Raw genomic sequence first — 72,089 nt, forward strand, 5'->3', positions numbered from 1 at the left:
AACGTCTGCTCCATCGTCATCGATTGGGGTATCGGGTTCGCCTTCTCCTGGTGCTATGTGTTCACTGCCATTCAGCAGGCTGGAGAAGTGTTCCCTCCATAATCTAAGTATGCTCTGGGCATCGGTGGCTAGATCACCTTTGGGGGTTCTACAGGAGTATGCTCCGGTCTTGAAACCTTCTGTAAGTCGCCGCATTTTTTCGTAGAATTTTCGAGCATTACCCCTGTCGGCCAGCTTATCAAGCTGTTCGTACTCACGCATTTCGGCCTCTTTCTTCTTCTGTCTGCAAATGCGTCTCGCTTCCCTCTTCAACTCTCGGTATCTATCCCATCCCGCACGTGTTGTGGTCGATCGTAACGTTGCGAGGTAGGCAGCCTGTTTTCTCTCCGCTGCGACACGGCACTCCTCATCGTACCAGCTGTTCTTTTGCACTTTCCGAAAACCAATGGTTTCGGTTGCAGCTGTACGTAAGGAGTTTGAAATGCCGTCCCACAGTTCCCTTATACCGAGTTGTTGACGAGTGCTCTCAGAGAGCAGGAGTGCAAGCCGAGTAGAAAATCGTTCGGTTGTCTGTTGTGATTGCAGCTTCTCGACGTCGAACCTTCCTTGTGTTTGTTGGCGTGCGTTTTTTGCTGCACAGAGGCGGGTGCGAATCTTGGCTGCAACAAGATAGTGGTCCGAGTCGATGTTAGGACCTCGGAGCGCACGCACATCTAAAACACTGGAGACATGTCTTCCGTCTATCACAACATGATCGATCTGGTTGGTGGTTTTTCGATCCGGAGACAGCCAGGTAGCTTGATGGAGGAGGATGGAGTCATGTGTAGAAGTTCACGCAAGTGAGGAAAGTTCTCTGATCGCCATTCACTTGGGAGTGGCCAGAAACGATTCTTTTACATATGACTCAAGCAGCTCACGACTTCCGGTCTTTGACCAAGTATCCTCTGGGTAGCCTAAGAACATCCGTTTGAAGGCGAGCTAACGTGAGAAGGCGAAACATCCCCTGCATAGGGTTGTGCGCTGGGTTTGGGACCCGCCACGTAAAAAAAACACCCCCAATGAAAAAGCAAACACAGCCTCGGATGAGAGTGCTATTGTCCACATATACAAAAAATTCTCAATACTTAGAATAAAAATTCGGGAAAATTTTCAATCAAGGGAAGGAGGAGTTACGTCAGTAACAACGACGGCAGCTCCAACTCCAAAAACACCAAAACCACAGCTAAGGCTTGGCCTTCTCAATTGAAAAAAAACCAATGCACGAAAATATAAACAATCAGAAATGAAATATGCCGATTGAGCATAAACAGCAGTTTTTATTATTGTCGCCTATTACTTTGTAGCGACACTTACACAATTTATGTACAGAACGACACTTACGCAATTTGCTTGCATAAGGGTCGTTCACATTGTTATTGTTTATATCACTTTTCGAGCATTGACCAGTAAATTCTGCATATGCAAATAATGTACACAAACAAATACACAATATGTCACAGTATAACAGCTTAACAATTTTTATTATTATGAATAATAGTGATATTCACATTTTCAGTGCAGTTCAGAAGAACCAATAAATTAGAGTGCAGTTAATTATAACAACTTTATATTTTTATTTAATCTTGGCTCTACACCTTAACTCGCGCGATTCCTATTCTCACAATTTTCATCTTCGTTTAACAATAATAACTTATCTTCTATTTTCACAACAAGATGCACAAACAGATATTTAATTCATAACGAGCACTGTCAAGAGCATTTGACATCTTAACAACTTATAAAGAAAAGAGCTTTTTATTTCAGACACAGAATATGAAATGCTTGATAAATTTCAAATTTTGGCAAACTATAAATATGTTGAATTTGTCAAGTGCACAAAATAGGGGAGTAAATATCCCCACAGACAGCTGGGACCCAATTCTGGTAAACATTTGCACCGCCGCATTACCAGAAAAGTCGTTACTTCTGTGGAAGCAATCGCTCCCAACGTGGCAACAAATGAAAGATTTTATCACCACCCAATATGAAATTGCGGAAACGTTAGAAGAAAAAATAATCAAAACTAAGAACAAGCACGACCAAAATAGAAGCTTAAATATACCACAAATTAGTTAAACAATTCAAACCAAAATTTTCACAAAACGCAATCGGTTACATCCGAACTGAAAAAAAAACAAACGTCATGCGAATTATGTAAAAGAGGGCATAAGCTTATATCTTGCGAGAAGTTTAAAAACTTAAAAGCTAACGAACGAAATAATTTTGTCAGGTCAAAACGACTTTGCACAAATTGCCTGTCACATGCGCTCACATATAAAAATTGTAAAAGCAAATTCAATTGCATCTACTGTCACAAAAGACATCATTCAAGTCTTCACCACAGCATATATCCCACGGGTTCAATTGCAAAAGCAAATCCCGAAACCTAAAATTCGAAAAATTGCCAAGAGACACTATGTTGCTCAAAGGCACAAAAAGCTCAAACGCTGCATATTGAAAGACAAAGTGGACCAGTTATAAAACTAGTTACCACCTTACCAATTAAAGTTGGTATACCTTAAAAAATACCTTAATTCACAAACAAATCTCTAGAAGATCAGTATTGTGAAGACTTCTCTAAAGCCGCAATTACTTGATCAAATAAAGGCTGGTATGTCGTAAGACAACCAATATAGCCACACTTTTCTAATACCCCACATAAAGGTAGAAAAACCAAAGTCAGAATTCAACCTAACAATATTAAAAACTCAAATATATGGTACTTTTCGACCCCGCAGGATAGCTTACGCCAATGATGAAAAAAAACAGTTCTGAACTAATCCTAGAGCGGAGGCGGGCTACTAAACGCCAAATTAGTGCATACGCACTAAAACATCAAATACGAGTATAACACAGTTGTACCAAAAAGTCGAAAAATCGGCACTTATCATAAATTTTCAAAAATAAATAAAATCTCAAAAGTAAGTTAAGGGATCACCATACTCCCAATGCGATAAAGTGACGCACCTACACTTACAAAAAGTAAAGGTCGCTCTTATCGCATCTATCCAAGGGCTCCTCATATGGGTGAGTTATGGAAATCAGCCATACAAAGCTTCAAATTAAGTATAAAGAATTATCTACTCCACGAATCGAAGCCGTTTTCTATTCACGGCCACTCCCTCGCAAGATCCCTCTAATTTCATAGTCTTAACTCCAGGGCTAAGGAGTACCCATTCTGGTCACAACTGAGCCACGCGAGGAGTTACTATCCTTTATAAGCCGATAACACAGAAAATGCAAATAATAAACAGCTAGCTTAACAAACCGATGTTAAAGAAATTTTAAATAAAACCATAAAACCTACACCGTATTTAGCATTTACAGGTATTCTGTGCCCTCGGGTACTCTACCAGAAGTACTCCGAAATACGTGCAATCACATATTTGGTACATTCGTGAAATACTAGGAAAAATATTTGCCTAGGGGGCCCAGTTTAAATTTAAATGAGTTCAGCCTCCCCCACTCTATCCGGGAAAAGCTAGCGCACCCTAGCACAACTCACCTCACCTAATGGGAACACCAAACTCAACATCTGAAAATAACATGCACCAATACACCACACCTGGGGACAAATTGGATTTCACCAGAGCAAATAGCCACTATCTAATACCTAACAAAAGGATTTGATCATCGCTTTTTTCTCACATTCGTTTAATACTTTCGAATAGAAACGTTGACCACACGGTTCCTACGCGCTGACCTTTTTCGCATATTAACATTTGTTTATACATATGTACACATTCGCTAACATACGAATCCGCGTCAACTCGATATCCAACGTCGGCAAATAACTTTCGGAATTGAAATGATTGTATACAAATAAAAAACGGATATTTTCATTTTAATTAACGCAGTGGTAGCTGCACCCCACTATATTGAGTGTACATTTAATCACTGTCCTCTAATAAACTTATTATATGTACTTACATATTTCCTACCCCACTAAGTTATAACAACCAAACTTGCCAATCACAAATGCTATACGAATTCGATCGACAGACCTTGTAATTTGCCGAACCGTTCATTTGTCATTTTATTTTTTATTAAACCTTCAAGAGGTTTGAGAACGAACATGTATCATAGCGAAACACTTAGCTATAGCCAAAACTTTGATAGCAAGAAAAATCATTTTTTTTCCTCTCCTCAACCTCAGTTATTACCCCTTCAATTTTTGTTATTTTATCTTTCGTTTCCAATAGGTTTCGAGCTACTATTTTTTTTTTTTTTAAATATCTACCCTAGTCTAAAAGTCCGGAAGATGGAGTCATGTGTACAAGTTCAGTCATGTGCGTAAAGTTCTCTGATTGCCATTCACTTGGGAGTGGCCATAAACGATTATTTTAGATATGGCTCAAGCAGTTCACGACTTCCGGTCCTAGATCAAGTATCCGTTGGGTAGCCTAAGCCATCCGTTTAAAGGCGAGCTAAAGTGAGAAGACGAAGCATCTCCTCCACAGGGTTATGCGCTGCGTTTAGGATCCACCACGTAAAAACACTACCAAGGAAAAAAAGAAAACAGCCTCAGATGTAGGACCCCCTTTTGATGACGACCCCTGCAAATATGTTAAGGACTACGATTTAAGGGCATGCACCTGGAATGTCCGGTCCCTTAATTGGTAAAGTGCTACTGCCCAGTTGATATCCTCGTGAAATTAAAGGATGACATCACCGCCGTCCAAGAAATGCGATGGACGGGACAAGGACAGAGACGAGTTGGTCCATGTGGCATTTAATACAGAGGCCATATAGAGCGCAAGTTTGGTGTGGAATTCGTGGTGGGAGAGAGTCTCTGTTGCGGAGTACTATCATTCATTTCGGTGAAAGAACGTCTAGCCACAATCCGCATCAAAGCGAAGTTCTTCAACATATCGTTGATTTGGGCCCACGCAACCGACGGAAAAGAAGGACGATGTGACCAAAGATTCCTTCTATGAGCGCTTGGAGCGCACCTATGACGGCTGCCCTCGCCACGATGTCAAAATCGTTATTGGCGACATTAACGCCAGGGAGGGAAAAGAAGGTATCTTTGGCACTACGGTCGGTAATTTCAGCCTCCACGACGGAACATCCCCAAATGGGTTCAGGCTGATCGACTTCGCCGGGGCCCGTAAAATGGTTATCATTGGTACTAGATTCTAGCACATGAAAATACATTCAGCTACCAGGCTGTCTCCGGATCGAAAAACCACCAACCAGATCGATCATGTTGTAATGGACGGAAGACACGTTTTCAGTGTTCTAGACGCGCGTACGCTCCGAGGTCCTAACATCGACTCGGACCACTATCTTGTTGCAGCCAAGATTCGCACCCGCCTCTGTGCAGCAAAAAGCGCACGTCAACAAACACAAGGAAGGTTCGACGTCGAGAACCTGCAATCACAACAGACAGCCGAACGATTTTCTACTCGGCTTGCACTCCTGCTCTCTGAGAGCACTTGTCAACAACTCGGTATAAGGGAACTGTGAGACGGCTTGGCTTTCGGAAAATGCAAATAAACAGCTGCTACGAATGGCAGTGAACGTACAACGTCATAGGAGGGCGAGCCCGTTTCCCCAATCGATGACGATGATGCAGACGTTCCACTGACCGACCATGAAGAAGTTCCAATAGCAATTACCCGCCTGAAGAACAACAAAGTAGCGGGAACCGATGGTTTGCCGGTCAAGCTATTCAAACACGGCGGTGAAGAAACGAACTAATACGGCTGACGTTGAGCAACACCCAAAGCTCCGTGAGGATCGGGAAGGACCTCTCCGAGCCGATCGGTACCAAACAAGGTTTGAGACAAGGCGAATCTCTATCGTGCGACTTCTTCAACCTGCTGCTGGAGAAAATAATTCGAGCTGCAGAACATAATCGAGCAGGTATGGCGATGATATTGATATCATCGGTCTCAACACCCGCGCCGTTAATTCAGCTTTCTCCAGACTGGACAATGAAGCAAAGCAAATGGGTCTGACAGTGAACGAGGGCAAGACAAAATATCTCCTGTCATCAAACAAACCGTCGTCGTACTCGCGACTTGGCTCTCACTCTCTGTTGACAGTCATAAGATTGAAGTTGTAGGTAGCTTCGTATATTTGGGAACCAGCACAAACACCACCAAATTCGAATTCGATGGAACGATGAGTTGTACGAGATATACGACGACATTGACATAGTTCAGCGAGTTAAAAACAGCGGCTACACTGATTAAGTAATGTTGTCCCGATGAACGAAAACACTCCAGCTCTGAAAGTATTCGACGCAGTACCACCGGGGGAAAGCAGTGGAAGAGGAAGACCTCCACTCCGTTGGAAGGACCAAGTGGAAAAGGACCTGGCTTCGCTTGGAATATCTAATTGGCGCCACGTAGCGAAAAGAAGAAACGACTGGCGCGCTGTTTTAACTCGGCTATAATCGCGTAAGCGGTGTCTATGCCAGTAGAGAAAAAGAAGAAGATCAATCATGTTGCGATAGACGGAAGACACGTCTACAGTGTCAGTGTGTTTTAGACATGCGTTCGCTCCGAGGTCCTAGCATCGACCCGGACCACTATCTTTTTGCAACCAAGATACGCACCCGCCTCTGTGAACTAATATACGCACGTTGACTTGCACTCCTGCTCTCTGAGAGCACTTGTCTAAAAATCGGTATAAGGGAACTGTGGGACGGCATTTCATGCCTTCCTTGCAACGTTACGATCGACCACAACACGTGCGGTATGGGATAGATGCCGAGAGTTGAAGAATGAAGCGAGACGCATTTGCAAAAGAAAAAGAGAGAGACCGAAATGCGTGAGTATGAAGAGCTTGACAAGCTGGCCGACAGGAGTACTGCTCGAAAATTGTACGATCCGTATTATTCAATCCAAGTTCAGACATCGTGGCTTAGAGGCAGCTCCTTTTCGTCCTGTCAAAAGTAGCTTTGAAATTGACGAAGAGGTGGTGTGTGTCGATCGTCTTTTCACCGGTATTTTCCAAGATTTTACACACGGTGAATATCTTTATCAGTTGTTAGTTTTTCAGGCCCAAAGACAAGGTCCAATCAGTTTGATAATGGTAGGCTTTAATACAATACGCTCGATAGAACCTTAAGGCGATGTTGAGGGGGCTTATCTAACGGTAGTTGGCGGAAATTGTGGGGTCTGCCTTTTTGTGGATTGAGCAGAGAACATTTAAATTATTTTTACTAAAATGCAGCATGCTGGAGAAGTAATCCCTCCATAATTTTAGTTTGCTTCAGGCATCTGTCACTAGGTCACCTCGGGGGTTCTACAAGAATATTTTTAGGTTTATAAATTAAACCACTTAGGGTTATGTTCATAATTACTCTATCTCGATAAGTTTTAGGTCTTGGGAGGTATTTTAAAGTGAACCAAACTAATATAATCCGTAGCAATATGTTGAGTGTGTATAAAAAATTAAGTGAACACTTTGATATACCTACCTTGTCCACTCTTTAAGGCCTTAGTAGTTACATGATAATTTATCATTTGGTTCTGTCGAAACCTAGTTTTCCTTACTTATTATATGCGAGAATATATGTGTGCTATGGTGTTTGAAACCAGAATGTTTGTTTGCAGTGTTTGAGAGTCTTCTTACCGATTGGTTATATTGTTAGTTTCACACATTTTGTTTCATTTCCAAAACGTTGCGAGGTAATAGTATGTTTTACAGCAATACCAATTTATGTTGTTCGTTATATTAAACGCTATTGAGCCGCTTATCTTTTACTGATGTCGCTGTGTTCGTAAACTTGGCAGCCTTTCTGGCGCTTGCTGTTCCTACCACCATATTTCACAGTTCCATTGGTTTGACTGCTTGGCAAAGCTCGTCAAATCAAATGAAACATAACGGTCACAACACGCCACACGAGCATAACTACAATACCACGTTAGTTTTCGTCACACATTTAGAGTACTTCGGTTATTTTTTATTATTGTAGATATACGTTGCATTCCAATATACAGATATTAAATTTTATTTAATTGCATTTAATCATCGTGAAGGCGGAAGAAATACGGAAACTTCAAAGTGCGAGTATCGGGTAAACTTGACGGGAAATTTCAGTGTGAAATGACGAATCGCATTTTCGCTTTGGACAAAATATTGAATTTGTTCAAAATAATTAATCAAATAATGATTGCTTGCGTTTTAAGAGTGGTTATGGAACTAACACTTAATATTATATTTTTCGAAAAATCCATATTTTGGAATACCTGTTCAACAAAATGTTGGATACCAAAATAAAACGTTTTCTAACTTTGAATATTGAAAAAATGTATTTCCGCAATATAGGAAAAGCTTACAAAAAAATATTCTGATATGTATAATGTGCTACGACAAAGGAAATAACCAACACGTGCTCAACAATTCCTAAGCATGTACATGCATACACATGTACAAATTAAAAACAGATTATATAGAATAATATTCCTTTAAAATATCACGTTAAATTTAAACAATGATGCGATTTTTAAATACAGAATAATGTACTAAAAATGAAATAATAAATGCAAGCCAAAATAAGCATACAGCTGTTACTTTTGTAGTTAGTGGTACAAATGTTAAATGTTATATTTAATAAAATATGGGGTTATATGTCAATCATTAGTACAAATGCACTTCATTTTAACTTTTGATTAAAACAATTTCTTTGAATGAAATAAATGACTTATAGTATTACGGATTTTAAATCGTATTACTTATCCCACTTTAAATAATAGATGGATACAATTTGACTTCAATCCCTATATAAAAATATTTTGGTTATACTATTTATTTACTTATATCAAAAGAAATTAATATATTCAAGTCCAATTAATTTACATTATTTCAATAGAACTTTTTATTATTTATATTTTTGGTAGGTTTTGACAAACTCGCATACATCGATTGGTGCCAAAACATTAAGCTTTATCAACTTAAGCGACACAGTGTCGCCTTTTACCAATTGTAGTTTGTCGGGTAAACGTTTACTTTGTTGTTGATATCGCCGCCATTGTCAGTACTACCATTTGTGATTGGGTTACTTTGTATATTTCCTTCATTTTATTTGTTCCTGTAAACTAGTGAACATCATCGAGTCTTATGACCCATAGTATTTCTTTAAATACAAGAAAGAGGGTGAATCATCCCCAGTCTTGCCACAGAAACTAGTCGTACTTAGTGTTCTAACTATTGTATATGCTTAGTATTACGAACACGACTATGCAAATGTCCATTTATGTTCGTACGAAAGTAATAAGCGAATACATTTCGCATTTCATATGAATGTCGTAAGAATGTTTCCAATATTTATAAAATTTGTATACTTTCTTAATGACTTTGCGGACAAGTTCTTTTTAGCAGCGTTCTCTATATATATAGATTACATATACATACATATGTATATCTTATTTATAAGACGTCGAAGTCTGAAGGTAGTGAAAGAACTACTTAAAGCTAGACTTCTCACACAGGTTCAGTCGAAATTTTTACATACAAATTATTTTATTTTTGACTCAATATATCGCTCCCCTGCTGGGGAACACATGCATACCCAAACCCAAATGACATATTGAGCAAATAGATAACCACATTTACATGAAAGGGTTGTGTTGGTTCCTTTGTGAATATGCATAGTAAACATTTTTGCAACGTTGCCGTTGTAGAAAAACTATTGGCACCAAATATATGTATATATTTTTGTCTACGTTGCAGTCGATTAAAGTCATACATATTGCTCCGACATAGTATTAAGTCGAGGCAACTGAATGAAAAAAATATACATACTTACATGCATGCTTACATTGAAATTAGAGCATTTTTATCCAAAAGCGAACATCCCATGATAATTACTTGACTGAGTGAGACTACTTATTGCCATTTTTAATTGACTATATAATTAACAGAATGATTGATCTTTAAGTAAATTCTCAAATCCATTCCTTTTATGGTCCATGTTAAATCAACCCACAGTTTTGGAGTGCATGTGGGTAAAGGAACTTAAGTTTGGAATTAATTTTTTCGTTCATTACTTTACCATGGGCTAAAATAATTTGATGTGAAGATTAAAAATGATCGGATTTTAGTTAATCTTAAAGGCAAAGTGCTTGCTACGTTCTATGTAGAGAAACTGCGCTGTCATACCATTCATTATTCCTAATTATCATTCTCTGTAGATAAATACTCAAACTCGGGAAATAGAATTTGAATCTATTTTAAAGAAGTTGCGCCGTAGTGGTACACCTTATATAGACTTGCGGCGACTTATGTAAAGAAAACCAATAAGTTCTGAAATCAATGAACACGGAATAAGTGAATACAAATCAAATGTGGTTATGCAAATAATAAAAGTAACTAAATTTTGTATGGTTTGCTGTTTGAAGTCGATTTATTTCGCTATTTTTCTTCTGCCACTAATCAGTGCAGAAACCCTAACGAACGGAACCAGTGCCACGAGCGTCTATCGACCATGGAAAACAATATCATCAAGAGTTCCAATATTAGTCATCGTAAGAAATATAAGCCACCAATATATCACTTCAGCTGTAGAAACAGGTACATTTGCTACCATGTACAATGTATATTTCTTTCTCTACGTCCATCAACATCTTCGTCGAAGTTTTCATAACATCCTCAGAAATGTGGAAAATTACAACAAAACTCATGATACAACTAATTATATTCCATGCCTCAACAATAGCAAAAACTTAAAAGAAAACGAAGACAGTAAAAAGTATGAATATAACAATGGGAAAATCAATGATTTTAGTAGGAGGGTGAAACAATATTGGAATCGAAAAGAACTAACATTAAAAAGTAGACGAGATATTGCTGGAGTTGAATGCCAAATTTACTGCGATGATATATTCGAATTAGCATTGTATATGATAACTGCCATTTTTATAGAGTTTATTCCGATTACTATTCGCTATGCTTGCAAGAAAACTGCACTTTGCTGGCGAAGGCTGTTCTGCTGTTTCTATCATCGAAACTACACGAAAACGCCTTATTTACGCCAGTATTTACATCAGAGGCATCGTGCTGTCATTAACTGTGTTTGTGATGTTTTGAAATTGAGCACAATAAAATTTAAAAGAAGATCGGATCAACAACAAAAACATGTATTCATACTTCATCAGAAGCACTTAACCATTTTTGCAGTGATAACTGGGGAAATATTTGCACTTTTTATTCACGGAGTAACCACTCAGTCACCCGAGATTAGCGTGCCAGCTCTTGCTGACAGTTTGTATATCTCAGGAGAAAAACTTATAATTTTTCATGCAGTGCCAACAATGATGGCAACTACAGCTATTATTGCACAGAACTGTAGAAAGTTCTGCCACCATTATTTGCTAAAAGCTGTTATAATAAACCCTATTACATTTTCATTTTATGCACAAATTATAGCAGATCATAGGCATTGTATTATAATGCCTAAGGAAATTCGACTGCTTCCGAAACAGATAACTTATCTGATATGGGAAATTCAACAACTAAGAGAGCTTGATATTTCTTGCCATTATAAGTATTTCGTTTGTGGCGGAAAGATAATAGAAAATAAATTTGTATATGCCGCTAACGAGAACAAGGACCATACACTGCGTCACAATCTGAGAAGTTTTGCAATACTTCTACTATTGATTGACGACTATGACACTGTCTATGAAAATTATGACAATAATTTTGCAAAATCTCAAAACAATTGTTACTTGAAACTCTTTGAAGAGCAGTTATTGAAAATATCTAAAGATTGGGGAATATTATCTACACAGATGAATAATTTTATTATCGGTTTTCAGAAAAAAGTGAAGTATGGTCGTGATATTTCCGTCATACACACAAATTCAATATTTAAAGAACTACAATCAGGTGCAAAGCGTAAATCTAAGCCTAATTTTGGTAAACATATTAAGCCAATGAAACTAACAAAAGGATCACCATATTGGAATGTGCCATTTCGCTCGGCAGCAACATTCACATGTCAGCGCATACAAGATAAAAGTACCGATTGGAAAAAATGCTTACAGGCTATAATTAAATTCGACCTTTGCTGTTGTTGTTGGTGTTTCTATTGTTATCGTCGCAATAGTATCTCTGAAAGAGTTTCGAGTGGTTTTTGTAACAAATGGTATAGGTGCTATCCCTGGTATCGGAGGCAATATGCTCATAAGTCTCCGCACTGCATATATTGCTACTATTATTTACTTTGTTATTATTCTTTAAATCAATATTGTTGTTACTCAAAAATTTCTATAAAATCCGTAATGTATCCATGCAACTGCTCAAGTAATAAATCAAATCGTGACTTCCGTAAGTACTGCCCTAACATCCAGCGAAATGAAAAGAAAATTAAGGAGCAGAGAGTTTTGCAACAATTGAAGTGCTTTCGGAATGTTTTTCGACCACAATATCCGACAAATGCGAACTGTATAAGTAGCACACTTTCTGCATTGTATTTCTGTCATAGAATTTATTGGTTTCAAAATACGCAGAACTGTTGTTCACACATCACCAAGCCTAACACATTGGTTAACACAATGAATTCGGTAAAAGTTACTTGTGCCGTGACAATATCAAACAAAAAGATTGATTTTATCAATTCCATCCGATCTACCGCTATATATTTAGGCAAATGTGTGTACAATGAACTAATTAAGTTAGAAGATTACATACGTAGACACATAGTTATAGTGCTTCAGATTAAAATATCAATACCCCGATCGACTGCCCTCGTAATTAAGGTAACAAGAGATCAACAACAACAACAAATGGTCAACATTGCACACGATCAGCAATTAAAAATGAATTATTTATGCAAAATTTTTTGCAATAATTGGAAGAGGCACCGACGGAGGAAACGGCGACGTCGTCGTCGACGCATGAATAAACAAGAGCAGCAGCAACATCAATCCGTCCGACTACAGCAGCAACACATAAACAATGAAAAAAAAACGTTATTAAGTGGCATCAACAATTCTCGTTTGCATATATTGGATTTTAATGCGTGCAAAGCTATTGCCACAAATGTCCCTGTGCACATGATATTATCAAAAGCACCAACTGTAACAATGTTGGCCGCAATGCGTTTTACAAATACCAAAATTGCCTTGACCGATGGAAACCGAAAGGATGTAATAAGTCCGTCTCAAACACCTGCTCTGATTTCTTCGCCATCATTAACAACGACAGCTAGTACAAGATTAAACCGAAGCCGCAGCAGGCCGAATCTTGTTTGGCTTTTTATTGGACTGGTCTGGTTTGAAGGTCCAAAATATGTCAATTGTGGTATACAGAGTAGTAGTCAATCTTCACAATCTAATCCTCAGTCTCAATCGCAACCACAGACAGCAACACATGCAGCAGAAACAACACTTGAACCGCTCCCAACGTCGGTCCTACTTTCCCCACGACAACAACATAAAATTCCACCACCACGGATAACGTCGAACTTACTTTTATTGACACCCAACTATAAAAAAATATTCAAAGGATCGAAGTCATTTATACAGAAGGGATCAATTGCCGCAATTGCCGACACCGCTAAGTATAAAATGAAGCCAGGGGCAAAGAGCAGTCTTAATGGCAAAGTAATGCATATTGGCAATTGTTTGTCTCCGCGAAGACGCGCTTCCATAATGGCCACAAAAACAAAACGCAAGCTTACACGATCCTACGACAACGATTCCATAATGATAACCGATCGCAAACGATTCAATAGGCTCGAACCAGGGGCGAATGTGGAGGCAAATTTCTTGGATGAAGAAGGTGAGTTATATTAAGTGGAATTATATGGTGTTAGAATTATCCCTTACCTGGATAAGGGATAAAATATTTATAACATTAGAATGAGTAAACAAATTTTTAATGAGTAAACAAATTTTTTTGCCATAATACTCATGAAGCAATTTTTTAATTCAAATTAAGTAATGCTTGCATAATTTATACTTTTGCAACATTTTTTTTTTTTTGTTTTTTATTGAAACGTAACAAGATATAGATTTATATTTCATTCGAATTGCAACTAGTGACAAGTGTACTAACAAGCAATATTTTTCATAACTTATAAGGTAAAACAACAAAAGCTCTATTAAGAAGCTTTTTCAAAACTAAACTTTGTATTAAAAGCTAAATATTATAATATTTGCTATTTGCTTAGAAGGTCATGGAACGTGGTTCTTTTCAATCTGCGCCTGCTATTTCTGGCCTCACCTAGCTGTCGGGCTTCAGCGTTTACGTGGTTTTGCAGCCTTGTGGCATGTTTCAATGCCGTTTCGCGAATGACTTCCCGAACCGTTTTTATGTGAAGATCACGATGTAGATCTGAGTTCCGTACGTACCACGGGGCATTTACAATTTTTCGAAGAACTTTATTTTGGAATCTTTGCATCATTTCGATTACTTCATTCTAAACATATAAGGGGACATACGTATCCGTTTTGTTAGTGAAGTTTATATGTATAGACTTCAACTCGTTGAGAGTAATATACCATTTTTGTGTCCATTCTACAATTAGGTTGATTGAAGACTGCATTCTGTTCGACGACTCTATTACATTTTTACCGGTAGTAATTATGCAGGTATCATCTGCAAATGTGGCGATTGTGCTGTTTGGCGGCGCAGGCATATCACTAGTAAACAAAATGTATAAGAGTGGTCCCAGGACGTTTCCTTGGGGTACACCTGTTTTTATTGCAACATGTTCCTATAGAGTATACTAGTTTTGTTCACTTTTGGGATCAGTAGGATAATCTGGTCTGTTTTTTGGCATTTTTTTCATAGACATTTTTATTCTAAAATAGAACTTTTTTTACATATCATGAGGTATATCGTGGAGTGTATAAGCAATTTTTTTCGGAATTTTTTGATAACATCTGTCGGAGAAATGGCTGGGTGAATAAGATGGCGAACACGATTTCTCATGTTTGGATCATCTGAAACACAAAAACCCGATTTATTCTGAATGGTTATCGCCCCTACTAGAATCATGAAAAAATGTTGATAAATAAAAAATTAATTAAGGTTTTTTTTTAAGTTGTCCCCACGTCTTTTTACATAAATTTTGTCATAACATTGTCAATAAATTATAAAAAGTTATGAACCTAGTAGGGACGATAGCCAGGCGTTTTATAAACATTACAAAAAAAATTAAGCAAAAGTTGAGTAGTTCGACCGGAATCATGTCCGCCAGTTTAGAAAGGTGTGTTTTGAGAAATACGCGTTTAAAGTTTGAGGTATGGATCAAACATACTATAAAGCCCAGCAAATAAATATGTAAATATATAACATATTAAACTACATTAATTAAATATTTATGTAATAATGCATGCATGACTTTATTATGTATATATTTCCAAAGATGTTAAGGAATTCGTCATGAAATAGTTCAATATGTACGTGCATGCTTGTATGCTTTATAAAATATATAGAAAATATACATACATATGTATGTATATAAATTATAAGCAGAGTCGTTTGCGCATTGTAAATATGCGAATCTGTAAGCGTACATTCCTTAACATCGGAAATAGCATAACTTTTCTCATTTAACACTGAAAATTCTCAATTCTGCTATTTTCGTGTCCCCTGATGTTAAATGTTGTGAAACGCGCTAAAAATTTTTATGTGGTGTGGTGAAACACGCCCATCCAAAACAGGAAATATCCCAAAAGTGAAACATCCCTAATCGTGAACCTTCTCTATTATTTTACGTTCTCTGCTACATATAGACTACGTACAGACTACTACATGTAGACTGCGTGATCGTAACCACGGCCTGTATCACCACGGCGACAATCATATCTATACGGGTATATGCCATTAATATCGTTCCTCCAAGAAGAATTTCAGTTGGAAATAAACAACAATCCGAGAGAATGTACTACAAGATATGGAACAACAATAGATGCTGTATTTATAAGATATCTTGATAATGTGATGTCTAATACTTTTGTAACATACTTCAGTTATCATAGACCAATTGTCACAGTAATACCGTCAGAGGCTACTTCGAATGTAACTATTACGGAAGTCACTGATGAAAATAATTGAGTTGACGTGATTTTAAACAAATATTTAGATAAAATTTTGTATATAAAGAAAATAAATGTTTATTGAATAAACTATCTGTCATCATTTTCTGGAAAAAATTCATTATATTGTATTCTTTCATTAAGTACCATATTTAGTTCCTGTCATAATCTGTACTTTTTAACCTATTACTTGTATAAAATAATTTCGATGTTTCACATCTGCCAGCTGTCTACTGACAGCTCACTTTTTTTATTATTGTTTTTTTTTTTTTGAGTGTACATACGCAACGGGACTTATTTTGACTGAGACGAATATGGTACCCCTACCCTTAGCCTCCATTTACCTAATATAAAGACTTTCTAACTTTATACCCCATATATCGATCAATAGATGAGTTATCTCAATGAAAATGAGAAAACGTGAATAACTATCTTTATGCATAAAATAGATGGTTTTGCTCCATTTAGATTGGTGATGGTTGGTGAGACGCCCTAACGAAACTGAGAAAGCATTTTATTAGTATGTGATATATGTTAATAGTATATGGTAATGTAAAAATAGATAAAATCGGCTTAATTTTATCCCCACCTCCTATATACCACATTTGTTCATTTTTGTTTTTCTAACAAGTTTTATGTCAAATATGTCATTCAGTATGTGAGTTATAAATTTATAAACTTGCTTGAATATATAGTATGTATATTTAGGAAGTATTCAAATTAATGCAATCAACCCGACCTGACTCTAAACCGTTCAGGTTTATCAAAATATACTTTAATGTAATTAAATGAACAAAGTTTTCTTAAAAACTATGTGATTTAGCGCTGAGTTTTGGGGTATACCTTGGTCTAATGCTCATATTCCTGCAAGTTGCACCCGATCTTCCTAACTTGTTATATTGTACAAATCAATTATTTTTACTTATTCACAGCACATAGTGCACATAGCGATCACGCTCGTCTGGAGTCAATTAAGAGACAGATATTGACTAAACTTGGTTTAAAACAGAAACCCAACGTATCTCACCCTCTTCCAAAGCAATTTATATGGGACACCATATATCGTGCAGACGGTATACGCAGCGTTGTCAGTGATTTCGATTTCAGTGAAAATGGATCACATCGGATGGAATTAATGTCGGAAGTAAATAGCACAAAAGAAACACGAAGATCGAATTCTGCAAAAGCAAATGATATAACAAATCTTTTACTTAACAGCCGAGGCTTCCAGAATGGTGAATTCGCTAATACGATTGGTAAGAAAAAGCTGTTCAAAAATATCTAAATAGAAAAAAATATACATCAAGATAAAATTGAGAAAAATTGGGCAAAAATCAAATATTTATAATATATAATATATTATAGAGTGATTATTATAATACACTTATGTATCATGTAATTAGAACTTTCCTTACAATTTCTTCTAGCCAGCGGCAAAAAAATAAATAGAATTTCTCTTAATCTAGGTTTAGATGCCGAAAAAGTTTTCAATGTAAGTTATAAAGATTATTTGCATCATGCCCGGTTTGACGAGTCTAAGATATTAAACGATAGCAAAATAACGAATAATTTCACATATCTTATGCATATTAGTAAACCAAAGCCCAATAAAAACTTCCTAGGGGTTGATGAACCGGGATATAGTGATATAATTTACAATGATAAAGATGATTTACTCGAAACAGAGACCGACGAATTAAATTACAAAGTGAACCATGGTATTCATAATGTTGATGAAGCTTATTCGTATGCTGAAAACAGAGATGGGTATAGTTTACAGCATCGGAAATATCCTTTGTCAGCAGATCAAAATAAATACGAACGTGACGATTTTCAAGGCGACACACAAGAGCTCATCATATTTGCGGAGAAAGGTAAGAATAAAAAATTAGAACACAAGGTCTCATAAATAATTTTATGTTAGAAATAGGATAAATAAATAAATTTATTGTAGCGTTATTTAATGAAATATAGCAAGAATACATCCAAATCCGTTCGCATATGTTGAGGTGTTGTTGTAGAGTTGTACATAGAAATATTTACATACATGTGTATTTAGGAATAATGGTAACTGACGGCAATTAAGTAGTCCTTTGTATGCATACCCATAAATACAGTGTAAATATGCAAAAATGCAAATGCAGACGAGCTTATTCGTACTATTCCACCATGTGATTATCTTAACTTGTCTTAAATGTAAGCACTTTATATCTCAACTGTGTTTTATAGAGTATTCCAAAGCTAAGAGCTCTTCAATGCTCTTACATAAGTATACCCACAAGTTATATGTATTGTAGCATGTCTGGATATCTACATATGTATGTAAGAATTGTTTACTCGTCCGTCTGATAGCTGTCTGCTGGTGTCATACTTGGTTACATGAATACCTGCCTGCATTGAGCACGTAGCTAAGCTGTATGCCTATACGTCGTCTAGCTTATTTTCCGTTGTTAAGGTGTGGCAAAGAGTCTCTTAATCACATATACGAGTATGCCCATCAATGGTGTTTAATATGGTGCTAATGTGTGTGCAGGCTAAAGACGAAGTAAAATTTTAGTCTATGTCGAAGATGCCAGACAATTTGTTGACGAAAGTTATATACCTGAACGCGCAATGCTTCTCTACCCTATGTGTCTAATTATATGTATTACATTTACCTATTTTTGCATTTTTTGTCTTAATTCAACCGTTTGTACAAGTCAATGAGCTGAATTAGTTGGGAAATACAAAAGTATATGCATTTAATTGTGGAATATTTCCTAACATTCGATGGTTATTTAATAATTAATATTTAATAACTGCCAAATCCATATTTACCAGACATATGATTATAACAACATTAAACAGCACCCAGCCATGTTATTAGTTTATCAAAAGTTTTAGGGTGTGCTTATATAATATGTTATCGTTCTTCTATATAGTGCGTAAAATTATATTGTCTTCAACTCTTTTACCGCGTGAGCTTACGGGTGTCTGCAGAGTGGACGTTGAAAGCCGAGCCAAGCTGACGAATGCGAGCTTTAAAACTATGCGCTCACATTTTTATATAAAGTCACACAGGTAGCACATGGTGGAAGCTGATCAATACGAGAAAACATTTTTGAAGCGTTTTCAGCGCCGACTCACGTGTTGTTTAGTTCAGGGATTACAATGAATGTGGTAGAAAAATATTAAGAAATTAATATTTTCAAGGGAATACTACAACAGGAATTTCCTAATCTATCGCCCAGTATTAAATATGGGTATTAATTTTTATATTTTAAATAAAATGTTACTCGAATTAAAACATTTGAGGTTAAAAGAAACTGTTACGAACATGATCAGAAACCGTGCCACCCCCACGAGTGGCGGTCCATTCGCGCTGAATCTCGCATTCACTCTGCGGTACCTAAAAACGGTCAGCGCTGACAGAAATAAGCTTTACGCTCTGCTCTGTTTTGAGCGTTCAATCTGCAAGCACCCAAACAGCAGATTAGGCAAACATTAGTGCAAGGGTTATATCCTTATCGGATTTATTGTATGTTTAAAACAAATAAGAAAGGCTTCGGTTAGGGTGTAACATTTTTTACTGTTGTAATTCTCAAAGACAAAAGTAAGAAGTAAGGAAGTTCTTAATAAAACTTATACTTAATAAAAACAAATTTAACATAAGATTTTATACTCTCTTCATTTGTAGGGATCGAATATGGGGAAGTACGCAAAGACTTGAGTTTGATCGGTCAGTTTGTTTGATAGATGTACGATACAGTCAGATCTAAGTAATTTCTTCGAAGATTATAGCGATCTTTTAGATAACTATTTATGTTAAATTTCGCGAAGATACTTTTTTCAACTAAAAAGTTTTTCATGCAACATGTTGAGTTTGAACGGTCAGTTTGTATGGCAGATATATGCTATATTGTATAGTATACATCATATATAAGTAAAAAATTTATTCATTTTATTCTTACATGAATTTTGAACATAACTGATTTAAAATGTAAATTTTTTATTTTAGAATTGTACTGACTTTTAACATAAAAGGAGTAAAAAGTATCATATGTTCGTCCTCTAGTTCTAAGCTACCTCCTCACCAATTTTCTCCCAAACTGGTTCAGCTATTTATGAGTTAGAAATTGTGTAACAATGTAATGGTTGCATGAAAAGGTCTCCATTAGGACCTTCTCCAGGAATAAACATATAACTTTGCAAATTTTCATATCTTTCCGTGCGGGTACATAACGAAATTACGTTTCATTTTTATACTCTTGCAACCAGTTGCTACAGAGTATTATACTCGTAGTTTTGTTAACCCATCGGTTGAATGTATCACCTAAAACTAAGCGAGATAGATATAAGGTTATATATGTATATAAAAATTATCAGGATGACTGTCTGTCTGTCTGTCTGTCCGTCCGTCAGCTGTAACTTGACTAAAAATTTCATAGATTCGAGTTCGTGGGTGGGCGTAATCGGACCACTGCCACGCCCACAATTTGCCACATAAAGTGCAATAACTAAGCATTAAATTAAAATATTAAAGCTGTAATTTGGTACAGAGCATCGCAGTAACAAGAGGCATCTGAGGGTAAAAATTTTTGAAAAAGTGGGTGTTCTTTACAAGTTTAATGTACATATCTCCTAAACCACTTAAGCTATAACAACTTCATTTGATAAGTACAAATCTTAGAAGAACTTCTACCGACAGTGTGAGAATGGAGAAAATCTGAGCATAACCTCTTTCACTCCCATATAACGGTACTGTTACAAATTACTAAAAGCGCGATCAATCAATTACTAAATGCGCTTGGAACATTAAATTTTAACCACCACCGAAATGGTATAAGAGAACTTTATGGGAGCTGATGTGGAAATTGGACGATGGGTGTGGTACCGCCCACTATTTGGTGAAATCCCATATCTCGGGACTCGGGACAATTTCGACAAAATTTGGTACGTGGGATTCCTTTTATATTCATATGTCACATTGTAAAAATGGACAACAACCACGCCTACTTCCCATTTAGCACAATTTTAAATTCCACTTGATTCGTTCAGTGTCCAATACACAAATCAAGAAGAAATTAATATAACGGGGTTCTTATGATCAAAAATAGTTTACATCAAATTAAAAGTGTTCGAGCCCCTAGGTACCGAATATTTAGATAAATGTCGGTCAATGTGTGATACATATGTATATTAGGGTGGTCCTTATTTTCCAAAGTATTTCGATTCTCGATCGCACCCCCTAGAAATATGAGAATAGCTAAAAAACTAGTATATACAAAGTTTTAGGTCAATCAAAAAAGATTTAGAGGTTGCGCAAGGAGCTTGAAATCCTGAAAAATTACGAATTTTTACATTTTCTTAAATTTAGTCTACCCTACTTCATTTGTTATGTGCGAAAGGTAATTTAACTTGTAATAATAAAAATTATAATATTATTTCTTATGATCTAATTAAAGATGATTTATTATGTGAATCAAATTGTTTTTTATAATCAGTTACAACTTGTAAAAAATGTTGTTTTTCTTGTTCGTCGTTTGTTAGTATTCTGTTATACTCTTCCATAAGTTTTACTCCACGTTCTGCTGTGTCGTTAACCACTTTTATATTTATAACAATATCCTTAGCTTTTTGATAGGTTTCTGTATTCCTCCAATAAAGTGGATCTACCTGCAGAAATTGAGGTGAAATCCCAAACCGTCCAAAAAAATCAACTGTATTTGCTGTTACAAAATCATGTGGTTCTTTTCTTATAAATTCATTGATTTCACTGGATCTTACGTGTACCCTCTTTAAATTTTCCGTTTCCTTGTCGCAGTTGTCGATGTTTTTAATTTTTTCCACAATATTTTGTTTCATGGCATAAGAAACGTCATCGTCGAATAACGTCAATGTAATACATTCTTCAGACAGGTACCAGAGGTGTTTAAAAAATTTTTTTATTGCAATTTCAGAGATTTTTTTATTAACATTTCTATAATCGTGAATTTCTTTAATAAAAGATAAGTTTTGAAGAGGTGCTTTAGACGGATTGGTGCAGTTAAACCAAAGATTAACGTAGAATCTTATAATAAGTGCGCATATACTTGCTAACGAATTCTCTTCATATTCCGTTAGTTTGAACTGTTCACGAAATAAATAGATCTTTAAGCAATATAATGCCTTAGACATCCACCGCGCATGATGAGTGGGACCTGGTACACGAATTTTATGCCGTTACTTGCTCCTAGACATATAGACGTCAATTCCAATAATTTCCTATAGTCATCTCTAACTATTTTCTTTTTCATCTCTTCCTTACAAAAATTTAAAATAGTACCTACGTTATCATTCACACGTAATTTTAATTCATTGTTTTGTAGCAAGTCTTTAAAGTTGTTTTTATCAATATTTTCCCAATTCTCTTGAAACCGGCGAAACAATTGGACGTCTTTACTTGTATTTACGGGAAAATAACACTCGAAAACCCCTCTCAGCAATATTTCATATATATGATGCCGACAAGGTAGATACAAAAGCTTTCGCTCAAGTTTTTTTTTCTAACAACTTTGCAGCTCCTTTTATTACGCCCGTGTTAGTCGATGTCGTATCAAAACAACAGGCCACAATATGATCCTTCAAGTCCCATTCAAATATCAGTTCGTACAGTGTATCAGCTATTTCTGAGCCCGTTGCAGCATATAGTTTTGGAGCCCCTATTAAGTGTTCGCCATTCCTGTCAGTAACAACAACTGGAAGTCGTTCCACCTTTTCTCGACCTGTTATTTCCGGAAGGAGTTTTCCATAGGGCAGATACGACTCTTTCAGTGAAGATGTACTTCGTTCCTCGATTTTTGATGGAAGTGGAGCATGATGGATGAGAATCTTCTTCCATCTCACTTTCCAAACTTGTATGCACATCATCACTGTCTGAAGACAATTCTCCTGCTACAAATACATAAATGTCACCCCATTCAAATTACAGTTTCATTCAAATACATACCTTCTGTGTTAATTGCCTCAATTTCGTTTTCCATATTGTCTACCACTCGTATCTTTCTTCTCATTTGTTCTTCTAAAATCGCTGCCTTTCTTTTCTCTTTCTGGGCAGTTTTGGTATCAACAACACCAAAACATCCTGGTCGCCCCTTCTTTCGTTGATTTATCAAAAACTTTTTGTCGGTGTCAATTTTAATTAGTTGTAATGCATTAGCATGAGTAATATCAAATAAATCATCTAACATTTCACTAAATTGCTTTACTTCTTGTTTTTGCTTTTCACTAGACCGATTTTTCTTTTTTCAATAGCTTACCATTCTCTATGCATATTTTCCAACTTGTCAATGCAGTGTTTTTCATCTCTAATTGGAATTCTTGCTTTTTCCCAAAATATGGACACTTCTTTTATAGACAATCTAGCACTCTTACGAATTGATAATTTCACTATGTTATGATTATGAAAACAAAACTGATAACACTTGTTTATTTGATGGTAGTTTTGCATCAAGAATTTGAGAGCCAATTAAGTAAATTTTCGACCGAAAATTGTATTCACTCTTTTTTATAATATTTTGCAAATTAAATTGTCTACACGCCACGATTTCTCTGTACTCACTTTTGCGACTACGTTAGCACACTAGCTTTTAGCAATACAGATATATACATTTTAATGACATTAGAACCGTTATAACGGTATATCACGAGCATGCGACGCTTGAGAATGCACGTGCAACACATTTAATTTACTTTCATATTTGTATTTCTGTAACTCTATCATCAATCGACCGATTTTTAAGATTGTGGTAATTTTAGAAAGGTAATAAAATGCAGATCTTATTACGGTATATAAAACCAGTAAGGGATAGTGTGGCTTTGAAATATGGAAGTCTCAGACATAAAAATGGCAAAAATTCTTAATTTTTCAGGATTTCAAGCTCCTTGTGCAACCTCTAAATCTTTTTTATTGACCCAAAACTTTGTATATACTAGTTTTTGGGCTATTCGCATATTTCTAGGGGATGCGATCGAGAATCCAGAAACTTTTTGTTCCTCCATACAACTAAGCGCCACCCTAATGTATATATAGATCTGACATTAAGGGATACTACGTTTCTTATAATGATATTTCTGTATATCAAAAATGAGTTGAGTCGGACCAAGCCCCCATATAATTAATACAAAAAATTTCGAACTTCTGGGTGACTTTGTACTACATACAATATATAAGCCAATATGTGAGTTATCCCAATGAAAATAAGAGAGCGTGTTTTACTCTTTACAGTGTATCTTTGTGCGTAAATGGGTAAATTTGAGCAAAAAAAGGCCTAGCCCTTATATAACGAATATCAGAATTTTCCAACTTGCGTATTTTAACGTATTTCCTTTGATTCTTGCAAGTTGCAAGAGAATTAAATGTTCGGTTGCACGTTGCACTCGAACTTAGTCCTTCCTTACTTGTTATATATAAGAAGATACTTATTGGTAAGATACAGATACTTAAAAAACTGCTATGCTTATTCCCTGTATTAAGAAGCTGCTCATAATTACTTTAATGCTAGAGTAATATCCACTTTTAAGAAAGAAAAAACTTAAGAATATACTTAAACATAAGTATGCCTATTCTTACAGGAAAAATGATTAAACAACATCGACTAGTTGAGTTCGCACCACAAACAAAGTACATGTCAAATGAAAAATTTTTTGTTAGAAAAGCTGAAATTCACATTCGGATTGATAAATTGACAACAGGGTGTAACGATAATTCGGATAGAAAAAATCGTGGATGTGGTGGCAATAAAACGAAACCCAAACTTTGGATATTTCAAGTAATGGAAAATAATACAACAAAGAAGGTAAAAGAAATCGATGTAAATTAAAGTATGTCAACTATGTATATATAAATTCAGTTCAAAAAGTATACCATATCTTCACGAAGTTACCAGTTTCGTCAGGACTAATATAAAATTACAGATTAACCTTTAAAATTAAAAACAAAAAAATCCAAAAACTTGCAAAGATAAATTATGATATGTAGTCGTACTTAAAAGGAAGACGTAATTAAAAATTTAAAATGAGGCTATAATATTGGGTAAGCTTTGGTTTAGTGGAGAAAATAGATGAGATTGGTTTACGAACTGGCCCCATTTGCCACAAATAATGACTTTCAATATTCTAGTGTCGAACACACTAAATCAATCAAAATGTAAATTCTGTACTTCTTACTGTAAATTAAAAATACTAGGTCCCGTATCGGCGTCTCTTCAAATTACTGTATACTTAGTTTGAGTTTAGATGTAAAATCTTTTGTTGTTCATTATCGGTGATTTCTCTTTTGGTTGATTCTTCCGTTTCTACGGCCTGTCGGGCAATTTTGCTTCCATTACCCTTCATATCATATTCTCAAGATCTTGCACATTTTATTCAAGTGGTACAAAAAAAATATTTAATATTATAAGGTGCTTATTTTTTGGGGTGGTCATGTCTGGGCTGTAGAGCGGCTGCGGAAGGGTTAAGATGCCGGTCTTGCTGAAGTAGCCGTTCACAAGAATGGCGGTGTAAGCCGGGGTGTTGTCGTGGTGTAACATTCAACCGCCTGCGATGCTTTTTCGGAACCGATTGACCTTTCGTTTGAGTCTTTTGATGACCTCCACGTAAAACTTGGCGTTGACGGTTTGTCCAGGGGGAACAAATTCAAGGTGAACGATTCCTTTGATGTCAAAAAAAAAAAATAATTAGCATCGTTTTCACTTTGGATATGCTCATTCTTCCCTTTTTTGGGCAAGAAGACGCCAGCGTGTGCCTCTCGAAAGAATGCCTCTTTGTCTGAAACAAACATACTCAAAGATAAATGACTCGTCACCTGTGATTACGTTATTCAAAAATTGGGGGACACTTTCACACATTTTCGCAGATTTATTGAGTTTCACACAGAATTTAATCACGTACCTCTGCTCTAACGAACGCTGCGTTTTCAACTTGCGCCACTCACAGAAACACGTCGCGGGAAAATATTTGTCCTGACTCTCCTAGTGCTCGGAGACAACAAAACTGTCTATGCCATTTTCTGATATATTTGGAACATATTAAGCTTATTTGTATATAAGTTTGCATATAACAAAAAATATACATACGTATAATATATGCTTGATAAAATTAAAATTTAACAACAACATACCGCCAATCAGCTTCACATACTTTACTAAATATTTATGTAAAACTTAGCGTAATTCAAAGCACTCATAGAATTAATTTTAAAACAAAGAGTAATGTCGAATTAGATAGCACTAAAATGTTACAAAGAAGAAAACAAAGCGTGTTGCGGAAGCACGAGCAACTCAGGGACATTTTGTCTTTGCTCGAAGCTCATCGCCAATAAACTCTGCGTTGTCGCAAAAATGTGTATACGCCTTAAAGAAGTTTTTTATTTTTAGATTTTTCTCGCCCTTTATCTTTGCAAAAATATACACGGTGTTTAACTTATTTAAATACAACGAGTTAAATGACTGACAAAGTCGTATGAAATAAATTTTCATTTCGTGGATAGGATTACTGAATTGTGGTAGCATATGGAAGAAGAGTACTATTTAATATTGCAAGATTTATTAACAAGGTTCTAATATTGCATGCAAATTTTAAAATTTTCGGGATTGTGCGAAATGGTAACAATGAATATGTTACACTTTTTTCCTTTTAATTTTTAGTTTGAATTTTTGGTTTTGATTTTTTTTTATATATGGCTATACGTATATGTATGTATTTACATTGAATTTCGAAAAGCAATGCGTAAGCCTAAAATTTTTGTTACGTTTTCTTTCCACATTTTTGCTCTACGGTGTTTACACTGTGTTTCATCAGGTTAGCAATCGTTAAGTTTATATAGTTTCAGTTAATTTTTATTAAATCTAAGAAGCAAAAAAGAAGAAAATTCTAAGCTTATTAAAGATTACTATCGAATCAATGTTAAATATAAATAAATACACCTTTCGCCTTTTTATACACTTGAAACCGGAGTATTATGTTTAGTTCAACCAGCGGCTGTACGTATCACCTAAACCTAAGCGAAATAGATATATGTACCTATGTATGTAGGTTTATATAAGTATATGCATATGGTCACGATGACGATAAAAGTTGAAATCTGATCGACTATCTGTCTGTCCGTCCGTTCGTGCAAGCTGTAACTTAAGTAAAAAATGGAGTTCGTAGATGGGCGTAATCGGACCACTGCCACGCCCACAAATCGCCATATAAAATGACATAACTAAGCACTAAATTAAAATATAAAGCTGTAATTTGGTACAGAGGATCGCAGTAACAAGAGGCACCTGAGTGTAAAAATTCTTGAAAAAGTGGGTGTTCTTTACAAGTTTAATGTACATATCTCCTAAACCACTTAAGCTATAGCAACTTCATTTGATGAGTACAAATCTTATAAGAACTTCTACCGACAGTGTGAAAATGGACAAAATCAGAGCATAACCCCTCTCACTCCCCATATAACGGTACTGTTACAAACTACTAAAAGCGCGATAAATCAATAAATGCACCAGAAAAGTAAACATTTTCCGCCGGGATGGTATGACAAGGTTTTGTAAGGGTCGGGGTAAAAGTTTGACGATGAGCGTGGTCGCGGCCATTTGTCAGTAAAATCTCATATCTTGGTACTTGATTGATCGATTTCGATCGAAATGAGCGAAATCAGATAATGACCACGCCTACTTCTTATGTAGCACACTTTTAAATTCCACTTGATTCTTTTACTTTACAGTGCACAAATCAAAAACCAATTAAAATAACAGGATTAAAGGACGAATAACGTCTTTGGTGTATGCCACCTTTTGACCAAAGTTTGTTTAAATCCAGAAAAAAATTATCAAACCCCTAGGTATCGAATATTTAGACCCCAGTATCTATAGTCGACTTTTGATCGAAAATATCAGTCAATGAGTGAGATATATAATTGAAATTCTGGGATAGTATTTTTCTGATAATGGTATGTCTGTACGTTAAGAGAGGGTTGAATCGGACTAATACTTTCCTTAGGCCCCATATACTTAATTTAAGATAATAGAACTTTTGGGTGACTTTGTACCACATATCGGACAATACCTGATTTATCTCAATGAAATGAAACGTGTTTTACTCATAAAATTGTATCTTTGTGCCTAAAATAAGTACATTTCAGCGAAAACTTGGCTTACCCCCCATATAACTAAGGGCTCAGGATTATAGGAGAATATCCGGCTGATTTTTTTAATTATAATTGTTTTTTGAGTACATGACATGTAAACATTACGTGGTTTTAAAGGAAATAGATAAAATGTGGTATAAAATGTGAGTTGGGGTAATCTGTCATATACTACATATAAGGGTCTTCGTTTTCTCACAAACGTATGTGTCTGTCAGTATAGGAGTTATATATAGTATAGATATATATAAAAATGCTAGAATTTCGATCCTCACGTTGGCGTTTTACACGATAAAGTATTTCCCTAGCTTTGGTTCTTTTAAGTTGCAAGAATATAAAATGTTCGGTTACACACGAACTTAGCACTTCTTGTTTTAAATATTTTTCCTCCTCCTCTTTAGTGGAATACTACCGACCAGATTTGAAAATTCTACCATCCCCACATTTTCTTTATTACATTGATGTCAGGTGTGTTCAGGTTCACTGCATTAAGGCGAAGTTTTGTCTTTTAGTCAGACTTATATACCTAGGCAGTGAGAGTCGGGGTTTTCTCCTGCAAAGTTCAAACAAAAATGTTTAAGTGGAGGAAAGTAGTTTTTGGTACGTTTTTATACGCTTTTGTATTCATATTAATATTAAAAAACTTCAGTTCGTCCCCACCATATTAGAATATAGTTCCCCACACCACTCACACGACTGTCGTTCCAACTGATGTCTCTATTTCCAAAGATCATAGAAACAATAATTGCGTCCATTGGACCTCAAAATGTATTTATTTTTTCATCTGAAACAACAACATATGTGCAGCCAGTCAGCTTCCAGACTGTGTGCTTGTTACCATCGAAAATCACTTGATTGTTACCGCTCTTTTTAATTCGACGGTAATCCGATTTACGCAAGAGATTGTACATATATAAATACAATATTGTAATAAAATAAAGCACATTCTTTGACTAAAAAGAACAGAAAATAGCTAAAGTCATATAATAGAAAACTTTTTATGCTAACCTGGTGACGCGCAATATATATTATTATTTTGATTATAACTAAAAACATATTCTTACATTTATTTCAAAGAGCTGCGATAATTCCCCTCAACTTTGTGTTACTTACGATGTGGATATAATGAACTTAGGCTGGCAAAAATTTGATATAACGCTAACTGTCCGGGACTGGTACACACGAGCACCGACGGAAAAATTGCGACTTCTTATAGATTGTACTGGTTGTGGAAAGCATTATATTTTACATTTGTTTAATCAGCCATTGGAGAATTCGAAGCATAAACTATTATATCTCCAGCGGGAAAAACGATACCGTTCGGTGAAACGTAATGATCTTGTAGTACACTGGAGACAACCACTTTTGAACCGTAATATTATTTCAGAAAGACATAGTGATGTTAAAGAGCAAGTAGAACAGCGTCCAAAAGCAAAAATTTCTTTGTTATGTAATAATATTTTTAACTGCAATACTAAGAAAAATTTCACTTCAAAAATAGACAACTATAAATTGAATAACGTTCGCACAAAATTATTTCGGCCGCATGTATTATTAGGATATTTAGATCAGTATAACCGACTGCAACCACAAGTTCCTCAGGCCCGAGGCAAACAGCACGTTAATTCACAACCGCAAAAGTATACGCGCTTAAAAGATCCAATCTCATCAGAATTAAGTCCTAATCGACCATTTTTGGTATTGCGTACAGAAACGAGACGTCTTCGACGTGTACGACGTCGTGCAATTGATTGTGTTGGTGCAATACATGGTCAATGTTGCAAGGAATCGTTTTATGTGTCTTTCAAGGCATTGGGTTGGGACGACTGGATCATTGCTCCACGTGGCTACTTTGCTAATTACTGTCGTGGAGATTGTACAGGTCCCTTTCGCACTCCTGATACATTTCAAACTTTTCACGCTCATTTTATAGAAGAATATAGAAAAATGGGGCTTCTGAATGGTATGCAGCCCTGCTGTGCACCAGTAAAATTTTCAAGCATGTCTCTTATATACTATGGTGACGATGGCATTATTAAAAGGGATCTTCCAAAGATGGTAGTAGATGAATGTGGTTGCCCATGAAGATATTCACCTTACATTCGAATAAAATACGTATATATGTACTCTTGTAGAATATTGGTTGTGCTGAATCAATTTAATTTAAAAATTTTATTATAAATATATACTGCAAGACATATTATTACAAATTTTAATCCATATGTACTTTAAGACGAAGCAGCATCGAAGAAAATATACTTCCAGCCTTACAACTTTACGTTTTAAGCTTTTTCACGCTTTTCTATTATATTACAAACACATGTAACTATGAAAGTATGGAAAGGATTAAAAATAAATGAAAGAGGTCTATATGAAGTAATTTTTCGTGCTGCTTTTGCACTGGACTTATATTTATATGAATGAATGCCTCCACTCAAGCAATAGCTTATACATATACTTAAGAAAGGAAATAGTTTGTGTACATACGCAAATAATTTTGTTCCATACTCAACAATTAGTACTTTCGTAAAGGAAAATTTATTTTCATTAAAATATCTTTGATTGGTGCCTTCAATTATTACTTACAAAAACATCATTAAACATGGGCATAACACATATACCATATAATATGTAAATCGTTTTTGCACATACAAAGTCATATGTAAATAATCAGTACTGATAAAGAAAAAATATATGATGACTACTTTAAATAGAGAGAAAACTTAGTTTTCATAATTATTTGGGGATGAGATTGACTCATATATACGTTACTTTCAATATAACCGAAAATTACTAAATAGCAAATTAAAGATATCATATAAAATAGATCAATTAACCTTACAAATTAGTATTGCACTGTACAACTCATAAAGTTTACCAGTTGAGAACTTATCGCTCACATTTAATATATTGGTGTTTTAAATTACAAAAAATACCGCTCCGAACAAAGCTGATGAAATTAAAATTATTAAAAAGAGTTCTACTTTCCATACATATTAAACAATATTATATTACTACTATATCACTTTGTACTAAACAACACAAAAAATAGGCATGTAGTTCATATTAGATATGATTGATTGATGGGTAGTTTATATGTATATATATGCTTATTTCTAAATTCTCCAATACTATTTCCCAATTTTATAAAATTAATTTCTTAACCTCACATTAAGCATTGGCTTTGATAACCTTCAACATTGTTATTTCATGATTTCTGTTTTTTGCACGCTCCCATTGACAAAAAGAATTCAAATAATAACAATCAGAACTTCATCACCACTATGTACATTTAGATAATGCACCTGGCTCAGGGAGAATGTAGAAGAAAGGCATATATGTAAATAAAAGAAAACGTTGCCCTTTGAAAAACTACATACATATACATAGATACGTATTTGCAAACGTTAATCACACCATAATAAATACAAAATATGCATTGTAAATGTATACCCCGTTATCAGAACTAGTCAAAATCAATGTTTGAGAACTCATTTTATGAGCTAAAAATTAACTGGTCCTGAAAATGCTAGACATTTTGCATTCGCTTTTTTTCCAGATCAATGGAAAATTTGAGTTTGTCTAATTAAAATATTTTAACATAAGTATATTAAAATGATGGACTTTTTTTAAGTTAATTTATTTATTTTTACTTTTTACACCTAAACTAGAGGTTGACTTCAATGTCTGTAATGTTTGTTAGTATCAAGTTGGTATGTTTCAAAATCTGTCAATTGATATTTCGATAAGGCAGTATTCAAGCTGACTAGTTGTTAGTATGCAATTAGCAAACTATGTAGTCTCTAGGGTACATATGGGCACACATGCATATTTTACAATACAAATACATGCTAATGTTTTGTAAGACAATTATGAGGAAATTCTATCTATACTATTTGTAAATAAAATTTGTTTACAAATCTCATAAATTAGTTAATAATTAAAATACATGATTCACTCTATATTAAATATAAATTACACAATATATCTAAATATTTAAAATATTACATAATCTATACTTAATAGTTTTTTTTAAAGAAATATTTCATATATATATTATTTTGAGGATGCTCGCAATACATATTCATTATGACTTCATTATTTCTGAAATATTATAATGAAGTGCTATTACAACAATTGCTATTACAAATTAACTTTTCTGGTTAGTTTTAATAGTTACCAATAATAAACTTAGAGGGTCGTTGAAAACAACTTACCTTAATATATTGTTGAGGACAGCAGTGGAAAGCAAAAGTACCTGAAGGGTCATTAAACACCCCCAATATTTGTACCCTGTGAGGCAATAATTTTTTGTTTTGTAAGGGTAGGAACCTAACTACATACACTTTTTATGAGGCCAAATTTTTAACGAATCATCGCAATCATCATAGTGGACTTGAAATACTATGTAATGCTACCATAGATCAATAGGCGATAACATTAAAGACATAATTTCTTTCAATATAACGAAGTTATTTTCATTCCATTTTAACAATATCAGTCAGCGTCAAAAGAAAGTGTACAAGCTTTTTTATTACATCAATAATTGAATTTCATATATTTGTTATTTAAAACAATGGGGCACGTTATATTTTTAAAAAATGGTATTTAATTCTTTTCTAAATTATGGGAAAACAAAAACAAAATTCTTACAACAACAAAAGTTATAAACAAAAAACTTATAATTCTTCATTTTTTTGGCGTCAAAAGAAAGTGTACAGAGTGTTAATGTGTTAATCAATAATTAGTATTTTGTTTGTTATACTCTCGCAACAAAGTTGCTAAAGAGAGTATTATAGTTTTGTTCACATAACGGTTGTTTGTAAGTCCTAAAACTAAAAGAGTCAGATATAGGGTTATATATAACAAAGTGATCAGGGTGACGAGTAGAGTTGAAATCCGGATGTCTGTCTGTCCGTCCGTCCGTCTGTCCGTCCGTCCGTCCGTGCAAGCTGTAACTTGAGTAAAAAATGAGATATCGTGATAAGTGTACCAAGTTTCATCACGATATCTCATTTTTTACTCAAGTTACAGCTTGCACGGACGGACGGACGGACGTATTTCTTGGCTCCATAGGAAGGTTAAGTTCGAAGATGGGCAAAATCGGCCCACTGCCACGCCCACAAAATGGCGGAAACCGAAAACCTATAAAGTGTCATAACTAAGCCATAAATAAAGATATTAAAGTGAAATTTGGCACGAAGGATCGCATTAGGGAGGGGCATATTTGGTCGTAATTTTTTTTGGAAATTGGGCGTGGCCCCGCCCCCTACTAAGTTTTTTGTATATATCTCGGAAACTACTATAGCTATGTCAACCAAACTCTATAAGGTTGTTTCTTTCAGGCATTTCCATATACAGTTCAAAAATGGAAGAAATCGGATAATAACCACGCCCACCTCCCATACAAAGGTTATGTTGAAAGTCACTAAAAGTGCGTTAACCGACTAACAAAAAACCTTAGAAACACTAAATTTTACCGAAGAAATGGCAAAAGGAAGCTGCACTCAGGCTTTTTTTAAAAATTGAAAATGGGCGTGGCGTCGCCCACTTATGGACCAAAAACCGTATCTCAGGAACTACTCCACCGATTTCAATGAAATTCGGTGTATAATACTTTTTTAACACCCTGATGACATGTACGAAATATGGAGGAAATCGGTTCACAAACACGCCTTCTTCCAATATAACGCTATTTTGAATTCTATCTGATGCCTTCTCTGTATAGTACAATATATACATTAGGAACCAAAATACAAAAATATGTAAATGACGGATAATGAAATCTCGATTATCACTTTATCATGCGAGAGTATAAAATGTTCGGTGACACCCGAACTTAGCCCTTCCTTACTTGTTTTCCATTTACTTTAATTACGGCATGTAAACGACGCGGCATTGAGCTGACATTCAAAAGATAGCGGATTATTGAAAAACTGTTATGTCGTCGCTGGTTAAATGAAAAGTAATACAAATCAGTCATTCTTTATGTTCGTTAAGTAGTGATCAGTAGAAAAATCAGAATTGTAAGAGCAATGGGTAAACAAACATCCATTGATATACGCGAACTTGTGTTGAAACTCCATAAAGAAGGAAAAAATTTAAGAGAAATCAGTTCTACTATTAATAGAAGTCATAATACTGTAAAAAAAATAATTGACAAGAAAAAATGTATGGAAAGTTGGAAATCGTCCCAAATCTGGTAGACCAAAGCGATTAAGTGGTGCTGATGTTAGGTCTGTTGTACGAAGTGTAAAGATAAATCCTTCTGAAAGTGCGGTAAAATTATCGAAAAATATTTTGGAAACGTCAGGGATAGCTGTTAGTGCCAGTACAATTCGCCGCGCGTTACATGCAAATGGCCTCAATGGAAGAGTACCGCGAAAAGAGCCTTTGATTACAAAAACCAACGAGAAAAAGCGTTTAAATTTTGCTAAAAAGTATGAGTGGAAGGACATTCCGTTTTGGAATAACGTTCTTTTTAGCGATGAGAGCAAATTTGAGGTTTTTGGAAAGAAAAAAGCAACAAAAATTTGGAGAACAAAAAATCAAGCATTTGCCGAACAAAATATAATATCCACAGTGAAGCATGGGGGAGGCTCGGTGATGATGTGGGGGTGTATGGCAGCGAGCGGGGTTGGCAATTTAATATTTATAGAAAGCACTATGGATAAGATGGATTACTTGAACATCCTGAAGAGTAACATTCTAGTGTCGAAAAATTACATTTGGATCCGTGTTGGATATTCCAACAGGACAATGATCCTAAACACACGGCGAAGATTGTGAAGGAATGGATGCTTTATCACGTGCCTAAGCAATTGGATCACTCCCCACAGTCACCGGATCTTAACCCCATCGAGCATCTTTGGGAATACCTAGACAGACAAATAAGAAAACGAACAATTAGCAGTAAGGAGATGCTCAAATCCGTTCTTACAGAGGAATGGCTAAAAATCACACCGGAAGTAACCGCAAATCTGGTCAACTCAATGCCGCGTCGTTTACAAGCCGTAATTAAAGTAAATGGAAAACAAACAAAATACTAATTATTGATTATGTCACACATTAACACTTTGTACACTTTCTTTTGACGCCAAAAAAATGAAGAATTTTAAGTTTTTTGTTCATAACTTTTGTTGTTGTAAGAATTTTGATTTTATTTTCTCATAATTTAAAAAAGAAGTAAATACCATTTTCAAAAAATATAACATATCCCATTGTTTTAAATGACAAATATATGAAATTCAATTATTGATGTAATAAAAAAGCTTGTACACTTTCTTTTGACGCTGACTGATATGTTAACATTTCCTCAGGCCAGAGATATGAACTAATTTGAATATTTGGTGAAAAGATATTCCTTAGTTTCTTAAGACGATTCGATCAATCGAATGGTTACAAGGATCCCATCACAACAATTCATAAATACGCACTATTAGCGTTTAAAGTGGCAACTTATCGTAGAAGACTTTTCTTACATCAGACTTCTTTATACAAATATTTGCTTGCAAATAAGTGAACTTCTGCACGGCAGGTTGCGCAAGAGATAATTATAGGTAATTGTTCATGTTGTTCAATAACAATATCATAGATTACTCAACATAAGATTTTAAATATAATAACGTTTGAAATAGTTATCTTAATAAAACCCGAGCACTATAATATATTTCTCTTCAATATCCTCATATAATTCAACAAGACTTATTTAATTATCATTATTATAGTACACCTTCTAGAATTAACTTGCTAAACAACTGTAACAAATTTTCTACACTAAATAATTTCATTCAATGGGTTAAAGAAATTGTTACACATAGTCTCGTATGGCATACTTATTTAAAACAAAAATGAAAATAATACTACGTACATATATGCTTCGAATAGCATATTCAATAAATCAAATATTTCGTAAATAACTTATAGCGAGAATATATTGCATTCCATCCGTAGAACATACTTTAAAATCATTTTGTGCAATTGTACAGCTAGACTAGGGCTACAATTGCAATTAATATAGAGCGAATAGCCTGTGCCGAATAAAAAACATACTAAGTCACTTAGCTTTCCACTTTTTACTAGATAATAACACAAACTTTAGTATATAGAGAACATACAAAATGCATGTATATAAAAATAAATATATGATAACTATATTTTATAATTAATAACTACACTATTACTGGAACTTATTAAAATAATGTAATTATTTTGTTCAACAATAAATATTTATGCATATATATACGCCTGTTCAAGTAACTTACATGCGATTGCACATTCTGTAAACTTCAATACCTACATAAATCCTATTCATATTAAATAATACTCCATTAAGCTCCAATTGAAATATATATTGAACAACAATATTAACATAAGAATACATAAGAACAGCTTTTTTCTAAAGTCAATTGCCATACCTCATAGAAGAATCCAGAATAAAAAATTCAGTACTCTAACAATTAACGAAACTTGCGTATATACATAAGTAGTGCTTATAATCAGCTGGAAAATACGGATATGTATAATGTTTGTTTCACTATGCAACTTCGTCCTGAAACAAAATTTAAACAACCTTAAACATTATAGCCACTTTTCGTAAACTTAACTCGAATTAATTTGATTTTTCTTTATATAATATTCAGTTAACAACAAAAAAATATTGTAAATGGAGATAAGAGAGAGTTGTCATTGAAAAAATAAATCTTACAGGCTTATTTTACAACGTTGTTTTAAATACAAGTACTACACATAGCTGAAATCCAAGGTCAAACTAATTTATTTAATACCAGAGCGCATCTCACAGTAATAAGATCGTATTGAAAACAGTGACGAAATATACAATTTAATGTTATTAAATACATATACTATTCTAATAAGAAAAATGTATGAAAATACTCGAAAGCTATCATTAGAAACTGCTGTTATATAAAACTAAATACATGAATCTTAACAATATGAAACTGCTGCAATAGAAACTGCTGTTATATAAAACTAAATACATGAAACTTAACAATATGATAATAGAGGTGTTCTTTCACACTTCCAAATCCTACGCCAAAATATGCAAGAGTATGAGAACAATTAATAATTAATTAAGTCTAAAATATCAGTGAAATGTATGTGCGTATATGTATTATGGCAGCTAGCACATCGCTTTGCAGCCATTACATATTTTTCCTTTGGATGTGTTTTGTCATCGTACCATAGCAGGAATTGGAAATTTTGCAAAATATGCAAGTAATCTTGGGTTCAGAACCTGCTCGTATATAAACTTGCGAGGAAAATTTCATGTACTCGTAAATCCTCAGGATCTAACGGTGTTGTCTTATGCTTGCCCTTAGTAGTGGTCTATATTAGAGCTGCGAAACTATCGATAGTTAGACCATTCGATAGTTTTTCCCCTGAAATCTACTTTTCTTCACTAGTTTAAATTAAAACGCTGACCTTGTACACTTAATTTTTATGAAATAATCATTGGGCTTATTTCTAAAACAAAATATCAATAACAATCTAAACTGCAAAAAAATTAATAACGTTAAAAATATTCGAGTTTCTATATATACTGCTCTGAGAATTGAGGAATTATAAAAATCATGAAAATTATACTTTAAATACGTTTCGGTAGAGTATTTTATTCTCAATAATCCACTTGTTTTTGTTTAAAAATAAAAGTGTGTATTTAGGGGTATACATATATTAGGGTGTTTTTTTTTAACTATTAATTTTTTTCAATCTCGTCACGAAATTTCCTTGGAAATACCCTAAAACAAATTCCCTGATAATTTAGCCTTTAATATTAAGTTTAAGAACTGGACCTAGGCATGTAAAAATTTTCCATAGAAAATACACTAAAATCGTGATATTTTTTCTTTAAATTCCTACAGATCAGAGTTGTCTGCATTACCTAAACTTTTTGAAGCAATTATAGCAGACGACATAACCTTCCGGATCTCTCCACTAATTTCTTGTCCTCAGCACGGTTTTCATAAAGGGAAATCTACAATAACCAATTTGCTTGAATTTGTATCACATATATCAACGGGCTTTACGGGGCATCTCGACAGGATAAAATCTATGTCTTACTAACTGTATTGCCGTGCCTATTGCCTGTGGAGACTCCATATTGCCTATTGCTTACAATATATGGTAAACTAATTACTAAAACTAATTAGTTTGCCATATATTGTAAGCAATAAGCTGTCACTTCAGCAATTTGACAGCGCAGTTTTCATTTCTATGAAAATTTCGAGGAGGCAACATATCCCATTTACACATATGCCGACGGCATTTTCATTTCGGTAATATGAAATTTAGAAGAGCGAGTATTAAGACGGTTGAGTTGTGTTATATTATAAAAATAAAATAAAGTACATTTTCTAAATAGCATTTTTCAAAAAAACTTATATTTAGTTTAATATTGTTAATTTACAGAATAATTATGCAAATTGGGTTGGGAATGAGCGAAATCTTAAATTTAATAATTTATGCCACAATTATTATATAGTAGTCCAAAAATATGAATTCTTATTTTCCCAGAAATACATTTGTAAAAAAAGGATCTTTATCCTTTGTTATTATTTTATTTTTCCCAGAAATACATTTGTAACCAAAAGGATCGTAATCCTTTTTTTTATTTTCTTCATAAAAGATTTAAACAGTTCAAGAGCTCAAAACATGCGCTACATCAGCTCGAAGCTACCTACCCTACGCCTTTGCGCAAATGATTATGTTATGATAACAAATGCTCACATACAGATTTGGCAATGGCAATAGCAATAGATTTGACAGTTAGTAAGACATAGATTTTATCCTGTCGAGATGCCCCGTTAGGAAGAATAAGAATACTGATGTTATATACACAGATTTTTAGTAAAGCTTTTGATAAAGGAAACCATTCAATTCTTTTGAATAAACTTGATCTTCTTGGTTTTCAACCCATATTTTTAAAATGGGTTGCTTCTTATCTTAGTAATAGCATTCAACAAGTCATATTTAACGATACTTTTCCTGACATAATCAATGTTCCTTCAGGCGTTCCTCAAATCTTGGTCCAGTTCTGTTCTTGTTATTTATTAATGACATATCATCTGTTGTTAAGTTTTCAAAAGTTTTATTATATTCTGACGCTGTAAAACTTTTTAAAACGTATACTTCAAACAGCGAGAGATGTCAGTTGCAAACAGACTTAAACAATCTAGTTTTTTGGTGTGATAGAAATGACATGCCATTGAACATTAAAAAATGTAAAACGATGTGCTTTTCACGTAGATCTGTAGACCCTACTTCATACGCAATACGAAACTTTAGGTTGGAGCAAGTAAGCAGTTTCGTTGATCTGGGAGTAACTATGGACCCCAAACTCAATTTTAATCTTCTCGCATCTTCCACGGTTTTTAAAGCTAAAGGCGCTCTTAGTTTTGTTAAACGTTGGCCTAAAGAATTTAGAAATCCGCTAACCACAAAAATTCTTTTTACATCCCTGGTGAAGCTTATATTAGAGTAGGCTTCTGTGGTTTGGAACCCTAGTTACCAAGTCCATTCGGAGTCCGTTCAAAAACAATTTTTACTTTTTGTCTTAAATCATTTGCATTGGGATTCCAGTTTAAATCTTCCCCCTTACACTAACCGCTTAAAAGTTATAAATCTCTCGACACTCGCTAGTCGTAGAGAGATGCTTGGTATAATATTTCTTGTAAAACTCATGAATGGGTCAGTCTGTAGCCCATCTCTCTTAGCAACAAAGTCGTAACTCACAGGTGAGTCGGTGAGGTAGTACGGGGCTCTAAAGCTGACGGGTTGGGTTTAGTTTAGTATCTCATTTTCACTGCTTATTTCTCTTAAATGCGTGCACGGATTTTTTTAAATTTATATAGCACAGATAGCCAATGAATTAAACTTTTGTTTAAATGTAAATTTATTGTTAAATGTTAATTTGTTTTTTAGATATAAGTACGCAAAAAACGCTCATTTTCACATTTGCTCAAACAATGGCTCTCTTCTTTTGAAGTTTTTGTTGCACTGCTTGCAAAAAATTTAACCAATTTAACACACACACATTCTTTGAAATATATTTAATTGATTTAATGATAAATTATGAATTTTAAGTTGCAATTTTATGTAAAATTTAATAAATAAAACAGCTTTCAATTACGTGTTATACTGTTCCTTGAAATGTAAGCAAAATTACTGAATATGAACTGTCAAACGACGAAGAAAATATGCACAAAAGGAAGATAGTAATAACCCAACGAATCAAAATGGTAGGTCTTATATACAGCGGCGCTTGTTTCAATGTAATATATGTATTATATTCAAAATATAATGAAAATTTGGAATAAAAAATCGCGCGATTTTTTATTCCAAATTTTCGCCTGCGGCGCTTGTTTCGATGTAATATATTATACTGAAAATATAATGAAAATTTGGAATAAAAAATCGCGCGATTTTTTATTCCACATTTTAGCCTGCGGCGCTTCTTTCAATGTAATATATTATACTGAAGATTTAATGAAAATTTGGAATACAAAATCGCGCGATTTTTTATTCCAAATTTTCGCCTGCGGCGCTTGTTTCAATGCAGTATATTATGCTGAAAAAATATTCAAAATTTGGAAAAAATCACGCGATGAAAACCCAATTTTATTATTTAGGGGGTCTTGTATAAATGGTTGGTTGGGTTATCTTGGTACTTCAACTACTTGTATGCATTATTACCGAGACATATACAATTTTTAATTTTCAGTGTTTTTATTATTTAAATAAAGTGGATTTCCACTTTAATTCATTGAAATAATAAAAATAATAAACATAGAGTCACTCTATGCGTAAAAATACACAAATTTTATAATAATTAGTGAAAATTGTATGGAAAAACTACGATTTTACACCATTTTCAGGAGGCTGCCCTGGAGCCCCCCGGGGTCCTAGGGGGGGAAGGGGTGGTATTATTCAAAAATTCCATTCATTACCTTTCTAATGAGGGGGGTAGCAAGCCCCCCGCCCCCTCCCCCTTTGCGCAAAACCTCTTCAAAATGAGATACTAAACTAAACATTCCCCAAGCTGACTTTTCATAGATGGTATGTAATAAAAAATCTATGAAAATTCCATACAACCTTACTTAAAAAGTGGAATATCTCTAGAAATATTAATGATAGCGATTTTTTGTAGCAAATAAGTGGAGTGAACAATTCTGAGAGTTATTTTTAGGATATTTCCAAGGAAATTTCGTGACGGGATTGAAAAAACTTAATAATTAAAAAAAAAAAACACTCACCCATATATTGTGAAATTCGATCAGAATCAAATGTTCACATAATGTGTATGAATTTCATAATTTTATTTTTCAAAATCAGGAGTCCTAAATAAAATAGAGGTTTCTTTACAATTTGTATATTTCCGCGGTTCTTATGTCTTATTAAAATACTGGAAAATACATACAAATAGGTTATGTGCAATCACTGGAAATCTAGATAGAGATTTATATTCCCAAAACCTTCTTTCTAAAGCATCCTTTAGTTGTTGGATCCAAGAATGTTGTCAAGTGTCAACAATAGTGAAATTTAATCATTTGTATGTATATTATTGACTGTACTTATGAATTTTAAACTACTCGGGCGCAACCAAGCCAAGTATGAAAATGTGTTTTTAAGGCTACCATCCCAGCAATACATCTATCAGTAAATCACTGTTAATAACCCAACAACGCTATCAGAGATTTCTGTTAGAGTTTCTATGAGTTTACCATACGTGTGATCGCTCAGTCATTTCTAACACATTAGGCTTATGAGTTTCAAGGTGTGTACTTGTTGGTTTCTTCAAGCTAGACTAGACTTAACATTTAATTTAATTTGTTAAAAATCAGTCTTAATTTTAATTTAGCTTCATTCTCTCCCTTTTGTCAATGGATTACTTAAAAGTAGTTCTATGTTATATTGATTGCTAAGATAATCAGCCTTATTGTTAAATTCATTAAAATCGGTTCAGTAGTTTAGGAGTCCATCGCAAACAAACAACGTGACACGTGATTTTTATATATTAAGATTTATTTGATTTTAAGAACTTTTTATATAAACTACGGCCATAATTATGCAGGTAATCGAAATTCGAACATTTCACAAGAAATTCGGTATATGAATTTCTCGTTCACGTAAAAATAAAAATACCTAGGAATGATTTATTCACGTGAAGTTTACGATAAGGCTGAATGTGAATGTTTATTTAATACAAAAAATCTATTTTATTGTTGCTGTTGTTGTTATTATATTTAATTTAATTTCGTTTATTAATATGGCAAAAAGTTGGTACATATTCCATTAAACGCACCAACTTAATCTTTATATGTTCATTTTTACAAGTTTTCAATAAATATAGGAATCTCCATTTTAATTAACAACTTCAAAAATACGATTTGACATCGAATTCACTAAATTTAGCTATTTCATATGATTAAAATCTTCTCAAGCTTCTTGAATGCCTAACTTGAGCTCTAATACTTTTTGGTTTTTTGTCCATAAATTTTTCGTGATATGTATCCCCAAAGGTCACTTTGTAAGTGTGTGAATGTCAGCGTTATTCATTTGATAAATGGCGTCTTTATCAATTTTTTTGAAGTTATTAATAAAAATGGCTAATTAATTTATTGAAAACTGAATAAAAAAGAATACATCAAAGATTATGGAAATCCCATTAATTAGTTTGCAGTTCTAGTCGACGCGTTTCGGCAGTCTCGCTAAATGAATTTTCTTGATCATTTGTCTTGAGTATACATTCACTCATAATTCGTTTATTTAGTTTCTAAAATAATAATATAGCAAATATGTTATGTTGAAATCTGGTACAGTAAACCGTATTTCCCTCAACCCATTTGGGGATGTTTCATCATGGAGGCTGAATTTACCGAACGTTGTACCAAAGCTACCTTCTTTACTTATTCTGGAGTTAAAGTCGCCAACCACGATTTTGGCATCGTGGTCAGGGCATCTCTCATAGATGCACTCCAAGCGCCCATAGAATTCAGCTTTGGTCACATCGTCCTTCTCTTCGGGACGTGGGCGAAGAGAACCGTTTCTGGCCACTCATGGCAGTCAGACAATTTTCTTCACTTGTGTGAACTTCTACACATGACTTCATCCTTAAACAAAAAATACCGTTACATACATATATATCGTTATATTCGTTTGAATATTTGTATGGCGTTTGTGGATTGCAAGTGTGAATAATAATGTTGAATAGCGTATGGAAATATACGTACTATATTTGCGCTGATGCGTACAATTATGGCCATATTTCTAAAGGATATATAAATGGTAACAATAATATTTACAAAAATATAGTGTTTTTATTATTTTCATATATCTACATAAAAATTTACATTGACGTTGATTTACGTTGATGAAAATGTCCATTGTAAAATGAAAATGAAACCATTACATATGTATGTATTAAAGCGTCATATGCAAAGATACATATGTTTAAATATAGAAAGCCAATAATATTGTACGATATTTATAGTAAGAACATTAATTAGAGAAATAAAAATAAAAACATTAATTGGAAAATGGAAGCAGATAGTTAATTTGTTGATCTTAATAAATAATTTAAAATGAGAAGTGAGCTACAAATGCATTACATGCGCTTGGATTGACGCAATCAATAACGATATGCAAAATTTCATCAATAAATCAATAACTCTTTAAAAACAAAAGTGCCTAAAATAATCCAACCAAATACGCAACTTTTTATGATACATAAAACTTTTACGAATATTTGTCAGTTTTTAGAGTAATAGCTAGAATAACACAAACCACAATGGAAATATGTACACAATGCCATTTGTAAAATTCGAGCATGTTTTGCCTAAAGTCTAACATAATAATATACTGAAAGTTTTTATAACCTTATCGATTATTTAAGGCTATGGTGTACTTGACACGAGGTATTATGTATCAAGTGCATATGTATGTATACATAAATAACTATTTGTATCAGCCGATATATATATGTATATTTATAATATATATATACGCATGTATTATTAGGCTGTTTTCAACAGCAAATATTATTTAAAAATGAAACGAAACATTAACACATAAGTCAATATCTAAAAAGGTTTATGGAATTTACAGATATATACACATATACTATATACCTAAGTACTTATGGGCGTAATAATAACATATGAAATATTGTGCTAGTGAAATAATTCTTATGGTATTATGGCCTACATATGATATAGGGCTTGTTTTCTCTGAAAGTAATTTTTAAATACTCAATAATATAAAATTAATTAAATAATGATATTTTACAGCATTGCACCTGAAACTTATAAGGTAACAACAATGCTTATGTACTAGCAAGTGCATAAAACAATGAAATATTTACTAATTATAAAATATGTGTATGAAAATATTAAGTAAACATGCTTAAGAAATAGCAGTGAACTTATTTTTGGATATACATACTTTCACACAGTACTATATATTTATTTGCAATTGATAACTTATAGTTTTTCATTGTATTTTTATACCTACTTATGTGGACTCCAAAATTGTTTTTAGCACTTCAGACTGCAAGCACATAAATTTGTATTTCTATTTCTTACGATATACATATTTTTTAAATTAAGGCGGTGTTATAAAAGGGGTTCATATTTCCATAAATACTTATTACATATTTGAAAACTGTAGAAATGTTTGATAAATTATGTTGCCTTTTGTATATTTAAGATTTTTAGTTAAAAGTAATATAATAAGATTTCTTACAGACTATTAATCGAATTATTCAATAATGACTTTAGAATTTACTAAAATGTAGTATGGAATTCATACTTTTTGCTAATCAAGCATTTTTCAAACTATGCTCTGGAATTCAATTAGCAATAGTATCACATAAAAGTATTATTTATTGTATTAATAAATAATTTAAAATTGAATAAAAGCGTTTAAGCGAATTTAACAAGTAGTTCTGTGTTTTGTTTTTAATGCAAAAGCATTGCCCCGGAATAAAAAGTTTTGGTAAGTGCTCGTCACAGCTCTCTACATTAAAGACAATTTTAGTGACTTCAGACGATTTTACAATTAGTACAGACAGTCATAAAAAATTTTGCGATATATACGTAAAACCAATATAAACCTTTATTTAACGCATAAAGCATAATTACCTATAAAATTAAAAATAAAATGTTGTCTTTGAAATGCAATAGTTACGAAACTTATTTGAAATATGTATATATATTTTTTTTTACTTTTACCTGATTGAATATTCTAAACCATAAACATCGACAATCCATTATTATCTGTGATAATCTCTATATATATTGTCTATATGTATATTTGAAAATGGAAAACAAAGGTAAGAAAGGTTACAAATTAGATTTTACTTTTACTTGTATATCTGAGATGAAGCTCCAAAAATATGATCCGATCCATCATTCTCACCTCCCAAATGGAAGGAAATAAATCTTTACATATATATAAATATATTTATATACATATATATTTCAACTGTAATAAATATTTTTTTTTACAGTGTTTGAACCATTGGAAAAACCAAACACGATCGAGGACCAGAAAAGCAAAAGTAGAAAGAATACTGACAGGTTGAGGGCCTATGCAGCAAACTGAACCGTCCGAGTTGGAAGTAACCCGGACAGCTGATTTCTTTTGCATACATATTGTATTTGTTTCGATTTTTGGCGCGCCAGGTAAAATTTTTGGTAAGAAAAGAAATTTGAAAGAATTAACAATTAAAAACTTAATAAAACTATTTACAGCAATATGAGCGATAACAAAAGTGAAAAGGAAGCGACCGAACAAAAAATGGACAAAAGAAGAAATCAACAAGCTTCTGTATTTTTTGGAGGAAGCAGATGAAATTGAGGTAAACATTTTAAGAAGTTTGAAATGTATAAATGCTTATTTATTTACTTTTATTAGGCTTCAACAGTTTTTTTTTACAAAAAAATGCATTGTGGTTAAGGGAATCGAAGCCACGTGGGACTTGCTGCGGTGGAAGGTACGCCACCTAAAAAGTACATTTAAAAAAGCGAATGATTATCGCACCTCAACTGGCGCTGGAATTGATGAAATGGATGTGGGCGTTGGCAAATTTGAAGGTAAATAATAAGAATTGAAAGTGCTTTGGGAACTTAAGTGATTAAATCTTTTACAGAAAAAATTGAAAAAATGTGCCCCCATTACAATCGCCTAAACAAAGTTTTCGGAGCTAAATCGCATGCGCAAAATAATTTCTGCGCTGTCGACACGGGCGCTTATCGCGCCACAGCCGTCAACAATATCCCCACAGGTATATTCACCGCCAATAGTCTTTCCACCAGCAATTTCACCGCCAATACCCTCGCCACCAGCATTTCCACCGCAAATAATCTCCCCACCAGCAATATCACCGACAATAGCCTCACCGCCAGTAGTTCCACCGCCAACAGTTTCGCAGCAACCACTCCCACTTGGGGCTAATTTTCCACAATGCAGGCTCCCAAAACATCAGCGGCTTGTTTGATGGTTTACCAGCAAAACAGAATGGAGTTGGAAAAAGAAAAGCTTCAGTTTGAAAAAGAAGAGTCGGAGCAGCTAGAACTATAAAAAGCTGAAATTGAATTGAAAAAAGAAGAGCTAAAACATAAAAAAATTAAAGTGGAGCAAGATGAAAAAATAAAAAGACTAGAAATGGAAAAAGACGAACGAATAGCTATGTATGAAATAAAAATGAAATGCATGAAGTAATCCAAAATTTAACTTTTTTATGGTTTATTCAAACATTAATGAATTTATTGCTAGCCTTTTAGTTTCCCCTTTTCTTTTTGGTTGTACATCTTCGCTTTCCTTACCGTTGTCATCAGTGTACGTAGTGTCCTCATCGAGATTTGTATATTCGTAGTTTGTGCTGTCATCCTCTCGTAGTATGTTGTGCAATATACAACACACAACAAACCAATCACAACATAAATTGTGGCTTTCTTTATTTATAAGGCGTGCTCTGAACTCCTTAAGACTGCAAAACCGTTCCTTCAATAGGCCAAAGCAATGCTCGACTCGAACTCGAAATTTACTATGACGCAAATTGAAATTAATTCGAGAATTTATGTCTATCAATCGAGAATTACTTCGGAATGGAGTTATCATAGTTTCGGACAAAGGATAGGCTGAGTCACCAGCTAACCACTGCTGTGACGAAAAAAATTTGTCTTTTTGCAAGAAAAGTGAGCTGCTGCGGTATACTCTCGCATCATGCCAACTGCTAACATGTCCCACCATTACGTGTCGTATTTTAAGTTTATAATCGCAAACTATTTGGGCTTTGATAGAGTATATGTGCTTACGAGAAAAGATTGATATAGGATCGATAACTGGCGATTCTGCTAGCTTTATCTCCGTACCATCAATATAGCCAATGCAAAATGACACTTCGGAATACGTAGCATAAACAATTTCTGATCGCTCTGTTTCACTTGGCCAAAAAAGGAAGGAATCTCTTAACCTTAGAATAGCACTGAAAACTCTTTTCGTAATTATGGATAGAGTTCCACCATCTCCCACACCAAATAATGTTGACATTTTTTTCAATGCAGCACCCTCTCCGCATGAGCCCAGACGATAAAGTACAATTGCTAACTGCAAATCCACAGGAATCTGTTTCGAGGAATGTGCTTTCTTGAATTCCGGATCGTTCTTAATTAGGTGAAATATATTGTTATATTGTTCCTTGCTTACTCGAAGCATTTGGCGAAACCGGTTTTCGTCGAATTTATTCAAGATTTCATTTCGCCATACTGGTGACTTTGGGACTTCATGCTCTGCTCCACGCCGGCATGAAAGCACTACTTCAACATTCATATTCAATTCATCTAAAATTTTATCGACCGCCTCACCATCTTCGTCCACTTCTGTATAAAAAAAGGAACCCTGATTAAAAAAAGATATTTAGTCACCAACTTTTACCTATTATATTAAGAATATCATTTGCCGTATTCTCTACCAAATAATTAAGAATTTTTTCTCTTTCGCTTTTCCTTGGCATGATTGCTACTGAGAATATTTACCAAATATTTTATTTCACAATTTCAATGAACAGGGTTGCATTGGGATATAAAAAAAAAACAGTCGCTTACGATCTATTGGAAAATGCTACATTTACACTTTTGCATATGCAACGATGCATCGGATTCTGATTACCCTTTATGTCTTTCATGCTGTAAAGAATTGCGCAAGTATACCAAGGACGCGGCGCTTGCAGGTGTAAGTATTGTATACCTTAGTACCCACTCTTTGGATAGGCACCGGAAACGCGACTTGAAAATCCCAAAGGCTCTTTCAATGACATTCCCGCCCTTAATATGGATTTTAATATAAAGAACTCCATTTTGTACAGATGTGTTTGGTACAGGAGTTAGAAGCCATAGCTCCAATAGATATTTTGAGTCATTAAGAAGCCACTCAAAAGATCCAGAAACATGCTCCCTTTTAAATTTTATCCTGGCCGGAGGCGTTCTCCAAATTTCGGAGTCATGGCATGAAACAGGAAGACGCGAATTCAAGGGGCGAAAAAAGTTTGTCGTCACCAATCTAAAATTCATAAATTGATTATTTTTATAAAATTAATATTTGAATCTACCGCTTCTACGTTAATACTAAGTAGCCCTTTCGATTCGTGTGGTATGTATAACAAGAACGAAAACGGTGTAATTATTGCAATATTAGTTCAGTCAATAGCACCACCTTTAATTCCAAATTTATAATGGAAATTAGAAATATTGTTATGCTTTATATACGAGTACATTTTTTATTTTCCTGACATCTATATACTTCACCCTATTTTTAGGGTGTTGTAATGCTCTGTTACATTTGGGAACTTTATTATCACATTTTTATGTTCCATCACAAGATTGCACTTATGTATGTCTTATATTTCGAAATATGATAAACTGACTCTTGGCAGATAAATTTCTATTTCCAATGCAGTATTGTGTCCTAAACAGTGATTCCTACAATAATAATGAAACCTTCTTATTCCCCAAATGTGCGAAATCTTACTTATTAGTGTTTGTGTTATAAAGGAATTAATAATTATATTCATTGATATTAAACAATATTTATTTCTCTTCAAAATTGTAAAATTAACAGAAAAGGTGCTACCTCTTCGCTCATTGTTTGTTTACTCTTTTCTTATTACTTTTCTGACATGTTTATTACCAGCTGACAATTTAAGGCAATATTTTGTGACTAGAAACTAGAGACTGTATTTTAAATAGTCACAATTTCCAGATAGCACTATGGTAGGAAGAAGCTTACAGCCCTTATATTTTTTAAACTCTACTAATAACGATTGCAATGATAGACCTAGAAACACTGTTGATATACATATGTATGCTTAGTATAATATAGAGAAAACGTTAACTTTGGTTTCAACAAAGCTAGAAAAAATATATATTATATTTTGTTCGTCTATTCGTATGGCAGCTGAAAGCTTCCAGCTTTGAACTGCGGTATATTAGGGAAAAAAATTTGTATTGACAGGAAAAATAATTTGAAAGGTCCACAGCAAGATGGGGCACTGTTGCGTGCCTCGTTACTACCTACAAATCGCCCTGTGCAAAACTTTACTCTTATGTCTCATAGTACAAAATATATACTTATTCATAGGTATGCGGAGTAGGCACGTGCCACCTGCTTTAGAGTTGGTGTCCAAAAGGATTATTAACTATTATCATACACACATACTAAAAAATTATTGCCTGGCTTTCATTAAAGATCAAGTCGGATGTTCGAAAAGCCTGGTAATAGTTATATGGGGGTAGGTCAAGTTCACGCCCAATTGTACATACATATCTATTTTAGGCACAACGATTTACTGTTAAAGTAAAATATGTTACAAAACATTTTCATTGAGATAACTCAAATATTGCCCGATATATTTACATATATAGCATAAAGTGACCTGGAAGTTCGAAAATCTTTATATTCGGTATATAAGGAAGTATTCACCCGGTTCAACCTATTTTTAATACACAAAAAATCTATTGTCGAGAATGGTAGGCACCTTGTCGTTGTGCAGGGGCTTAAGCCGCAGCACAGCACGGCATGCTGGCAGAGGCTGCATGTGGGTGTACCACATAATACCCCAAATCAAAATCCCCTAAATCAAAATCCCCAAAATCAAAATCCCCTTTTTCTGTGTGAAATACATTGAAGGTTTAAAATCGCCGCGATTCTATACTCAATATTATATCTAAATTCAAGTTCACGAGATATTTTATGTTTATGGGCCTATGGGATCATGATTATGGGCAGTAGGAGCGCGTTGTTTTCATGATCGCCACTATTTTCTTTTGTCACAACAACACTTTTACACATTAGGGATTTTCTTTGCGCACACAACCAGCGGAACTCTTTCTTCTTTTCATTTTTGGAATGAAAATGGTAATCAAAACTATCTAAAAATATTTTATTACTTCCTTTGTTTGACACAGTAACGACGACTTCCATTTTCTTTAAATTTAAATATTATTTAACACGATATTTAATCAAAAATATAACTATACAATTTTAATCACAATTAATTACACGTAATGTGATAAATAATAAGAAAAAATGCATATGGTAAAATAATTGTAGAAAAGGTAACGGTACTATTTGTATTTTAAGTCATACATATGTATGTACATATATTGGTTAATGGATGACAATGTTATATTATGCTCTGATTTTCTATATTCTTTTGTTTTCTACTCGATAACAATGCTGTTGAAAACCAAAGTTTTCTTGTCCTCTGCAGCTGTCATTGGGTTCAAATCCGGGTCTGGGGCCCTTTTTTAAATACTATTTTTTTTTAGCTTTTTAGTCGCTAAATTGATGAAATAATTACGTACGAAAAAGATGAATCAACAACAACAACAAAAACAACAACGACAACAAAAGCAACAACATCTACAACAACAGCTAACGACAACAGCAGCAGCAGCACTAGTACCGCAAGCAAGAGTGGCCAGAGGCTAGACGAAAGTTTAGCTTCCTGGACGCCCTGTCGCCGGAAGTACGTGCACTCTTTGAGGAGCACGCACACGGCACTCAGCGTAGTGTGTCAATCGTGACCACGGTAAATCGCGCAAGCGCCGCCCCCGCAACCTCCTCGATCAGGATCGACGCAGGAATCGGAGGCGTCGCCGAGCTCAAGCAACCTCGTCGGAGGGACGAAGCGAAGCACGGCCGGCAATCCAAGAGGTACCCAGTCGTGAGGAGAAAAGGAAAAACGGCCAAATAACACCTCAGGAGCCACCAATGCCCAAAAGAATACAGGAAGATAAACCACAGGGAGCCAATGGAAAGGGCTCCAACCCCAACCAGCAGCCGATGAGAACCGCAAGCCGCAAGTACTCGGAGGCGGTGAGTAGCATCCGGATGGCAGTGCTGCCCCGAAACTATCCGGCGGAGGCCCTAGGGTCCGAACAGCTGACGGCTCTCCAGGACTGCCTAGTGAATGCCCTGTCTATTGGCGAATGCTACATCGGCGCCTTTAACGGCATTTTCTTTAAGGGCGGCATGCTGCTGGTCGACTGCCAGAATGAGAGGTCGGCCACCTGGCTGAAAGAAATCACGCCAAGGCTAGTGAGTTGGAAGGGTCCGGCCCTGTGTGTAAGGAGAGGCGAGGAAATACCGCAACTGCATAGCATGGTGGCGTTCTTTCCTAGAAGCGCAGACAAGAGCTACGACTTCGCGCTCAGTCTGGTGAGAAACCAGAACGAAGGTTTAAGTACCTCGGCGTGGAAGGTCGTAACAAGCAGTGTTGAGGGTTCTGGATGGAACCTCAACATTACGATGGATGACGAATCCTACAAGTATATCAGGCAGAAGGGATTCAGACTGAACTTCCGCTTCGGCAAGATAGTAGTGAGGCCATGGAGGCCCAAAGCCACGTCTACGAGCCAAGAACCTACGACGGGGATGACCGTAGCACCGGCTCCACCCGTAACCCGCCCAGCAGCGCATGAACCGACTGCCACTGTGGTTTCGGGAGAGCGAAACGAGTCCCCCAACGACCTCATCTCGGCTGGGCAGGTTGCGACCACCTCCGCGGATGCAACCAAAAGTAACGAGCTCCCCGATGAGCAGAAAGGCATTCTGCCATCCACCCAAGAGCTTCTGGAAGGGCTGGAGATGCAGGTTGATGAAGAGATCGAGGACGAAGACCTGTCTCTCATCGAACCTATACTATAAGCTTCAGAACCGGCATAGAACTGACAGCCCCGGCGGTCATCGTGAAGAGGTTCATCTCGGATAACCTGGGCATCCTCCTAATCCAGGAACCTTGGGTTTTCAGAGGAGAGGTAAGAGGCCTCAGCTCGAGAAAGAGCACGGTAATCTGGGATCTCTGTAGCGAGACCCCGAGACCCCATTCTTGTGTAGTCGTTGGAGCTGATATAGACTATTTTCTATATTTCAGAGTTTCTAATGCAAGATCTGGTGGCGGTACAGGTGAAGGACAAGGAAGGATCGGACTTCGTCCTTGCATCCGCATACTTTCCGGGAGAGACAGCCACAGCATAAGTGGAGTAGGGTAGGCGGATGGTAGGTCCACCACAGTTGGACTGGAGAGCAGAATGAATGCCATAAACCAGTCCATTATGGACGCCTATCATTGTGCCTGCCCACTGAAAGCGACCACCAACAAACAAATCTGCCCCTGGTGGTCCAGTAAACTCTCAGCTCTTAGACTTAGGGTGCGTAAGCAGTTCAACAAAGCCAAGCGCACAGGCAGCTGAGAGGACTACAAACGGCACCTAACAATCTATAACCAGGAGATTAGGCTTGCCAAGTCAAACAGTTTCAGGAAATTCTGTGATAGTGTCTCCTCGACCCCGGAGGCAGCTCGACTGCTCAAGGCGTCGTCAGAGGGTAAGACGGACACAGTATTATCCCTAAAAGACAGGACGGGGCATATACGACAAGCACGGAGGAGAGGGCGGAAACACTCCTACAAACGCACTTCCCGGAGACGGTTCAAGGCTGACTGCAAGGAACTTGTTCACTGCAGACTCAGTCAGGTGGGCACTGACCTCCTTTTTGAGCTACAAGTCACCGGGAGTGGACGGCGTCTTCCCGGTCCTCTTGCAGCAAGGTATGGACATTCTCCAACCACACTTGCTAAGGCTGATGAGAGACAGTCTGGCGATGTCGTATATCCCTGAGCCATGGTGATTTGCAAAAGTAAATTTCATCCCCAAGATAGGGAGGAGAGCATTCGTTAACGAAAACGTTCCGGCCTATAAGTCTGACTTCCTTCATGCTAAAGGGGATGGAAAAAGTAATAGGCAAGCATATCAGAAGACCGCTGAAGATCGCACCCCTACATGCCAGGCAACACACTTACAGTGAGGGTAGATCCACAAATACTGCTCTGTACCAACTCACGTCTGAGCTGCAGTATTCGCTGGATAATGGCGAGATTGAACTCTGCGCCTTCCTAGACATTGAGGGTGCCTTTGATAATGTGTCTCACACTAGCGTGATCAAGGCACTCGAGTGAAGGAACGTAACCCCCCCCATACGCAGATTGATAGAAGCCCTTCTGCGCACTAGGGTAGCAGAATCAACAGTGGCAGAAAGCAAGATTCGTTTTCGCACCACGAGAGGCTGCCCACAGGGTGGAGTACTATCCCCTCTGCTATGGAGCCTGATAGTAGACGAACTACTCGCGTTGCTCACCCGCAATGGAATTCGCTGCCAAGGGTACGCGGACGACATTGCCATAATGGCGAGAGGCAGATTTGAGAACACTCTCTGTGACATCGTTCAAAGAGTCTTAAATTTGCGAAAGGATGGTGCAACACGGTAGGGCTAAATATCAACTCAGCACAAACCACCGTGATCTCATTCACTAAGTGGAGATCTCTTCCGGGCCTGAGATCCCTAACAATTGGTGGCACAGAGGTGGAAATGTCTAAGGAGGTCAAATTTCTTGGCCTCATCTTAGACTCATTGTTACGATGGAGTAGGCATTTGAACTTAACGCTGTCCAAAGCAACTATAGCGCTTATGATTCGTAGACGCCTGGCCGGTAGATCATGGAGATGCAAGCCAAGCATCATTAGATGGTTGTATACCATGATAAGGCCTATCGTCACCTATGAAGCGGTTGCCTGGGCCACCAAAACTGCGCAGTCTTCGGTGATTCGGAGACTGTCAAAGCTGCGAAGACTTGCATGTGTCTGTGCTTCGGGGGCAATGCGCACATGCCCCACGGTGGCACTGGAAGTCGTACTAGAGCTCACACCGCTGCATCAGTGATCAAACTAGCAGCAAAGCACACCATGCTGCTAATGTCAGCAGAAGGCTATGGAAGAGGAAAGATAATGTCCTCTAGACAGATGGATGCTCTAGCGGAAAGCACACCGCTGGCCCTCCTCCCAAGGGTCAGCACAACGAAGAATATTAACCTCAAGTAGAATTTCAAAGTAACTCTAGGCAGCAAGACGGAGTGGAATGATTCCACGCTGAAAAGGCTGCTGGAAGACAGTACCATTCAGTGGTACACTGATGGCTCAAAAACACCGGAAGGTATTGGAGCAGGTATTGCGGGACCGCGTACTAAGCTGTTCATACCTATGGGCTGCTTCCCAAGTATCTTCCAGGCTGAAGTTTTTGCCATTAGTCAGTGCGCTGAAGTCAACCTCAGCCGCAACTATCGCAACCAGCGCAAAGCTATTCTCAGCGATAGTCAAGCGGCACTAAAAGCGATCTCATCATATGAAACCAAATCGCTTTTAGTCTAGGAATGCATAGAAAGGCTAAACCGTCTCTCGTTGTGCAACCGGGTGCACCTAATTTGGGTACCAGGACACAAGGGAGTAGAAGGAAATGAGAAGGCCGACGAACTGGCCCGCACGGCGACAGCGTCCAAGATGTTGGGACCAGGGCCGTACATAGCGGTAGGACCCCACACTCTTAAGGAGCTGCTCCGCACGGAGGAGAGAGGAAAGAGAGCGGCACTAGCGGCAGGCAGCAAGTTTGAGCCACGCCAAGCTGCTTCTAGGAGGATATAATCTCTCCAGGTTTAAAGAATTAATTAACCTCCCCCGTGAGAAATTCCGTCTCCTCGTCGCAATCTACACAGGGCATTGTAAGCTCAGGAAGCACCTGTCCAACATGGGCATGGTCTCCTGTGCTAACTGCCGGTTCTGCGTCCTGGAACAGGAAACACCAGCACACCTAATCCTAGATTGCACAGCAATCTGTGGGAAAAGGCTTAAGGCTCTGGATTCCGTTTATATCAGCAGGGATCACATCACCTCACTCGAGCCCGGCAAACTACTGGAACTGTTCAGGCTGCTGTGGCTCTGGGAGGTCATGTGATATAGGAGAGGGCACAATAGACCCTAGGTCGCGGGGCATCACCTCAATTAAACTATTCTGTTCTATTCTCTATTGTGGATAAAGGTTTTTATCTGATTTTCAATTGTATATCTTACACATTGACCGTTATGTTCAGTAAAAATTCAATTAAAGATACTGGGGTCCCCATATTCGGTACCTAGGGGCTTGAACAATTTTTGGTCACAACATAACTTTAAAGGAAGTATTAGTGCAAAGTTTTAGTCCATTTTCACACTGTGACATAGAAATATTTGGTCGAAATCGGTCGGGCGGTTCCCGAGATATGTGAATTCTCCAAAACAGAACCAAGCGTCCAATTTTCAAACCAGACCCTGTTTTAAAAATAATTTCGGAGGTAAAATTTAATGTATCTTTTGTAATTAGTTGCAAGTTTGGTTGTTGTAGTATTAGAAGTTGGGGAGATAAGTATGTACATTAAACTTGTTAAAGTGTGAGGCCACACCCACTTTTTTCAAAATTGTTTGTTCACAAGTGCCTCACGGATTCGTTTAGTTTTAAGTGATCGTACAACCGTTAGGTGAACAAAACTTTTATACTATGTAGCAACAGGTTACAACAGTATAAGAAAATGTCAAAACGCATGGATGTATTGACAAATAAAAATTAATAGCATTTATGGTGTTGTCACAGTACCCTCCTCCTAGAGAGTCATAGGTGGTGTGACGATCGATGGAAACTTGAACTTTATTCTCCTTTTTTTCCATTTCGAATTTAGTTGTGCGACTCAAAACTTTGAAGCGTCTTAAGGTGCTGATAATAAAGTATTGACTGAATCAAGGCGGATGAAGACATGATCACAAGACTTCAGATGGTCATGAATGATGATTTTTTGGTTAGTATGCCAAGCTGTACTAACAGGAAGCGGATCTCGCTTGATACGGCGTAGCTCCACTAAGATTTCTATTTGGTTCTGGTTACTAAATTGCTCGGTGAAATGATGAAGGTAATCGTAATGATTATCTATATACCAATTCAGAAGAAAAAGAACCGAAGTATTTATATGTTGAATGCAGTCCAAGTAGTGTAAGAGGTAAATAGGTCGTTCACTGATCTACTTTATGACATAAAATAGCAGACTTTAATGTGCGATGCCATCGGTCTATTAGTTCATTATATTGTGGATGATACGGCGTTGTTTTTAAATGCGTCACTACCAAATATTTTAGTAGTTTTTGGAGTAGGGGCTTTCGAATTGGCGAACGAGATCCAACGTTATGTCGATGGATAATCCAAAACAGAAAATCCAGCCAGTTAGCAAGGCCTTTGTGACCATCACGTAAATCGCTTACGGTAAAGCAAGACCGATTGCCGTCCGATATTGGAAACCGAACTGACAATGTCATTATGGAAATGTCCGACTCGGCTACTGGGATTTATTCTGCGTTGGAGTAAGCTTTTGTTATGTCGAATAACTTTTTTGCACTGTATGCAACATCAGCAAAAGATCTGCTATCTCTCGCAATGCCTGACCAAACGAATCTGTCAACCATCATCTTGACAGTAGCGCACAGGCCGTGGGAGGGAGGGCAGATTGTGTGTAGCGCAAGGAAAAGTTTGTCGAAATTTTGATGTCACAAAGGGAATAGTTCATCTTGTATATATATCACAAAAGACCCTTTTAGTACTTGGAGGTAACATAAAACATTTTAATTTTAGTGAGTGTCGAATGCCACTAGGATTTTTCTAAAGAAAATTCTCATCAGCTGAAAAGCGGTATAGTACGTACGACCATGACTTTCGTTACATGGACCATAAGCCACTGGCATTCCGTCAACAACTGCATAAGGCATCCGATCGTCAAGTTAAGCCATTAGATTTCAAATCGCAAATCACTGCTGATATCCGACATGTTAAAGGTGAAAAAATATAACCGCTGCTCTATTATCGCGAATTCAAATACTTACGACCACCATTATTGACTACGACGCCGTCAGCGTAGATCAAGATAATGATGAAGAGCTACCGGCACACCTAAATGCCAGAGGTGTTGACGGAATGCCAGTGGCTTATGGTCCATGTAACGAAAGTCATGGTCGTACGTACTATACCGCTCTTCAGCTGATGAGAATTTTCTTTAGAAAAATCCTAGTGGCCGAAGTTTGCCATCTATTAATTGATTTACAACTGCTACAGCTGAAAAATCGGATGCATCTACCCATAATGAAAGTTCTACATTAGTGGAGGAGCTAACATAACGCAGATTGCTAGTTGGGCTTTCGCAGCCTCCAAATGGCGTTTAGCACCTTCATGTCAATTTAAGATGATGCTGTTGTTTTTATTATTTCCAGAAATAATGGCGAATAGAGAGTCTTGTGACTCTAAGGCGTTTGAAAGTAATCTCCGATAAAAGTTAAGCATTGCCAAAAATATTTAAGCTCTGTTGCGATCTTAGGCGGTTTCATGCTTTTTAATGCTCGACGCAGTTTGGCAATGGGCGAAAAATCCAAGCCTCGAAGTATTTCGTTAATTAAAGGCTGAGACGTCTGCGCTGCATTCCTTAATCCGACCGTCATATGATTGAAATCAAAAAGGCCAAATGCTTCATAATGACGAATTCATAGATATCATCGTGGTAAATCGGCACCCGATGAAACGCTTTCTGCAAATCTAGTTTTGAAAATACCATTTTATCTGGTAGGATTGTTAAAAAATCTTGAGGAAATGGTATGATATAGCGTTGCTAGCCTATAATCGCTATATGGTTTCGAAGATCCATCAGCTTTGCGAACTGAATGCAAAGAACTTGCCCAGCTGCTATTCAAAGGACGCCAAATACCGAGCGTAATAAGGAGTTAAAATTTTGCACATGCAGCTGCATCTCGGTCGTGCGCATACTGGTGGGCCAGTAGTTAAAATATGATGAAATACTGACGTGTTCGTGCATATGCCAAGTCGGGAAATGTGATTACAAAGAACTCCTTTAAAATATCCAAATTTATAGTTGCCTAGCTGACTCGGCAGATTTCGTACTGCCTCAATCAGTAGATAAAAGAAAAATAAAATAATTTTAAAACAAGCAAAACGAGTCCGTATTTAATAAAATAACATTTTTTTGAATGAAGCATGAAGCTTTATTATTATTCTCGACACATCATATTTCTTATTTACAAAACAGAGTTTTCCTGAAGTATTGGCTATTTATGAGGTTTAAATTTGATATTGACACACACTTACTGTTATGATACTGTATGTTAATCAATTTAAATCTTTCTCATAAACTATACATACGAGGTCTAATTGTCCATTCGCGAAACAGGGAAACTCCAAGTTGATTCGGCAAACTTCTGAAAATTGTCTTGTTCTATTGTACAGTCGAGGTTGATTAATGTTTCGGAGGATGATGACATCTGATCCTACTTTTTATTGCATATTGTGAGGTAGTAATGCAGGCACTTCCAGTGAATTTAAAAACCCCGTGGGATAGTTGACTATGTCGACTGATTTGAAGGAAAAAATTCTGAGATGACGATAACAATTCTGCATTGAGATCCTCACCATATTTATTTTTCGCCGCCAATATTGATCGTTCACCATACCAATTATGCTTATTGAACTGTCGCGCTATATCTGGGAATGCACGCTTAATAAGACCCTCTTTTAATTCTGTGATGTAACAGAAATATGTGGGAAATGTGATGAATCCGGTCGAAGTGCGACTTATTTATTCCAATGTCTAACAACTTTCAGTTTCATCTTGTTGCAGAAATACTCGCATATTAGTTGTTAAATGGAGTGCCTGTACGTTCTGCCACAAATTCGATGATTTTAGCCATGCATTTAGTTCATCAGCAACAGTTGATCAGGGAATGGCTGGAAGAGTCTGACGAAAAGCACCTGACAACAGCATCATGGCCCCACCAAAAAATCAAATTTCATACCTGTTGGATCTTGGCCATTGGCGCTATTTTTGGCGATGTTGCAATTGGTGTTTCGGTGAATTGCATCTTTAAGTGTAATTTCAAGGCGAAATGTGCAGGTCGCCTGCCTTCTAGCAGAGTCGCAGCTATTTCAGATGAAGTCAACGCTAGAGCAACATCATCTCGCGATCTGATTCTCACCAAAAGCAATGAAATTAAGAAAGTTTTTCCGGTTCCTCCGGGAGCATCAAGGAAATAAATTCCACCCGATCCACTATTCACAGCTTCTATCAAAGTGTCGTACGCAACTCTTTGTTGTTGATTGAATTGTGAAACATTTTTACGAACTGTTTCGTCCAATGCTTCAATGTCGTACTGTTGTTCTCTTTGCAACTCATGGTTTAATACATAGTACACATGACGATTGGGTGCTGTCATTCCCAAACATGACAATACTTTATTTTCCATCAATAAACACATATCTTCTATCATTATCAATGTCTCATTGTAAATTTCTGCAGTCAGGAGTTTGCAGGATTTGAAGTTTGACGGCGCACACAATGCATAACATCTTCAGACATATCATCTCCACATATACTTAACCCACAAATCTTTTGTATTATTTTATGAAACATGTCGACATGATAATCGCAAACAATGTACGAATTTGGTGCCGCGAGGAAGATATTACGGAATTCTTGAGCGTGTCATCCCAGTGCGAATCAAGTCCAAGTAAATTGAATAGTTGGCATGCCTCAAGGTAAGTCGCACACAGCTATCCAATAATTGTTCTCAGTTGTTTAAACGATGTCGGACCACGAACATTCACCAACAACAACCGCAAATACTAACATTCATTGTTGTTTGGACGTAGTGTGTACATGCGACCCAGAGCGTCTAAAGCCTGGTGTTCCTTGTTTTCGACGCAGAAAGAATTCTTATGATGCATTCCATGTGTAATAGCATGGCATATCAGCATACAGCAAAATGCGAGTAAAAACATTATTTTTACAAACTATGAAGAAACTTGTTAATGTTCTCGATGGTTGACGTGCCAAATCTCTTCGTTGCTACAGCAACCCATCTGGTATTATGATATTTCATCACTTGCATTGGTTACAGCGAAGACAGCCATATCGCTACCTTTGTTAACATATTTTCAAATCTACTTTATCGACTTCCAGGAGTTACAATATTCCACATTGATATGAGTCTGATAAACTTTGAATAATATTCATCATTTTCCGTCATAATTTCAGCAAGCAGGTCTCTTGGGTATCGCTTGGAATACTTAATGTCGACCATACAGGGTGAATTGGAATTGAAAAGTCTACAAGGTCCTTGTATCATGTATTTGGTAACTACTGCTGTCAAGGCTGTCAAGCAAGTGAAATTGTTGTAAAATTCACACATTATTCGCATTGCCATCGGCATTTATAGCACGGCGGAGATGAATGTATTATTCTGATCGTAGCTGTTGGTTCAAACGGATTTTCATATGCCAATCGTTTCAATTTTGACATATGTACATGTCAACTGCTAGCTGGTGAAAAAGTCCTTGACACATGAAAATATGATTTACTTCACCTTGACGTATTACACTGGCCTACAAAAATTTATTTTTTTTGGTTTGGTGCAGCTATGTGCGCATCAGTAGTCGGTATATTAGGTAGGAGGAACCACATTCCCGCTACTATGTAGATGTCAGCTGACAGCTCTATGTAGTTTACCTACAATTCTCATTTTAATTTCATCGTATACTATGTTTGCAAGCACTTGCCAGCCACCGCACCGCGCATCACTCATACGCCCTGGCATACACTAAGTAATGTAAGCTTGTATGGTACTGTCCTGCATGAGGTCAGCCGTTTCAAATATTGGCTTCTGGCAATTTATGTGAATAAACCAATTACGCTGGCCTACAAAAAAATTTTTGGTTTGGTACAGTTCTGTGCGCATCAGTAGTCGGTAGTCGGTAGTTCGTATCCCTTAATTGACGCGGATTTGAAGGCTGATATGTTGAAATGATCATCGCGAAAAGTGTGCGAACTTCAGTAGCATGTGAAGTAGCTATCGTATCGTCCATCGTTTGATTTAATTGATTATCATTTTCCAGCAATTGTAATTGCTGTCATGCTTCTTAAAAAGTTGCACACACCGTACCATTCACTAAATGCAATGACTCAAATGAAGTTCAACCGCGTACATTAATCAATATCAACCGATTGTGAAAGCAAACGTCGTTCTTCGGGTGGATAGTGTACACCTGGATGTCCATCTACTGGTTGGCCTTGCTTTCTGCGTAATGATTTCTTCGACGATGCATTCCATGTATAATATCAAGGTATTTCCGAATAAAGCAATGTTCTCGCAAACGGATCACTGACGCAAATTGAGAAAAAACTCGTCAAGGTCAATTTTGTTGCTGGCAGTGGTTCCACTGGCTGTAATGTATTCCCTGGGTTGAAATACACTCTTTGGTAGTGTTGGGGACTATCGAATAAAAACAATCAAGTTATTCGATAGTTCAGCAATTTTCATTCATTCGATAGCTTTCAAGAATTCCCTCATTACTATTTTTTCGTCCCTTCGAATTTTTTCGTTCATACCAATTTTTCGTTCAAAACGAATATTTTGTTCGCTACTAATTTTTCGTTCATTACTATTTTTTCGTTCATTCGAATTTTTTCGTTCATACCAATTTTTCGTTCAAAACTAATATTTTGTTCGCTACTAATTTTTCGTTCATTATTATTTTTTCGTTCATACCAATATTTCGTTCAAAATGAATATTTTGTTCGCTACTAATTTTTCGTTCATTACTTTTTTTTTATTCATTAGTATTTTTTCGCTATTGAATGATTTTTCGAATGAATGATTTTATGCAAGTAGATATCTAGTAGTGATGAGCGATATTTCACTACCGGTGATTTTTTCACTGTGATTGAAAAATCGCAAATCGCAACTGCGATCACTTTTTTTAAATAGCAGTTCGCTTCTATGAACTGCGATTGCGATCGCAGTTCGAAACTGTGATCGCAGTTCGAACCTGTGATTTACGATAGCAGTTCGAACCTGTGAATTACGATCACAATAGCAAATAGCAGAAAAGTAACAACTTTCTTCAGGGTATTGTATATATCGTATATGCTATTTTGTGTCATAGCGGTTTGAAGTTTTGAGTGTAACGTTCTTATAATTTTTAATAATGGCAGGAAATGTATCAAGGAAAAGAAGTGAAGTGTGATGTTTGAAGTGGTAGATGAAATATAATCAAAATGGAATATTTTAATTTGTTTTAATAAAATTTTTAATTTTACTTATTGTTAAAACCAAATTTGAAAGCTTTTTGTGTTGAAAACAATCATTGTAACTAATTAATTTCAGAAAAAATATGGAATAAAAAAATTACGGGTTTTTAATATTTTCCCAATTGGTCTTGAAAATATTATTAGCGGGTATTCAAAACATTCTGATGGATTATGGAGTTTATAGTTTTTCTTTGAAAATATTAAAAGCGGATCATACCAACATACAAATGAACTATGCAATAAGCTCTAAGTTTCAGGTAGCCGAACCGCTCCAACATTTGCGAAAATGTAGTGAAAAGAAAGGCGTAAAAACTTGACTCGAATTACAGGAACCAAAAGAGAATTTACCGCCAATAACGACAAAAGGTTCAGTCGTTCCCACGACAGTCGGGTGTACGTAACTGGACGGGACCCGGACTTGTATTCGGCCAAACACTGTCAAATCGGCAGAATCTGCCGCTACAACAACAACAACAAAAGGTCTCCGTTTTAACGTCGACTAAGTTGCGATCGCAATAGCAATATAAAATCACAGTGATTTAAAAATAGCAATCACTGAAATCACAGTGATTTAAAAATCGCAATATCGCTCATCTCTAATATCTAGCAAAGATTTTTTGTACGAATTCATTTATTCCATTTCAAGTAAATGGTATTATATTCAGCAAATGTACGAATAATGCTTAAATTGCGTGTATTTCAAAATTATGTTGAATGATTTATGTTGAATTATGTGTGATAATGGAAATTAAATTGAATGCATGTATGAGTGGTAGAAGATAATAGATGCTTAAAATAGATTTAAGTGAAAAGTATTAATAATAATAAATATAGACTTACAAAGCGATAATGTAGGAGGAATCGCCAAATTAATAAGATGACTAAAGTAGATTCATATGGTCATCGGTATTTGGGAAGATTAAATGACAGTTTCTAGTCGGTTTGATAAAATCCAATGGCTTTGACTTAAGCAGGTTGGCAACTTGGTTATGTATTGCGATTCGAAATTGTAGCTATGTAACGGGTGATTTTTTTGAGGTTAGGATTTTCATGCATTAGTATTTGACAGATCACGTGGGATTTCAGACATGGTGGCAAAGAGAAAGATGCTCAGTATGCTTTGACATTTCATCATGAATAGACTTACTAACGAGCAACGCTTGCAAATCATTGAATTTTATTACCAAAATCAGTGTTCGGTTCGAAATGTGTTTCGCGCTTTACGTCCGATGAGCGATGAGGCTCATTTCTGGTTGAATGGCTACGTAAATAAGCAAAATTGCCGCATTTGGGGTGAAGAGCAACCAGAAGCCGTTCAAGAACTGCCCATGCATCCCGAAAAATGCACTGTTTGGTGTGGTTTGTACGCTGGTGGAATCATTGGACCGTATTTTTTCAAAGATGCTGTTGGACGCAACGTTACGGTGAATGGCGATCGCTATCGTTCGATGCTAACAAACTTTTTGTTGCCAAAAATGGAAGAACTGAACTTGGTTGACATGTGGTTTCAACAAGATGGCGCTACATGTCACACAGCTCGCGATTCTATGGCCATTTTGAGGGAAAACTTCGGACAACAATTCATCTCAAGAAATGGACCCGTAAGTTGGCCACCAAGATCATGCGATTTAACGCCTTTAGACTATTTTTTGTGGGGCTACGTCAAGTCTAAAGTCTACAGAAATAAGCCAGCAACTATTCCAGCTTTGGAAGACAACATTTCCGAAGAAATTCGGGCTATTCCGGCCGAAATGCTCGAAAAAGTTGCCCAAAATTGGACTTTCCGAATGGACCACCTAAGACGCAGCCGCGGTCAACATTTAAATGAAATTATCTTCGAAAAGTAAATGTCATGAACCAATCTAACGTTTCAAATAAAGAACCGATGAGATTTTGCAAATTTTATGCGTTTTTTTTTTAAAAAAAGTTATCAAGCTCTTAAAAAATCACCCTTTATATATTCACTTAACCGTTTTAACTGTTGGTATTATTTGCAGCATCAATAGTAAAACATTTGAATTGGGTCGCAACTTATATAGATATTGGTATTCGATTTTTAATTTCTGTGGTAACATAAAATTTATTTATGTATTTTGTAAAGAAAATGCTGAAAATGTTTTTATACATAATTAGATAATACAAAAATGCGCCCTGTATTAAAGAGATCAGCCGTGTGGGAGTTTTTTTACTAATAATGGTAATAACGTCAACTGCAATATTTGTAAAAAAATTTAAAGTTTGCTGGTGACACATCAAATATGAACGATCACCTACAACGAAGGCATCCATCATCACATAGTGTGGAGGAGACTTCTTCGGCGATAATCGAACGAGCACCTGCTGTAATTGACTTAGATATGCCAAGCTGTTCTTCAACGCAAAGAGATGTGAACTTAACGGTAGAAACTATTGAAAGTGAGATAAGTAGTGCTTCTTTGGTACCTCCTGTGAACGTAGAAACTACAAGTTTTTCAACAATACCCAGTAGAAATGTTTCAGGTGGTGGACCATTAAAAAGAAAAGCAATGCAAACAAAATTATTTGTTACAAGCACGCGATCTGAGCTTTCGGAAACTGAAAAGAGAAGTATAGATGAGTCTCTTATTAAAATGGTTACAAGAGATATGCAACCACTCTCTATTGTTGAAAATGAAGGATTTCGAGAATATATACAAAAGCTTCAGCCTTTGTAATCAATCTCGAACAGAAAACTTCTTTCCAACACAATGTTGCCTTCCAAATATAACGAGACACGGAAAAAGCTTCATGCCATTTTGCAAAATATTTCACACCTTTCTATAACTACAGATATGTGGACTACTGACAGCCAGAAGTCTTTTTTGTCTGTAGTTAGTCATTTCATTTGGGAAAGCAAAATGAACTCAGCAGTCCTGGCAACTAAAGAAGTGTTCGGCTCACACACATACTGCTCAAAATATAGCCACAGAATTAAAAAGCATTTTTGACGAGTGGTCAATTTTTAATAAAATAGTGACGATAGTGAGTGATAACGGTGCAAATATTAAAAAAGCGATAAGGGATATACTGCAAAAACACCAGCACCCATGTGTCGCTCACACCCTAAATTTATGCGTTGTGGATGCTATAAAGACTGCTCCTCAGATTTTAGAGCTTATAACGAAATGCAGAGCTATAGTAACATATTTCCATCATAGCTCTCAAGCAGCAGAAAAACTTAAAAATATGCAAAAGCAAATGGGAGTAGCTGAACTTAAGATGAAGCAAGACGTTGCTACTAGATGGAACTCTGGCCTTATAATGATGGAACGTATATGCTTGATAAAAGAACCGTTCTCTGCTGTACTAACTTCCTTACCAAGTGCACCGAACTTTCTAAATGCATCAGAATGGGAAAGGTTACGTTATTCCATCGCTGTATTGAAGCCGATAGAGCATACGACAACAGAACTTTCAGCACAAAACTACCCAACGATGTCACTAGTGGGGCCTATAGTCAGAGGACTGCAATGTGCAATAAGATCCCAGCAAATGAAAACTACAGAGGGAGAATGCTTGAAAAGTAGTTTGTTGGAAGTAATTTCGAGACGACTTGGCCAACTAGAGTCTGACAAGATGTGTGCCAAATCGAACTTCTTAGACCCACGGTTTAAAAAGATTGCCTTTGGAAATGAAAGTAACTCTAGTAATGCTCAAAAATGGTTGGGAGAAGAGGTATCAGCATTCATACAGCGGAACCAAAGGGCTGCTACAGCCCCAGTAATAGAATTACCCGCGGATAAGAGTAAATTATCTCTTTGGACTCTACTTGACCAAAAAGTAGCGGAAGCAAAAACTATTTGTCACATATTTCTAGTGTTAATGCACATATTTCTTTGGAACAATATCTTAGACAAGATTTCGTTGAGAGACATCAAAACCCTTTAAACTATTGGGACAGCAAAAAGGCAACTTTTCCAGAACTCTACGAGCTTTCCTAAAAATATTTATGTATACCTGCTACTTCAGTCCCTTCCGAAAGGGTTTTTTCTAAAGCTGGGCAAATAATAAATGATAGAAGAAATAGACTTAAAGGTGAAAAGCTAGATCAAATAAAATTTTTAAAAAGCAATTTTAATATAAAGGGTGATTTTTTAAGAGCTTGATAACTTTTTAAAAAAAAAAAACGCATAAAATTTGCAAAATCTCATCGGTTCTTTATTTGAAACGTTAGATTGGTTCATGACATTTACTTTTTGAAGATAATTTCATTTAAATGTTGACCGCGGCTGCGTCTTAGGTGGTCCATTCGGAAAGTCCAATTTTGGGCAACTTTTTCGAGCATTTCGGCCGGAATAGCCCGAATTTCTTCGGAAATGTTGTCTTCCAAAGCTGGAATAGTTGCTGGCTTATTTCTGTAGACTTTAGACTTGACGTAGCCCCACAAAAAATAGTCTAAAGGCGTTAAATCGCATGATCTTGGTGGCCAACTTACGGGTCCATTTCTTGAGATGAATTGTTGTCCGAAGTTTTCCCTCAAAATGGCCATAGAATCGCGAGCTGTGTGGCATGTAGCGCCATCTTGTTGAAACCACATGTCAACCAAGTTCAGTTCTTCCATTTTTGGCAACAAAAAGTTTGTTAGCATCGAACGATAGCGATCGCCATTCACCGTAACGTTGCGTCCAACAGCATCTTTGAAAAAATACGGTCCAATGATTCCACCAGCGTACAAACCACACCAAACAGTGCATTTTTCGGGATGCATGGGCAGTTCTTGAACGGCTTCTGGTTGCTCTTCACCCCAAATGCGGCAATTTTGCTTATTTACGTAGCCATTCAACCAGAAATGAGCCTCATCGCTGAACAAAATTAAAGCGCGAAACACATTTCGAACCGAACACTGATTTTGGTAATAAAATTCAATGATTTGCAAGCGTTGCTCGTTAGTAAGTCTATTCATGATGAAATGTCAAAGCATACTGAGCATCTTTCTCTTTGACACCATGTCTGAAATCCCACGTGATCTGTCAAATACTAATGCATGAAAATCCTAACCTCAAAAAAATCACCCGTTATAATTAATTATTAGCTTTGAAATTCAGCTTTGGCACTTTATTACATCTAACCCTTCCATTTACAGTGTCAGACTCTGCTTCTCTGGCTGCCAGAAGACGCTCAAGGGCCAACTTTCTGACTTCTATCCGTTCGTCAGTCATCATACTAAGGAGAATGTTTTCTGGAAGAGCAAAGAAAGCATTCTGTTGAATGGATGAATCGACAACCTTGCGCAGTTTAGCAGGTAAGTACCTCGACCTTTGAATTGCAGCATAGAGATGGCGAGAGCCATCTTTGATTGAACTGTTGAATCTTATTAAGAACCACAAAGGTGAGTAAACTGTAAGTATGTACTTGACCAAAATCTTTATTTCCTTTGTTGGTTTGTCAGTATAAATGTATAATCTCAGAATTCTATTTGCACAGGTGAGCCAGCGAAATTTACACATGTTACCTGGATGCATCGACGCTAAATCTGAGGAACACTGACTGGAAATAACAGCTTCTGATATTTTATAGAGATAAGCTTGGTCTGTGCTAAGTTGGGTCGGATTAATAACCTCAGAAGGTAATTAGCAGGATCGAAAACTTTCAAATTTGAAAACAGGTAACATCTCACAATCAGGGAGCAGTTTACCTATGTCGCCAAAGAATATATTTCGACTCTTTGAGACACCATCTATGTGTTCGAAAAGAGCACGAAATGGAAGTTCGTTGAAATGTAGAAGACAAACAACCCGCTGTAATGGCCTACCTATTCTTTCTTCTAGTTTCCGAATGATTCCACCTTTCCAACCTGTGTTCGTGTTGGTGCCATCAGCACCGACAACTTCTAGATGTTCCACATCAACTGAATTGTCTTCTAAATGTTGCCATATAGCGTGCGTCTTATCCTCAGCTGACCCGGAAGGAGAGGTGACGTGGCCAAAGTAATGACAACCAGGTTACGCTATAAGAGAAATATGTTCCTCTTTGACAGTGTCGCGGTAGTACTTTTCACCTTCGCTGACTTGTGTAAGTGTATTGTCTTTGCGGCCGTCAAAATACAGCCCATATACAGAGTCAATACTTTCGGTGTTTTGGAGCTTAACTCCAACACTCTTTTTTGCCCGACTAATCTTGCATTTGTCAGTGACAAAGCTAGCCTGATCCTCTGTTACCAAACCTGCTTTTTTGGCATCCAGAAAAGCAGATGAAACAATCAAGGCCGCTGCTCTATCACTTACTCCAAATCTTTGGGCAGCTAAAGCAGTGTGTTCTAATACTAGTGTGTTTTGTTTGGTTTTAGAGGATGGAAGAGAAAATTCATCATCAGCATCGTTTTTGAAAGAATCCATGTGCGACGCACCTACATTGCTGTCGTCTGTATGAGAGTCTGGCTGATCCGAATGGTCACGTGTTCTAGCTGATACATTTCTGGTAAGTGTTGATGTTGAATGACGTTTTGAAAGCTTTTCTTTACGTTCATTTTTCTTTGTAATCTTTTTTTTCAGGTAGATCAATTCTTCCAATGCGACCAATTCTTCTGGTTCTCTGGTCCAAGAGAAATGTTTGTTCATTGATAGGAACATTCCTTTCCTTTGGACAAGTGCAAGAAAATAAATGCATTTATAAGCAGCGATGTCAAATAATTTTCCTGCAGAAGAGACAAAGTCGTCTCTTTTAGAGGTCAAACCTATTGGGTTCCTTAAAAACATTTGTTTAAGAGTCAGAAATTTCTTATGGTATGTGGTGAGCAGTTGTACAACTCTGGTGTGTGAAACTATCGGAATAGATGACTTTTTGAAAGTATTTTCAACCTTTTTTGCAACTATTTCTGTAACTACTTTACTCCTAGATTCATAGTTGTCGCCTCGGAGTCGCCCTATACGAAATCTTTCAAACTGATAACACAAAGAACATCCTGCTAAGTAGGTAACTGGGACTCAGAGAGATTGTACGGATATATGCCAAACACAGGACATTTCTGTCTAAATTTAAACTTAGATACAGACATTTTGAGTTCTGTGTTCTGTTGAGCGAAATCACCGACAAGATTGAAGGAACTCGATGAAAAAATATTTATGTGGAGACCAGTCCGAACGTGTCGTATGGCGCAGGGATATGAATGTAGGTGATAGAACTCGGCGAAATCACCGACAAGAGTGAAGGAACTCGATGAAAAAATATTTGTGTGGAGACCTATCCGAACGTGTCCTTTGGCGTAGGTGAATGAATGTGAGTGATAGCACTCGGCGAAATCAACGTCAAGTAGTATGGCCGCTAGCCGATTTTCACCTTGCGCTGTGGCGCGACGCATTTTCGCTCGTATCTCAGGAACAGATCGTCCTACGGCCATGATCACGTGTACCATTTCGGTAGCAAATGACGTGACAAATAACATTTTGCCATGAGATGCGTATTTCAGGCGCTAGGTAGACAATTTCACGATTTTAGGCGAATTTCCGAAATTTCAAGGCCTGAGTTGGTGTTGAAGATGCAATCCGATCTCAAAACAAAAAGTTGCATTGGAATCAGGAAGTACTAAGGCAACTTTTCCGCACTATTAGAAATCCCGAATCGAAAAAAGACCGGAATCGACCCACCCTACTAACCGTTGACCTTGTAAATCGACGTTGAAACCATGATGACTTAAGTAATCCGCACCAAGTATACCAAGCGAGATGTCGGCGATTATGCACTTCCTAAGAAATTCACGGCGTAGGTTTAAATTTAATTTAAGTATGACTTCACCGTATGTTTGTACGAGAGATTCATTTGTGGCAAACAACGACAGACATGATGGACGTGCTCTGACTAATATCGTAGACCTCGGTATGACGGATATATGTATGTGCTCCTGAGTCTATTAAAAAAGTAATTTTCTCTGAAGTATCGTAAATGCAAATGCGACCTCCGATATGGTATTAGAAAAGCTGGCATATTGACAAAAACTGAATACTGGAGTGAACGATCACGATGGGCGAAATTTAATGACATTCTCACCAAATTTTGTATGATACCAACAAAAAGTTGCGTATGTTGAATAACCGGTCTACCATGTGACGTAGATCTACTGCGCTGCCGTCCGGAAGATTGGACGTCCTTCATCAACTTTCCTACGGTTTTCGTAAGAGCAGCAATTTTGTTTTGTATATCGGTTAACTCACCCTACGATTGCGATTCGGAGCTAACCTCGAAAATTTTCCACCGTCCTTCAGTAAGCATTCAGTGATAGAATTAGCGGTGACGTAATGAATTATCCAACCGACCACAATTACGTTGAAATTGCCGTCATTGACAATGGCGTCTTGGAAGTATTTGCAGCTCTCGATGCGCACCTTGCTCATTCCCAAATTGAGACAATAGTGTCCTACAGTGTCGCAACCATTTTTTTTTCACAGACCATTATATGGAATGAGTAAAGGTCCATACAGGTTACTTTTTACATGCGCTGGTTTTAGAGATATTAAACGGACAAGAGGGAACCCTTCAAGTAAATCAATGAGTTCTTTGAGGAATCATAATATCGGTGAATGTCTGTGACCCTACATATTTTGTGATATATTTGGCCTTGCACTGTGAACGTAACTGAAAATCTAGACATTGTGAGAATGCCTCACAATGGTGACACACATTTCCCATACCGAAAATTTTAATGAGTCTTCACTACTATAATCCAATGTTGCGTCATATTCAAATCCACATTTTTCAAATAGTGCAGAATTATAAGTAGATTTATGGTTTCAGGCAATTTTCATCGCTTAAGCTCTTTATGAAAAATTTTATTTACGTTTGCGAGCCATAAACAGATACACAAAAATGGTCAAAAATATCCTAGTCTTAGAAATATATGTACATATATGAAATATTAATCTATCGAAATAACTATAGAATTTGTAGCTATATTATTACATCTACTAATAATCCTATCCAAATTTAAAAAAAAACATACTAGCACCGTAGTAGTAAGTCGCAACTTACGTATACAGGATTTGTCCGGAGCGCGTTCCTAGCTAACGAAAGAACAGCTGGTCAGTTGTCTCCAAGGACAAAGATTTTAGAACAAACATGTTTCTGTGAGTTGTGCAATCCGAAAATACAGAGCAGAAGTACACGATTAAATTCTGTGTGAAACTCGGTAAATCTGTTACAGAGACGTTTGATGTGATCAATCAGGCTTACCCAGATGTTGCTTTGGTGGCAACAGTCCTTTTTGGAGGGCCGGGAAGAGGTCGCTGATGAAGACCGGAAAAATTAGTGAAAACGACACTCATTGTCTTTTTTGACATCAAAGTCATCGTCCACCATGAATATGTTCCTCCTG

At 36.2% G+C, this 72,089-nt stretch overlaps 1 protein-coding gene across 15 annotated transcripts; it reads left to right on the plus strand.

Moving 5' to 3' along the window:
* The first annotated feature begins 7,429 nt into the window (after positions 1–7,429).
* On the plus strand, positions 7,430–46,905 carry LOC105225728 (inhibin beta chain). 15 transcript variants are annotated; one of them, XR_007423113.1, is made up of 8 exons: positions 10,447–13,779; positions 16,976–17,299; positions 17,471–17,917; positions 24,636–24,859; positions 45,722–45,908; positions 45,966–46,072; positions 46,129–46,307; positions 46,364–46,900. XR_007423113.1 is itself a non-coding variant. In XM_049459546.1 (6 exons), the coding sequence occupies exons 2-6, from the start codon at positions 12,783–12,785 to the stop codon at positions 30,277–30,279; spliced, it is 3,000 nt and encodes a 999-aa protein (XP_049315503.1). In that variant the 5' UTR covers positions 7,430–8,071; positions 12,643–12,782; the 3' UTR covers positions 30,280–45,154. The 15 variants fall into 15 exon arrangements, 9 of the variants coding, with proteins under 9 accessions (XP_049315503.1, XP_029406673.1, XP_029406677.1 ...); XR_007423114.1 differs by having other exon boundaries at positions 45,722–45,896; XR_007423116.1 differs by lacking the exon at positions 24,636–24,859 and having other exon boundaries at positions 46,364–46,903.
* Positions 46,906–72,089: the final 25,184 nt, after the last annotated feature.

The sequence above is a fragment of the Bactrocera dorsalis genome, chromosome 6 (assembly GCF_023373825.1).
Source record: "Bactrocera dorsalis isolate Fly_Bdor chromosome 6, ASM2337382v1, whole genome shotgun sequence".
Lineage (NCBI taxonomy): Eukaryota > Metazoa > Arthropoda > Insecta > Diptera > Tephritidae > Bactrocera > Bactrocera dorsalis.

What these genes read in the sequence shown, in the direction of transcription:
- LOC105225728 (XM_029550782.2), top strand. Translation starts at nt 10,347, where the DNA reads ATGCAAATAATAAAAGTAACTAAATTTTGTATGGTTTGCTGTTTGAAG. An exon ending in CATCATATTTGCGGAGAAAG is followed by an intron (nt 17,918 to 24,635) that starts GTAAGAATAAAA and finishes CTATTCTTACAG; the next exon opens with GAAAAATGATTAAACAACAT. An exon ending in AAAATAATACAACAAAGAAG is followed by an intron (nt 24,860 to 29,271) that starts GTAAAAGAAATC and finishes TTTATTTCAAAG; the next exon opens with AGCTGCGATAATTCCCCTCA.